Source organism: Salmo trutta, chromosome 6 (genome assembly GCF_901001165.1).
Source record: "Salmo trutta chromosome 6, fSalTru1.1, whole genome shotgun sequence".
Lineage (NCBI taxonomy): Eukaryota > Metazoa > Chordata > Actinopteri > Salmoniformes > Salmonidae > Salmo > Salmo trutta.
In genome coordinates this window covers 11796097-11868185 of record NC_042962.1, presented here as the reverse complement: position 1 = coordinate 11868185, position 72089 = coordinate 11796097, and the positions used below count along the sequence as shown (strand labels likewise).

The window sequence follows — 72089 nt, the reverse complement described above, 5'->3', positions numbered from 1 at the left end:
TTAGCTGGTTGTCTAGGTCTTAATTGACAGGAAAAACCAAAAAACCCATAGATACTAGGCACTCTATGGAATGAGTTTGACACCCATACCTTAGAATGTTGGGAAACCTTCCACCTAGAGTCTGCCACTTGGCTTGACAGCTATGTTGTTGACAGGGGATTTTATTGGGAGAAATTGCCTTGATAGTGAGAGGTTATGATATCGGGTTGGTAGGCCTACTAGTTTTGGGTGTCAGAGATGTTAGGTTATTGACGATTATTTTAAGAGTTTGATCAACTTTGAAGAAAGGAAGCGTAGGGAGTGATAGTATGTGTTTTTCTGTTCCAGTTGAGCACTTGTGCAGAAGAGAGGGAATATCTGGATGGTCATGGATGAAGAATTCACTCCTTTAGACTGTCTGCTAGCTATAGGTACTGTACACTCTCTCTCTCGTTCTCTCTCTCTCGTTCTCTCGCTCTTGTTCTCTCTCTCTCTCTCTCTCTCTCTCTATCTATCTCTGAAAAACACAGGCACACACAGACCTTCCTACAGAAGTCTTTCACTGCATAATGCAGTCATTCAGTTTTTCCTCTTAGTTTTGGGCAAACTCAGCTCTGGATTCAAGCCAGTTCCACTACATTTTTTCATTGTTCCTCTCTAATCAGGGACTGATTTAGACCTGGGACACCAGGTGGGTGCAATTATCAGATAGAACACAAAAGCTGCAGTACTGCCTAGCCTATTGGGTCATCATGCATGGAACAATTCAGTGATGAGATCTACAGATGTAAAATGTCCAAATCGGAACAATTCACAGTAGACAAAGTCTTGTCCCCTATTACTGGAAGTTGGACTGAGTTTCTGTGAGTTGCAAAACTATATATATATATATACTTATTATCATGGTCTGGAATAACGCTGACTTTAATGGTCTTGTACTTATCAGAGGGCTAAAAGAAAGCTGCTTTGTTCCAACTGTAATAAACACACACAGTGTTCTCTGTACTTCTGTATTCATGTGTTGGTTTTGGAATTCAGGAGGGGGAGGAAAAGAGGGATGGTAAATGTAGGAGAGGGGCGACTCAGGAAATTGTAAGGGAGAGATGGAGAGAGAGGTGTAAGATGAGGAGGGAGGGCAGAAGGTGTTATTTTCTCTGTGTTGCTCAGAGTTACTCATACCCCAGGTAGTTATGTGTCCAGGACTATCTTCTAAATCACTGTTATCTACTGTCAATACACTCCCTGTAAGTTTGTGTGTGCATGTGCCGTGCACAGTGATTGTACAGTGTGTGTGTGTGTGATTTGTTCTGGAACAGGGTTTTGCTCTAGGCTTTTCATTCTGCTCTATGCCTCTATCCCAGGGATGTTTGCAGAATTGACCATATTTGATTATTATATAAGATATAATAGCATATTCCACACATCAGAGTGTGCTTTTAGAGGAAATGACAGGATCTAGGCTATTCTCTGATTGCAGAAGTATTTTATTTTAAGAGGCAGACTGTAAAACTCTCTTCAGTTTTATCATGTTCTGCTCTCCATCTTCTCCCACCTTTCTCTTTCTTGATCTCCCCCTAGCTGTCTCCCTCTCTCTCCATCCCCCTCATGAGTCAGACTCTTCTAACTTGAGACAAGCTCTACATATTTATTACACGTGGGCATTCCATGTGGAGTATTAGCATGGTATTCTGAGTCCTGTTAATCTCATTGTGGGCAGATGGTTAAAAACAACAGCCTGTGGACAACCTCTTTCTCTGCATGTTAGAACACATCCAGCATGCATATTTATTAAGAGAACAGTCTATTGTATTTTAATGAACACAAATTCATTGAGCACAGTAATTTGGTGTGTGTGTGTGACTGACAGACGGCTGTCTGTGTTAAGACACTGTAAATGAGAGTTTATGAAAACCGCTTGGCTCTCTTCTTGTCAACAGATCCTCATTAAGAGGATACATCAAATTGTATAGCCAGTCTGACTGGATGTACAGATAACTGGCAGAGAGACTTCCTCAACCATAGTAGCTGACTATTGTTGTATCAGCACCCATGTAAGAGTCCTTGAAAATAACTTTTTGGACTTTTTCCAATTGTTTGTTTTTGTATTTATAGAAACAAAGAACATAACAGTATGCAAGACAGAAATCCCCAAAACAACGGTCCGCAGTACTAAAACTTCACAGATCATTGAAAGAATCCTCTAAACAGAAAGTTTCTTCTGTTCTTGATGGGAGTCTCTCATGTTAATCAATAGAGATGTTAGTGTAATAAAAAGCATAATTTTTTTGAGTCATTTACTGAATTATTTAATGTAAAAACATTGAATATTAAACCTCAAACAATTCATGGTAACCTCGTAAACAATTCATGTAGTGCCACCTATTCTTGGGAACAGCTCTCCTCTTCTGCTTGCGTTGCTCCGCTAGCGTGATCAACATCTCTAACTCTCCCCACAGCAAAGTGCTATGTCTGGAGAAAATTAGGCAAAACTCATCACCCATCTAACACATTACTATCGTGAAGCATGGTGGTGGCATCAGTATGCTATGGGGAAGCTTTTCAGAAGTAGAGACTGGGAGACTGGTAAGGATAGAGAGGACAAGGAATGAGGCCAAATACAGGCAAATCCTTAATGAGAACTGTGCAAACGACCTTAGAATATTTCCAATTCAACAGGACAATGACCCCAAGCATACAGCCAAAGCAAAGCTGGAATGGCCTCAGAACAAGAATGTGAAAGTCCTTGAGTGGCCCAGCCAAAGCCCAGACTTGAATCTCATTGAAAATCTGTCAAAAGACTTGAATATTGCTGTTCACCTCCACTCCCCATCGATTTTAACAGAGCTTGAGAAAATCTGCAAGGAAGAATGGGAGAAAATCCCCAAATCCAGATTTGCAAAGCTGATACAGACATACCCAAGATGACTGACTCTAAGCTGTTATTGCCGCCAAAGGTGCTTCTATGAAGTATTGACTCAGGTGTGTGAAAACTTATGTAAATTTAGATTTCTGTATTTAATTTTCAATAATTTTGCCAAAATGTCTAAAAACATGTTTTCACTTTGTCATTATGGGGTATTGTGTGTAGATGGGTCAGAGAAAATAAATCAATTTAATCCATTTTGAATTCAGGCTGTAACACAACAAAATGTGGAATAAGTCAAGGGGCATGGATACTTTCTAAAGGCACTGTGGAAATGCTATGGCATTTGCTCCATTGGTTTTGTTGATAGGTCACTTATGGGCCTGCATTATGCTCAAATGGCCACAATAGCCTATTGGCCACAGTCTGAAACTAACTTAGGCCCAGTGTAGTCAAACATGATTTTCCTGTGTTTTTATATTTCCACACTATGAGGTTGGAATAATACTGTGAAATTGTGAAAATAATGATAAAGTTTTAAAAGGACCACCTGAAAATGTGTGTTTTGGTGGGAGGGGGTTTTGGCCTTCCATTTGGCCTAACATGACCAATAAGAAATAGTTCCACACATAGTTAGAACACTAGAATGGCCCACAACCTTCTTTACGATGGTCCAATGGTCAGCCGTGTTGGTCAGGGAGTTGGTCAAGAATTGTTTTCCAGTGCTGGGATAAGATGCTGTGTAAAACAGTGTAGTGAATACTTTATCTGTATTGTATGTGTGTTAGCTCACGAGCATACACTTTGACAGGAATGATTCCATACTTTTTTCAATTTAACTGCCAATATGCCAACATTCCATTCAAACAATGCAGTCAGTCCACAGCTGCAATCAGTTGATGATAGGACTTAGACAAGTAAATGCAACAAGTACTGATATTGTATCATATCGCTCACAGCTCTCCATAAATCTGATTTCGATTTATGGTCTGTGTGTGTATATTTGAGGCTATTTATACAGAAAGTGTACAAAACACATATAAACTGTAATTATACTGAACAAAAATGTAAATGCAACATGTAAGTGTTGGTCCCACATTTCATAAGCTGAAATAAAATATCCCAGAAATGTTCAATATGCACAAATAGCTTATTTTGCTCACATTTTGTGCATTCATTTGTTTACATCCCTGTTAGTGAGCATTTCTCCTTTGTCAAGATAATCCAGCCAACAGACAGGTGCAGCATATCAAGAAGCTGATTAAACAGCATGATCATTACAAAGGTGCACCTTGTGCTTGGGACAATAAAAGGCCACTCTAAAATGTGCAGTTTTGTCACTCCACACAATGCCACAGATGTTTTGAGGGAGTGTGCAATTGGCATGGTGACTGCAGGAATGTCCACCAGAGCTGTTGTCAGTTAATTGAATGTTAATTTCTTGAAATTGTTACATATTGAGTTTTATCTTTTTCTTCAGTGTATACAGTATGACAATATTTTAGGTTGACTATAATTCCCTTACACAATTTCTGATATCGCATGCCTTTTATTTTCCTGCATGACCTAAGTAAAAGCAGGAAATGCGTCACCTATGCCTCCAATTTTACTGGTTTTGGATTTCCCTTTGATCAAGATGGCTGCCATTTTCGCCACATTCTGGAACTTTGAGGGTTTATGACATAGCCCCTCTAGTAATTTAATATTATCTATATGGTTCTATATGGTTCTATATGGTTTTAAATCTATCTGCCAATAACAGCTAATTTTCCCCTCCACTCAAACCACTTCCAAACTAGATGTCTTCTGGGATCCAAAAAGTTGACGTTGTTCTGAAATGGACCCAGGACCCGAATAACTTAATGTTTTAAATATGGAGACCTGGATCCGAGGACAACTAGACCTGGCCCCGTGTAGACCCGGTCGGATCCAGACCCAGTCTGATTCGATCTGTGTGAGGGAAGCAGCAGAAAATATATATACAGTGACAAGAGAAAGTATGTGAACCCTTTGGAATTACCTGGATTTCTGCAAAAATTTGTAATGAAATTTGATCGGATCTTCATCTTAGTCACAACAATAGAACAACATAGTGTGCTTAAACTAATAACACACAAATCATTGTATTTGTCTTGTCTATATTGAATACATCATTTAAATATTTACAGTGTAGGTTGGAAAAAGTGTGTGAACCCCTAGGCTAATGAATTCTCTAAAAGCTAATTGGAGTCAGGAGTCAGCTAACCTGGAGTCCAATCAATGAGATGAGATTGGAGATGTTGGTTAGAGCAGCCTTGCCCTATAAAAAAACACTCACAAAATATGAGTTTGCTATTCACAAGAAGCATTGCCTGATGTGAACCTTCTCTCTTTTACAAAAGAGATCTCAGAAGACCTAATATTAAGAATTGTTGACTTGCATAAAGCTGGAAAGGGTTACAAAAGTATCTCAAAAAGCCTTGATGTTCATCAGTCCACGGTAAGACAAATTGTCTAATTGGAGAAGGTTCAGCACTGTTGCTACTCTCCCTAGGAGTGGCCGTCCTGTAAAGATGTCTATAAGAGCACAGCACAGAATGTTCAATGAGGTTAAGAAGAATCATCAAGTGTCAGCTAAAGACTTACAGAAATCTCTGGAACATGCTAACATCTCTGTTACGATACATAAAACACAAAACAAGAATGGTGTTCATGGGAGGACACAACAGAAGAAGCCACTGCTGTCCAAAAAAAACATTGCTGCACATCTGAAGTTTGCAAAAGTGCACCTGTATGTTCTACAGCGCTACTGGCAAAATATTCTGTGGATAGATGAAACTACAGTTGAGTTGTTTGGAAGGAACACACAACACTGTGTGTGGAGAAGAAAAGGCACAGCACACCAACATCAAAACCTCATCCCAGCTGTAAAGTATGGTGGAGGGTGCATCATGGTTTGGGGCTGCTTTGCTGCCTCAGGGCCTGGACAGCTTGCTATCATCGACGGAAAAAATAATTCCGAAGTTTATCAAGACAGTTTGCAAGAAAATGTTAGGCTATCTGTCCGCCAAATTGAAGCTCAACAGAAGTTGGGTGATGCAACAGGACCACGACCCAAAACACAGAAGTAAATCAACAACAGAATGGCTTCAGCAGAAGAAAATACACCTTCTGGAGTGGCCCAGTCCTGACCTCAACCTGATTTTTAAAATGCTGTGGCATGACCTCAAGAACAGTTCACACCAGACATCCTAAGAATATTGCTGAAGTGAAACAGTTTTGTGAAGATGAATGGTCCAAAATTCCTCCTGACCATTGTGGAGGTCTGATCTGCAACTACAGAAAACATTTGGTTGAGGTTATTGCTGCCAAAGGAGGGTCAACCAGTTATTAAATCCAAGGGTTCACATACTTTTCCCACCCTGCACTGTGAATGTTTACACGGTGTGTTCAATAAAGTCATGAAAATCTATAATTGTTTTTGTGTTTAAGTAGACTGTTTGTCTATTGTTGTGACTTAATTTTATTTATTTATAAATTTAACTAGGCAAGTCAGTTAAGAACAAATTCTTATGTACACTGACAGCCTACTGGGGAACAGTGTGTTAACGGCCTTGTTCAGGGGCAGAACGACAGATTTTTACCTTGTCAGCTCGGGGATTCGATCTAGCAACCTTCCTGTTACTGGCCAAATGCTCTAACCACTAGGCTACCTGCCGCTCCTTTAATGAAGATCAGATCAAATATTATGCAGAACTCCAGGTAATTCCAAAGGGTTCACATACATTTTCTTGCCAAGGTATATTTTTAGCTATGTTATTAACTGAAGGTGTTAGAGAGACAGAATGGAGCTAGCAGGCGGAAGGGCCGTGCTGTGTGTTTGACTGTGTCGCTGAGTGGTGCGAGGAGGAGAGAGCCAGCAGCAATCAAGACGACTCACAGTAGTTACTAACTTCTAGCTGCCAAAGCTAAGTTATTTATTGTCCAATCTGATTACATAGTACCTGTTTTGACTGCATAAAACCGAGATGAAAAGCTAGTTAAGCAAGCTAGCTAGCTAGCTGGGTTTGCTAATCAAAGCACTTTCCCCCATAGTACACAATAACAATAACAAGAACAACAACGCCATTCAAATTATTAGGAGCCAGAGGCTAGTTCCGCTGTGACTTGTGATTGGCCGACAAAAACAACAAGCTACACGCGCCTCTCTCATGAAAAGCTGCAGCAGCATAAACGAGACAATTTCTCACCCTCTCTACTGCAGCAGTCACGTTCGTGTCTGTACGGGTCCTTACTTGCAAATCAGTTTTAATTATACATACCCAAGACCTGTGACCATCAGATCCAACCCGGATCTGAGGGTCAACTAAAGAAGTTCAGACCCGACCTGGTCGGTCCTGGGTAATTGAGTTCGGGTGGACCCTTGAAGACCTCTATCCCAGACAGTCCCAGCTAAATTATGTCTTTGTTAAGAAGACATTCCACCCCCACCTGGGACATGGATGCCTGAGGAAGACATAAGGGTGGAAACGTTGTAACAATAACATCACCTGGGATATGGATGCCTGAGGAAGACCTAAGGGTGGAAACATAACAATAACATCTCCTGGGATATGGATGCCTGAGGAAGACCTAAGGGTGGAAACATAACAATAACATCTCCTGGGATATGGATGCCTGAGGAAGACCTAAGGGTGGAAACATAACAATAACATCACCTGGGATATGGATGCCTGAGGAAGACCTAAGGGTGGAAACATAACAATAACATCTCCTGGGAGTAAACCATCATTTCTGTTTCAGAATAGATCTGGTATTGTGTAACAAATTAAAGTAATGTTCCCTATCTCCCTCTCCACTCTCTCTCTGGCTTTCCCCAGGCACACAGAAAATATGTCTGATCATTCTCAACCAGCCTTTGGAAAAAGACTACCTGCACACACTGGAGTAAAGGTATTCATATTTTTCCTTTGTTAGTGGTTTGTACCAATATCTATCATTCTTTATCATATCGATATCATTGAGCATGGTATATCATGATGATATCGATGTATCTTTCCTCTTGGCTTGTGAAACTAACCCTAGCCCTAAGCATACATGACCGTTCCCCAAAACCCTTCGTACAGGCTATCAAGTCAACATACATAATTGGCCCTCTGATGGCCCATCAGAGGTGTATGGGCTTCCTGTTGAATTCAGACTGGTTGGCTTCCAGAACATTCACAACTGGCCCTTTAGCTAATCAGCCAAACAGTTGTGGACTCCACAGAGCTGTGGGGGTAAAGAGCAAAGTGAACATTGAAATGGTTGTGGGGGAGTTTTATTTCAATATTTATCGATATCGTATCAAAAAATGCAACCAATATTGCTATAGAATGTCCATATCGGTGACCATCGCTATTATTAATCAAAGGAAATGAGATGTATCCTAAAGATAAGACTGCATTAAGTGTGTACTGATATGGTATTGGCTCTCTCTAAACCAACTGTCCTCTTGGAGTGCTACTGGGGGTGCAGGCTGCTGTTCCAGTTCTACACAAACACAGCTGTTTGTTGGGGGGGGCATCTTTTGAAGCTGTTCTTGAGTGAGAAGGGTCATTGAGAGAAAGAAGCTGTACATTCTTTATTGCAAAGTGTTTGCTAGTACACAGCCCTCTTGTGACACGTGCGCTTGTTCAAAACAGAATCTCTCTCCCTCTCTGCTGAATGCATTAGTTCTATTAAACAAGGTGCTTAGAGAATGCTTCTGTCGCTCCTTTCAAGTCTTTCCTTACGACACAAAAACAGACTTCTGAAAGCCTCCTGTTCAATATGTATAGCATTAGTAAGTTGTGATGTTTGCAAACGGTATGCTTCAAATTCCATAAAACATGAATAGCATTTAAAATTGGCAACTGGGGAACCGCATATTTTGTTGTGTGAATTTCAAAAATATATATTATAACACTTGCATTATGTTTTGGAGCAATGGTAAATAAAATATAAAAGATTTTGCACCCAACAGGCAAATACTCAAAGATTAATCTCATCTAGATTCAACCACCTGTTTCAGCTAATGAAGGTCTCTCTGTAGGTCGACTGCAGGCGTGTACAGATGGGGCGGCCAACCACCTGTATAACATCACCACTAGACAACGAGACCGGTACATGGTGACCCAGCCATGGTGACCCCACCATGATGACTAGTGTAAATAAGTGTTCTCTGTCCTCCAGTAGAATGAACCAGTTAATAGCAGTGTTCTGTCCTCCAGTAGAATGAACCAGTTAATATCAGTGTTCTGTCCTCCAGGAGAATGAACCAGTTAATATCAGTTCTCTGTCCTCCAGTAGAATGAACCAGTTAATAGCAGTGTTCTGTCCTCCAGTAGAATGAACCAGTTAATATCAGTGTTCTCTGTCCTCCAGTAGAATGAACCAGTTAATATCAGTGTTCTCTGTCCTCCAGTAGAATGAACCAGTTAATATCAGTGTTCTCTGTCCTCCAGTAGAATGAACCAGTTAATATCAGTGTTCTCTGTCCTCCAGTAGAATGAACCAGTTAATAGCAGTGTTCTGTCCTCCAGTAGAATGAACCAGTTAATATCAGTGTTCTGTCCTCCAGGAGAATGAACCAGTTAATATCAGTGTTCTCTGTCCTCCAGTAGAATGAACCAGTTAATAGGAGTGTTCTGTCCTCCAGTAGAATGAACCAGTTAATAGGAGTGTTCTGTCCTCCAGTAGAATGAACCAGTTAATATCAGTGTTCTGTCCTCCAGGAGAATGAACCAGTTAATATCAGTGTTCTCTGTCCTCCAGTAGAATGAACCAGTTAATATCAGTGTTCTGTCCTCCAGTAGAATGAACCAGTTAATATCAGTGTTCTCTGTCCTCCAGTAGAATGAACCAGTTAATATCAGTGTTCTGTCCTCCAGTAGAATGAACCAGTTAATATCAGTGTTCTCTGTCCTCCAGTAGAATGAACCAGTTAATATCAGTGTTCTCTGTCCTCCAGTAGAATGAACCAGTTAATATCAGTGTTCTCTGTCCTCCAGTAGAATGAACCAGTTAATATCAGTGTTCTCTGTCCTCCAGTAGAATGAACCAGTTAATAGGAGTGTTCTGTCCTCCAGTAGAATGAACCAGTTAATAGCAGTGTTCTCTGTCCTCCAGTAGAATGAACCAGTTAATAGGAGTGTTCTGTCCTCCAGTAGAATGAACCAGTTTAACACTGATCAGCCATTATTCTCTGCATTATGGTAATGATATTAGAGGTACATCGCTCTGAGTGATAAGACCCACAGTCATCTTTTCCTTCTAATCAGAGACGGATTTAGACTTGGACATCTGGACAATCACTAAGTAGAGAAACTATCAGAAAAACCAACAAAATCACATGGCCTTCCAGGATCTCTGCATAATGTTATGGTGATGCTAGAGAGAATAGGGTCATATTTATTCTAATCAGAGAGAATCACAAGCTATGGTAATGTTCATCTTTGAGAAGTGTGTAAGACATCTAGGGGCTTTGAGGTGTTTCAGGAGATGTGCATAACTCTACATAAATGAAAGAGCGAGCAGGGAGGGAAAGGCGTTCTTCAGGGGATGAAGGGGGTGTAAGAGGGAGCCTACCTCACCTGGAATTAACTACCTTTTAAGGGCATTCACTGGAACATAGTGTGTGTTTGAGAGCGCTCAGAGACGTACATTATTCACAGAATAAAGAGGGAGTTTTGCTATTTTTGCCTGCCTCTGTATCTCTCTGTTTGTCTGTCTCACCCCCCCTCTCCTTCTAGAAGTGTCAGTTGATAGAGACAGCAGATCAGGAGCTGACTGACTTCACTAAATGTCTGGCCATCATGGTGGAGGAGATCAGAAGACAACCGCTTCAGGTAATCCTCTTCTCCCTCCCATGTCCTCCCCCTCTCCTTCCTCTCTGTCAGGTTATTTACACCTTTCTGTTTCTCTGTGTGTGTGATGGTGGTTAAGAGTGAAAGGTCCATATGTGCAGTGAGGGATTTGGGGAGAATAACACTCGGACAAACACACATTCTCTCTGACAGTTGAGAGACGCGCTCACACACACACACACACACACACAGACAGGGGTCCCTGATGAACTGTCACTCAGCCAGCGAACCAGTGTCCTCAAACAGTCTGTCTAGTTAATCACTGAGACAGAATCAGTCCATCTATCCTCGAACTCTGAGCTTTGTGCCAAAACATCCCTTTTAACCTTCTGTTTGTTCTTCTCTTGAGTATTATCTAACCTCCCTGTTCCGAAGGTATACAAATCATCTGTAGCAGTGTTGAAAGATTGAGCTTGACTACGATGAAGTAGACAGTATAGTGAGCAACCACAATGTACTGTAACAGTCCATATCTGGCAGGTTTCCAGACAGACAGATTTATGGGAATTAGACTAATGATCATCATAAGATTCATCCCTCTGACAGTCATCACGAAATTATTACGTCATATTATCACATTATAACATTATCACATTATAACATTAGCACATTATCACATTATCACATTAGCACATTATCACATTGTCACGTCATTACATTGTCACACTATCACATTATCGCATAACATTCTCAATGCCAGAATATCAGACAGAGCATTGTTATTTGCAGGGTGCTCAACTTTGGTTTTAGCGGTGGGGGGGACATAACTTGACGGGTGATCTGGAGGTCCTCACGTTTTTTGGGCAATCTTAATTTCCTGCATTTCTACACAATCTAATATGGCCCTTCTAGCCATCTCTACTTAGCCCACAGTCATCAAGCTAGGTAAGAGATCATTATTAAATATGTTTAAGTGATTGATAAGACTGAACTATATTTTTGTTCAGTGTAATTCACATCATAGGACTAATAGTATTGTAGAGCTCTTTTTACTTGCACAATATAGCTGGGTCACCCTGTCCTGCCCCTAGGGGTCCATGGCCCTGCAGCGCCCCAACCCAACACACCCCACTCAGCTTTAGGATCTTAGTGAAACATTCATTATTGGTTTCAGGTGTGTTAGGTCAAGGACAGAGTGACAACAGTACAGCAGACCACTAGGGCCAGGACTGAGCAGCCCAGCAGCGTGGGATTGTACTAAATAGGTATCTCCCTTGACGTGGGCATGTTTTCAATATAGACTCCTTTTGTCATACAGTATTCCGTATAAGGCATCCAGACCTTATGAAAGTTACCCAGGTTACCCTTAAATCTGGTAATAAATCAAATCTAGTGACACATAACTTGACATTGTGGGAGGATGGCAAACCTTCCAATTAATGGCACTCCATTTCTTAGCTGCTATAAATGCTAGGTTACACAGTTTCTTCTGATAGTCTCCAGTATCAACATTTCTTAGCTGCTATAAATGCTAGGTTACACAGTTTCTTCTGATAATAGTCTCCAGTATCAACATTTCCAAGCAACCAAAGACAGGGAGAATCTGTAGATATGCAGAGATAAAATAACATACTCTTTGTCAGAATGTATTATCCTTCACAAGAGCATAACATATGCAAATATGTCCCCTTTTGTGTTTTACACCTCCAGCATAAGAATGACATTTCTGAGTGCATGATATTCAGTTTCACTGGCTTATAGTATGTTCTATGAATGGTCTTAAACTGCATTAGTTTATGTCTGAGCCACAGGCCTTCCCTGTGGATAAGTTGGTAGCGCATGGTGTGTGCAATGCCAGGGTTGTGGGTTTGATTCCCACGGGGGGCCAGTACAAAAAAATGCATGAAATGAAATGTATGCATTCACTACTGTAAGTCGCTCTGGATAAGAGCGTCTACTAAAATGTAAATGTAAAAATATGAATATGACTGGGCATTCTAACATATCTGTATCCATTCATCATCATCATCAATAGTGTCTCCCAGATCTTCCTCACGTTTTGGTTTATCAGGAAAAGCCTCTACCAACCCTTGATACAGTTTGGAAATCAACTGTAGAGGTTTGTCAGACTGCCTTAAAATAGTTCCAGTCTTTCAAGCTTCTGGCGTGTCCAGTGTTTGCTGCACAGAGAGAATAGTGTTGCATCAGCAAAAGTTCACTTCTGCTCTGTCACAGACTTGCTTCCCATCTGATCCTGCTCATGACAAAGCATTACCTTGGTGTACATTTATACATGATATTATCCATGGATAGAATCAATTGTTCAATAATTGAAATGACCATTATTCCCAGATCCCAGACTGTATCCTACCCATCAACTCAAGATGGAACTTTGTATCAATTCACTGATTCTTATAATATACTGCTAAATAAAGCTGAGCTCCGTAGATTGGTCTTCCCTGGCTGTCTGACCCTGCTGGGACACATGTTTATACCGTGTCAATGTGAAAAGTAGTAGCCAGTTTCTGCATTGCTCGCTTTAACAAATCTGAGAAAAATCTCAATACAGACACTAGCTGCCTCAGTCCTGGTCCTATATGCCAGCCTTTCAGATACTTTTCCTTCACACAGCCTGTCTGCACGCTCTGTGGTGTCTGAGTGGTCCTAAATTCTGCCAGCTGAAACCGGAGAACAGCCTACCTGACCGCTCTGAGGACTCAGCATGGTCCTAAAGCACACTGGAGCCGCATTGTGTATCACAGTGCAATGATAAAACTTTTTTGGGGGGGGGGGCAGATATGCAAATTCAGAATGTGAGGAGGTCATGTCCCCCCCGTCCCCAGTGAAAATTGCACCCCTGATTATTTGTATAATCGCTCAATAGTGGGAGACAGAGCGCTGTCTGTAGATTTGTAGGGGCTAAAGTAGGTAGTGCTACGTAATGTACTTCAGTAGCCTGGTCCCAGACCTGTACATCAACCATGACAACAGCGATCAGAGCGGTTGGCTAAAGCACATGCAGATCTGGGATCAGGCTAGTACTTCTTCGGAGGTTACATAAGTTGTATAATATAGGCCATTGGTTTGCCCTGTTTCCATTTGTGTCTGTCTGTGCTGGTACCTGTTTGTTTGTCTTATTCTAGGCTGTGGTTAAAGGCACTGAAGTTGCAACAAAGATTTAACATAATACTTTCTTTCTGTTTTATAATCTTTCTCTGTCTCCAAGGACCGTAGCTCAGCAACGCTTGTTTACAGAACACTGTCATTCAGATAAATTATTTTCTGAAGCAGTTTGGTTTGCGAGCAGCCTTATAAGAGAAAAGTATTTTTCTAAAGCTGTCCTCTGTGTGTGGTTGTTTGACAGATGTGGATTTTTACCTCAATAGTCACAGTTCTAAATGTGTTTATTTGTGGCCAAAGGCATAGACGAAAGATGTAAATAAAGACAATCCCTGTCTCTAAGTCATTATCATACCGTAACCAGGGCCAAGGTGCCGTAACCAGGGCCAAGGTGCCGTAACCAGGGCCAAGGTGCCGTGGAGTGTCAGCGAGTATGGTAGTGTTTGTGCTCATTTACATTTTTACATTTGAATCATTTAACAGGCGCTCTTATCCAGAGAAACTTACAGGAGCAATAATGGTTAAGTGCCTTGCTCAAGGGCACATCGACATATTTTTCACCTAGTCGGCTCAGGCCCAAAAGCTCTTAACCGCTAGGCTACCTGCCCCCCTATGGTTTACAGTTTCATGGAGAACATGAACTAGAACAGCATAAATGTGTGTATATAATATATGTAAAACGGTTGCACACCGTGGATTCTCTCTGCTGCATTGTGTCCTTCAGATCACTCTCAGGGAGAAGAGCTAGTGAACGAGAGGGATGGCGAGAGGCAGAGCGAGAGAGCTATATTGAAGAGAGGGTAAATCCATTTGAATTGAATCACTTACCTTCCATACATATTTGCCCATTGTAGAAATGCTCAGAATGTGACTTTTTGGGAACTGAATGCCAGAACATTAAAGAGATAAAGGCGCTGAAAGTTGACCCATTTTACCCCACCATACCATGAGACATCCATGTCTTCATCACTTTAAAAGATAAAAGGTTGATATCATTTAAAATCTTACAAACAGGGTTGTCAAACTATTTTATAATTTCTAAAAAACGTAGTCATTTTTGGTACATTTAATGTCAATTTTCTAAAAACGTGTGAACACATATTTTTCCCTATTCACATATGTTGTAGCGTAGACTCTATTTTACATTATCTGAAGTTTCAGTGTTGTGACTTCCATTGGTTGAGACACAACAAAATCAATCAAATGTTATTGGTAACATGTGCCGAATACAACAGGTGTAGACCTTACAGCGACATGAATACTTACAAGCCCTTAACCAACAATGCAGCTTTAAGAAAAATACCTAAAAAAGACATAGAAAGAAATATAAGAAAGAAATAAAGGAACAAATAATTAAGAGCAAAATAACAATAGCGAGGCTATATACAGGTGGTACCGATACAGAGTCAATGTACGGGGGCACCGGTTAGTTGAGGTAATATATACATGTAGGTAGTTATTAAAGTGACTTATGCATAGAAGATAACAGAGAATAGCAGCAGCGTAAAAGAGGGGAGGGGGGACAATGCAAATAGTCTGGGTAGCCATTCGATTAGATGTTCAGGAGTCTTATGGCTTGGGGGTAGAAGCTGTTTAGAAGCCTCTTGGACCTAGACTTGGGGCTTAGGTACTGCTTGCCGTGCAGTAACAGAGAGAACAGTCTATGACTAGGGTGGCTGGAGTCTTTGACAATTTTTAGTGCCTTCCTCTGACACCACCTGGTATAGAGGACCTGGGTAGCAGGAAGCTTGACCCAGTGATGTACTGGGCCGTACACACTACCCTCTGTAGTGCCTTGCGGTCGGAGGCCGAGCAGTTGCCATACCAGGTAGTGATGCAACCAGTCAGTATACTCTTGATGGTGCAGCTGTAGAACCTTTTGAGGATCTGAGGACCATTGCCAAATCTTTTCAGTCTCCAGAGGGGGAATAGGTTTTGTCATGCCCTCTTCAACTGTCTTGGTGTGCTTGGACCATGTTAGTTTGTTGGTGATGTGGACACCAAGGAACTTGAAGCTCTTAACCTGTTCCACTACAGCCCAGTCGATGAGAATGGGGGCGTGCTCAGTCCTCCTTTTCCTGTAGTCCACAATCATCTCCTTAGTCTTGATCACGTTGAGGGAGAGGTTGTTGTCTCTGTTCATCATATATGCATAGTCACTTTAACCATATCTACATGTACATACTACCTCAATCAGCCTGACTAACCGGGGTCTGTATATAGCCTCGCTACTTTTATAGCCTCGCTACTGTATATAGCCTGTCTTTTTACTCTTGTATTATTTCTTGACTTACCTGTTGTTCACCTAACACCTTTTTTGCACTATTGGTTAGAGCCTGTAAGTAAGCATTTCACGGTAAGGTCTACACCTGTTGTATTCGCCGCACGTGACAAATAAACTTTTGATTTGATTTGTCCTGGCACCACACGGCCAGGTCTCTGACCTCCCTATATGCTGTCTCGTCGTTGTTGGTGATCAGGCCTACAGGATGGGTGTCATGTTTTGGCTGATAAATGTACTAAAATGGGAATAGCATTTAAATTGCAACTTTCAAATGGTATCAGAAAGATGGTTGCCTGTCCTGACATCAGAGAATGTTGACTTGAATGGTATTTTTTACATTTATTATAATGTCAAACCTCCATAGGAAACCTATTGAAATATAGATAATAGAAAAGACATGACCATTTAAGTTGACATTCGATGGTGGGTGGCCATATATGTGGTAGTAATTAGAACATAAAATTTCAATGAAATTAACATTTCAATGGTGTACCTGCTAAATTACAGTGGTCTGAAGGGATAGGTACCTTCTATTATTTATTTGATTAAAATGACACACACCAAGAGCATGTTGTGTATCAACCAATTGTGGGCACAACACAAAAACTTCAGATGTGTAATAGGGTCTAAGCTACAATGTATGTGAACATGGAAAAAAGATAAAGTACTGTTCAAAAGTTTGGGGTCACTTAGAAATGTCCTGGTTTTTGAAAGAAAAGCAATTTTTTTGTCCATTAAAATAAAATTTATCAGAAATACTGTGTAGACACTGTTACTGTTGTAATGACTATTGTAGCTGGCAACGGCTGATTTTTAATGTAATATCTACATAGGCGTACAGAGGCCCATTATCAGCAACCATCACTGCTGTGTTCCAATGGCACGTTGTGTTAGCTAATCCAGGTTTATCATTTTAAAAGGCTAATTGATCATTAGAATGTTTGCAATTATGTTAGCACAGCTGAAAACTGTTGTGATGATTTAAAGAAGCAATTAAACTGACCTTCTTTAGACTAGTTGAGTTTCTGGAGCATCAGCATTTGTGGGTTTGATTACAGGCTCAAAATGGCCAGAAACAAAGAACTTTCTTCTGAAACTCGTCAGTCTATTTTTGTTCTGAGAAATGAAGGCTATTCCATGCGTGAAATTGCCAAGAAACTGAAGATCTCGTACAACGCTGTGTACTACTCCCTTCACAGAACAGCGCTAAATGGCTCTAACCAGAATAGAAAGAGGAGTGGGAGGTCCCGGGGCATAACTGAGCAAGAGGACAAGTACATTAGAGTGTCTAGTTTGAGAAACAGACGCCTCATAAGTTCTCAACTGGCAGCTTCATTAAATAGTACCCGCAAAACACCAGTCTCAACGTCAACAGTGAAGAGGCAACTCCGGGATGCTGGCCTTCTAGGCAGAGTTCCTCTGTCCAGTGGCTGTGTTCTTTTGCCCATCTTAATCTTTTATATTTTTATTGGCCAGTCTGAGATGGCTTTCTCTTTGCCACTCTGCCTAGAAGGCCAGCATCTCGGAGTTGCCTCTTCACTGTTGATGTTGAGACTGGTGTTTTGCGGGTACTATTTAATGAAGCTGCCAGTTGAGGACTTGTGAGGCAAACATGTATGGAAAGTTTTGTTTAAATCAGATGGGATGCTGTCAAAAAGTGATTGAAATCAAATGTATTTACCCGAGAGAGACTGGAAAAATAGAGGTAGGGAGTAAGGGAGAGCAGGTGGACAGATATAAGTGTGAGGTCAGAGAGGGGGAGAGAGAGAGAGGGAGGGATTTGGTTAAATTATAGTTTTTTCGATGTCTCTCCAGGTGTTTGAAAAGCTGAAAATTTGTCAACCTTTCCGTCTAAAGACTACACCTTTCTCTTTCCTGACTTAAAATGGCAATCACAGTTTGTAAGATATTTTCAGACTTCAAAAGTGGTCTTAAGTTGAGTTGGAGACCAAATGCTGCTGGAGGTAGTGTTGGGGGGTCAGTATGGGGGACTCTTTCCCATGGTCCGAAGAAGACCCCGATGCCCCAGGATAAGACCTTCAGATGATAATTATTCTTTCTCTCTCTCTCCCTCCAAGTGGATACTATAGTGACCCTTGGTGGTCTGGCTGGCAGGAAGGTTTGACCAGGCCATGGCTTCAGTAGAGACTGTACCACGCCCTCAACATGACACAACTACCTCTGGTGTTTCTACAGGGATGCAGTCTGGCCTACCTGCTACGGCCGGTAACTATACGCACACACTAGTGTTTTCACAAACTAACATTTTACATACAATACCAGGCCAAGTATCACGATACCAAGTAATTACGTGCCGTCCCCAGGGAGCTTGTTCCTGTTTTCTAAAACGTTCTCCAAAAACCTGCCACTGAAATTCACACTTCTACTCAATACAACACATTGAATTTAACTTCACACTGTTCAGTGTTTATTAATAGAATACTGCATAGAATGGCTGATTTGTTCACATTTGCAAATGCCTACCTGTAATTTGGCTGAAGGAATGGATGTAAGGAATATACATGCATAATGATCTGAATGTCAATGTGTCAGTAAGAGGAAAACACTGCATTAAACCTTGTTTACTCTTCAGTTAACAGAGACACACACTCTGTCTCCCTCACTCTCATAAACACACACTACTCTCTCTCGCAACAAACAAACACACTTCTCCCAACTTTTAAAACGTTAGGCACCAAACAGAATTTAAGACGCACCAGAAATACATAGATTTTTGAAATAGTTCAGGCTTACATTAGGCCTATATGAATCCTACCTTTTGATGCACATCTCATGAGTAGCAGACCTTTCTCCTTTATTCCTGGGCCAATCAGATGTGCCTAAACCTATTGTTAAGTTACCAGGTTGTTTGCTAGCTAGGTAACATGACTGAACAATGTTGTTTGTTATTGTTATCAAACCAATAATTTGCGACCCGGATTAGATTAAAACGTCCGTGACATATGTGAAATTATATAAAATGCGTGCAAATCCTGTTAGAAAGAAAACAAGTAATCTCCGGTAATATAGGTCATATGTTTTTACCCGTTTAGGCTAGAGACGAGACGTTTTCTTTGCTGTAAATCTGCAAGCAGGCCTGTTGCAAAGTGGTGCTCCATTTGACACCCAGAGGCTGCATGACAGTGAACTTTCAAAGTCTGTTCAGACTGGTCTGTGCTCTTGGTTAAAACAGGCAATGAAATTATACAATGCAGGCTATCAATATTGCTCGCTAATCCAATGTAACAAATGTACAACTCTGACAACAGAAAACTTATCAGGGGCTGGGTCTGCATCTCCGCTCGCCATCACGGCTAAAATATATATTTTTTAAACTGATGGAGGAATAGAAGCGCATGAAGAGTGGACAGAGAAAAGCATGTGAGTCAGGGGCGGGCTGGTCGGGGAAGCGGCTGGCTGATTACAACTGACACACATGAAATGCGCATGAAAGTGAAGTGAATATTATTGGACCAGGGCATACAAGAGACTAAGCTGTTGCTTAAATTCAAGTGAATTTGTAAACAAAACGGACTTTATAATATTTTATAACAAGTGCCAGCAGGTTCTTTAGATCGGTAGGGCTGAAAAATTCTGTAGTATCATATGAAATGGTACTATAGTCATGGACAAAAGTTTTGAGAATGACAGAATTATTAATTTTCACAAAGTCTGCTGCTTCAGTGTCTTTAAATATTTTTGTCAGATGTTACAATGGAATACTGAAGTATAGTTACAAGCATTTCATGTGTCAAAGGCTTTTATTGACAATTACATGAAGTTGATGCAAAGAGTCAATATTTGCAGTGTTGACCCTTCTTTTTCAAGACCTCTGCAATCCGCCCTGGCATGCTGTCAATTAATTTCTGGGCCACATCCTGACTGATGGCAGCCCATTCTTGCATAATCAAGGCTTGGAGTTTGTCAGAATTTGTAGGTTTTTGTTTGTCCACCCGCCTCTTGAGGATTGACCACAAGTTCTCATTGGGATTAAGGTCTGGGGAGTTTCCTGGCCATGGACCCAAAATATCGATGTTTTGTTCCCCGAGCCACTTAGTTATCACTTTTGCCTTATGGCAAGGTGCTCCATCATGCTGCAAAAGGCATTGTTCATCACCAAACTGTTCCTGGATGGTTGGGAGAAGTTGCTTTTGGAGGATGTGTTGGTACCATTCTTTATTCATGGCTGTGTTCTTAGGCAAAATTGTGAGTGAGCCCACTCCCTTGGCTGAGAAGCAACCCCGCACATGAATGGTCTCGGGATGCTTTACTGTTGGCATGACACAGGACTGATGGTAGTGCTCACCTTGTCTTCTCCGGACAAGCTTTTTTCCGGATACACCAAACAATCGGAAAGGGGATTCATCAGAGAAAATGACTTTACCCCAGTCCTCAGCAGTCCAATCCCTGTACCTTTTGCAGAATATCAGTCTGTCCCTGATGTTTTCCTGGAGAGAAGTGGCTTCTTTGCTGCCCTTCTTGACACCAGGCCACCCTTCAAAAGTCTTCGCCTCACTTTAGGAGACGTCCTGGTGCTTGCTGGGACTTTCTTGGGCGCCATGAAGCCTTCTTCACAACAATTGAACTGCTCTCCTTGAAGTTCTTGATGATCCGATAAATGGTTGATTTAGGTGCAATCTTACTGGCAGCAATATCCTTGCCCTTTTTGTGCAAAGCAATGATGACGGCACGTGTTTCCTTGCAGGTAACCATGGTTGACAGAGGAAGAACAATGATTCCAAGCACCACCCTCCTTTTGAAGCTTCCAGTCTGTTATTCGAACTCAATCAGCATGACAGTGATCTCCAGCCTTGTCCTCGTCAACACTCACACCTGTGATAACGAGAGAATCACTGACATGTCAGCTGGTCCTTTTGTGGCAGGGCTGAAATGCAGTGGAAATGTTTTTTGGGGATTCAGTTCATTTGCATGGCAAAGAGGGACTTTGCAATTAATTGCAGTTCATCTGATCACTCTTCATAACATTCTGGAGTATATGCAAATTGCCATCATACAAACTGAGGCAGCAGACTTTGTGAAAATTAATATTTGTGTCATTCTAAAAACTTTTGGCCACGACTGTACAGTTTTCTAATGTTGGTATGAATGACGTTTTGGTACCGTGATATTACCGTGGTACTGGCATGCCATGATGCAACACACATGCACCCAGTCAAGTCTTCAAAACACTTTAGTTACAAATGTTAGTATACGGGTCCTTGACAAGGTTGTGTTCACCTTTGTGTTCAGTCTGTCAGTCAGTTCATTACATCAGTACTGCGGTGACAAACGAGCTTGATTAAGTGTGTCTGTGTTTGTGTGTGACTCATAGGAGTTAGATTAATTGGAGGTGTTGAGGTATGAAGCAGCAAATGACAAGATGTCTTTGGCATAATGACAAACAACAAAGAGGGGGGGGTGAGAGAGGGGGAGGGAAGAGAGGAGGGAAAGAGAGAGAGAGGGAGGGAGAGAATGGGGTATGTGGGTGGTAATATTGCTTGAGCAAAAACATTTAATTCAAAATAACTGTGCTCAGGCTCCTTGTAAACTCATTCATCTGAGAAGAGGGAGGGAGTAAAGGGATTGATTTGGGGACCAGGTAAAATAATTTTGGAGATGCAAATTAAACACCCTCACAGCAAATTATTACGATAATAGGAGAGGGAGGTGTGTGTGCGTGTCTCTCTGCGTGTGTGTGTGTGCACACGCATGCGTGTGCTTCCAGCTGTCATTGTCTCACGTGAGAATTAGACGCTCATCCATGTTTGTCAAACATCAATTTTCTAAATTGTTCCAAATGTCAAATTTCTATGTGTTTAAGGTTATGTTTAGGCATTAAGTCCGAATGGTTAAGGTTTGGGATAGGCTTAAAACAAAAACCTCAAAAACAACTTTCTGTCGCTAGATTCAAACTTGTAACCTTTGGCGTGGTTGGCGCGATGCAGCAGGGATTCTAAACCAACCCGGGTGTAATATACGTCTGGCCACTGGTTGGTTTTGTGGCGCTCGTCTGATTTTGCATATTGAACTGTAAACAGGAAGAGGTGCATATTTATTCGCCCAGCAGCAGTCACTGAGCTAGCAAGTTAAAGTTTTATCTAGTGAGTCACATAAATGTACATTCAGCCTGTTAATTATTTCAGTTTGATTGGCCTTATCTTACTAAATAAGCATAGCTTAACATAGTTTGATAGCTAACATGCTAATTAGCTAATGCTAACAACGCCAGCTAATCTCCTATGTGGATGCCTCCATCTTTGTAGCTAACATTAGCTAGATAAGTAAAGTAGCTGTTTAATGTGGTGCACAGCAGGCTATAATACTGTTATAGTATTACTGAATGACAACACTATAGCTTTGTCATTACTAGTTGGCAGAAGGTCGATTATGGGGTACAGTAGGCTACAGTACAACATTACTAAACGATAACAACGTAGCCTTGTCACTAGTTGGTTGATGGGGTGGGGTACAGTAGGGTACAAAACAGCAACAGTAGTCTTCCTACTGTTCTGGTATTCGTTGGGTCTGGAAATGGTTAAATTAGCTAATATTATAGAGATCACACATTCATGCAGCTGTGGTGTTGTCACATTGTCTTTATCCATACCATAGCTGCTGCTATGAAATATGCCTTTTACTTGAGAACTCTGCCCTCTTTGCCAGGTCTCCCTTGAAAAAAATCTGTTATTTTTACCTGGTAAAATAAGCTAACGGTTGTGTGCACTCTCACTAGATAGAATTCTATGGTTCAGTGGCAGATTTGTAGAAAGAAAATGGACATATACAGTATATCATCAGCAATTTTCAATCAGATGAGTTAAACAGTTAACCCAAAATTGAATTTCATAAATGTGGACACTAATAGTTAATATTCCTATTCTCTAGGCCGTCCAATCCCAAACCTGAAGCCCCCTGTCCACACCAGGAAAGACCAGGAAAAAGTGTTGGCTTAATAAGGTAGAGACGTAGAGTTAATGAATAGAAGCATATACAAGCAATCCATTACATGTATTTTATAAAGCCCTTTTACATCAGCAGTTGTCACAAAGTGCTTATACAGATACCCAGCCTATAACCCCAAAGAGCAAGCAATGTAGGTGTAGGAGCAGGAAGGAAAAACTCTCTAGAAAGACAGAAACCTAGAGAGGAGCCAGGCTCTGAGGGGTGGCCAGTCTTCTTCTGGCTGTGCTGTTGGAAATTATAAAAGAGTACAGCTATTTTGGCCAGATCGTTCTTCAAGGAATTTAAACGTTCATAGATGACCAGCAGGGTCAAATAATAATCACAGTGGTTATAGAGGGTGAAATGGTTCAGTACTTCAGGAGTAAATGCCAGTTGGTTCTTCATAGCTGAACATTTAGAGGTTGAGACAGTAAGTCCGGTAGAGAGAGACAGGATCAAACAGTAGGTCCTGTAGAGAGCGACAGGATCAAACAGTAGGTCCGGTAGAGAGCAACAGGATCAAACAGCAGGTCTGGGACAAGGTAGCACTTCCGATGAGTCCTAAACAGGTCAGGGTTCCATATAAGCAGAGACTGGATCAGCAGCACGACCAGGTGGACTGGAGACAGGGACAGCCAGGAGTCATCAGGCCAGGTAGTCCTGAGGCATGGGCCTAGGGCTCAAGTCCTGCATCCTTTATTTAATTTCTGTAGACTAAGCACTAGAGGTTTTGTAACTTCACATGATTTAGTGTACTTGTCAATCCAGATCTGAATATTTGATATCATTTTTACTGTACACTGTTTTTTTCCCCCCAAAGCTAATCACTGAATGTCCTACGACAAGGATGTGGTAAGGTTGACTCAGGCTTGAGTCACAATAAAACAGATCACACACACCACAGATTGCGAGGGGAAGTACAATGAGCAGTAGAGAAAATGAAGTCTGCTGCGTGGTTGCCACACACACACTTCATTTAGGTTAGTGTGTAGTCAAGGTTTTGTCATTAAAATAACATTGTGCCCAGCTTTAAGATCTGCCAACCTGCTGGGTGGGTGACAGGTAACCGTGTTTCCACCAAGCTGTTCGTGGCCTGGAGGGGCATGCTGGAACTTCCAGAGGCTTGGAGACCTGAAGCCATGTGATGTGGTCCAGGTAATTATCACACACATATACTACTAACTCACTCACTCACTCACTCACTCACTCACTCACTCACTCGGTTTTGTTGTATAATTATTTTCACTTAAGAAAATTGTACCTTTCTTTTTTAAATCTGACACCCCTATTAGCTCAACCACAGTCCTCACAGCTGCATCCGTCTTCCCCGGCACCTGCTACACCGGCTGTGACAGGCGATTATCACATACATGTGTACACACATGCACCCTCTCCCTCACTTGGGGCTCTATTCAATCAAGCGCCACATCTGGAGGAAACCTGGCACCATCCCTACGGTGAAGCATGGGGGTGGTAGCTGTGGGGTTGATTTACAGCAGCAGGGACTGGGAGACTAGTCAGGATCGAGGAAAAGATGAATGGAGCAAAGCACAGAGATCCTTGATGAAGTCCTGAGTGCTCTGGAGCAGGTTCTCAGACTGGGGCGAAGGTTCACCTTCCAACAGGACAACGGCTCTAAGCACACAGCCAAGACAACGCAGGAGAGGCTTCAGGATAGATCTTTGAATGTCCTTGAGTGGCCTAGACAGAGCTCGGAATTGAACCCGATTTGAACATCTCTGGAGAGACCTGAAAATAGCTGTGCAGCGACACTCCGCATCCAACCTGACAGAGCTTGAGAGGATCTGCAGGGAAGAATGGGAGAAACTCCCCACATACAATTGTGCCAAGCTTGTAGCGTCATACCAAAGAAGACTCGATGCTGTAATTGCTGCCAAAGGTGCTTCAACAAAGTACTGAGTAAAGTGTCTGAATACTTATGTAAATGTGACATTTCATTATTATTATTATATTTTTTTAATTGGCACAATATTTTTTTTATCTGTTTTTGCTTTGTCATTATAGGGTATTGTGTGTAGATGAGGGGGAAAAAATATTTAATCAATTTTAGAATCAGCCTGTAATGTAACAATGTGGAAAAAGTCAAAGGGGTCTGAATACTTTCCGAAGGCACCGTAGGTACAGGGTGGCAGGCAAATATGTTTGTCATGCAAAAGTATTTCTTATGTACCAAGACCATTCCCTGGCTACCCATCCACACCGCTCCGGCCAAACTGAATGTATGTGGTGATTAAAATTCAGGGTGAGTCATCAGGCAACCAAGGCCAATGAATGGAGAGAGAGGTGACCTGAAGGGAGTTCCAGACCTCAGCTTTTTATGAAGCAGAATAGCAGACAAGGAGGGTGCAGGGTGGCTGACAAGGAAAGAAAATAAACCACACACACACACAGAGTCTGTACATATGTAAATACACTGTAAGGTATCAAGGTCTACAACTCTAGAGTGCAGTAAAAAAAATATTTTTCATTAATATTATCATTAACTGACAATTCTATAATGTATACATATTAGAACAATACATAAGTGACCAATAGTTGTGATTATTTAGTGTTTTAATTACTCAACAAGTATTGTCTCAAAGTGGGATTCAACCGTGTCTCAAAAGCAGCAGAAAATGTCAAATAAGGTCACAATTTATGTTATGGCAGATGCTTACGCCCATCCACCAACCCCATCCACAACGCAAAACCAAAGGCTACTTGAAGGTAACAGCGCTCATTGTTGCCCCTAGTGGCCAGTTTCCGCATCATCTCCCGACGTCCTCAGAAACGGACGGACGTCGAACTCTGACTTGTATCACAGGTGACCTGGCTGGGCGTATGTTCTACAAATAGAGATTTGGTTGGAAAATATATGCGATGCCCTTTGAGTAGTGAAGTCTTGTGTGAGGAGCAGAGGTGATTTGCATGATGGAGGATTGTACTGTGGTGAATTTCAGCTTCAGAACATGGAAAGATGTGCTGTTCAGACCAAAGCCCGAAATACAGACAGACCCAGATTAGTTTGACATTCTATGTTTTATAGGACAATAAAATGGAATGTAGAAACCAGATACACTGGAGATGTCCTTGACATTTGAAACATTGTTCTGCTGCTCTGTAGAACATTGCAAAAATAACTGGAATGTTTCAAGGAACGTAATCCAAATTGAGTTTTGGAAACTCCAACTTTCATCATTGGCTTTGTAAAAATAAAAATAAAATAAAGGCTTTTCAATTAAATCCCATCAAAATCTAATTTTATTTGTCACATGCGGCAAATACAACAGGTGTAGTCATTACTGTGAAATGCTTACTTACGAGCCCAAACGTACAAAATCAGCAGGGGATCAAATACTTTTTTCCCACAATGTATAGTGTACATACACACACATTCATTCATACATACATACATACATACATACATACATACATACATACATACATACATACATACATACATACATACATACATACATACATACATACATATACAGTGCCTTGCAAAAGTATTCATCCCCCTTGGCATTTTTTCCTACTTTGTTGCATTACAACCTGTAATTGAAATGGATTTTTATTTGGATTTCATGTAATGGACATACACAAAATAGTCCAAATTGGTGAAGTGAAATGAAAACAATAACTTGTTTAAAAAAAATTCTAAAATGAAAAGTGGTGCGTGCATATGTATTCACCCCTTTGCTATGAAGCCCCTAAATAAGATCTGGTGCAACCAATTACCTTCAGAAGTCATATAATTAGTTAAATAAAGTCCACCTGTGTGCAATCTGATCTGTTACATGATCTCAGTATATATACACCTGTTCTGAAAGGCCCCACAGTCTGCACCACCACCAAGCAAGCGGCACCATGAAGACCAAGAAGCTCTCCAAACAGGTCAGGGACAAAGTTGTTAAAAAGTACAGATCAGGGCTCGGTTATAAAAAAATATCTGAAACTTTGAGCATGCCACGGAGCACCATTAAATCCATTATTAAAAATTGAAGGAACATGGCACCACAACAAACCTGCCAAGAGAGGGCCGCCCACCAAAACTCACAGACCAGGCAAGGATGGCACTAATCAAACAGGCAACAAAGAGACCAAAGATAACCCTGAAGGAGCTGCAAAGCTCCACATTAGAGATTTGAGTATCTGTCCATAGGACCACTTTAAACCGTACACTCCACAGAGCTGGGCTTTACGGAAGAATGGCCAGAAAAAAGCCTTTGCTTAAATAAAAAAAATAAGCAAACACGTTTGGTGTTCGCCAAAAGGCATGTGGGAGACTCCCCAAACATATGGAAGATGGTACTCTGGTCAGATGAGACTAAAATTGAGCTTTTTGGCCATCAAGGAAAACGCTATGTCTGGCGTAAACCCAATACCTCTCATTACCCCGAGAACACCATCCCCACAGTGAAGCATGGTGGTGGCAGCATCATGCTGTGGGGATGTTTTTCATTGGCAGGGACTGGGAAACTGGTCAGAATTGAAGAAATGATGGATGGTGCTAAATACAGGGAATTCCTTGAGGGAAACCTGTTTCAGCCTTCCAGAGATTTGCGACTGGGATGGAGGTTCCCCTTCCAGCAGGACAATGACCCTAAGCATACTGCTAAAGCAACACTCGTGTGGTTTAAGGGGAAAGATTTAAATGTCTTGGAAATGCCTAGTCAAAGCCCAGACCTCAATCCAATTGAGAATCTGTGGTATGACTTAAAGATTGCTGTACACCAGCAGAACGCATCCAACTTGAAGGAGCTGGAGCAGTTTTACCTTGAAGAATGGGCAAAAATCCCAGTGGCTACATGTGCCAAGCTTATAGAGACATACCCCAAGAGACTTGCAGCTGTAATTGCTGCAAAAGGTGGTTCTACAAAGTATTGACTTTTTTTTGGGGGGGGGGGTGAATAGTTTTGCACGCTCAAGTTTTCTGTTTTTTATTCTTATTTGTTTGTTTCACAATAAAATAATGTTTTGTATCTTCAAAGTGGTAGGCATTTCTGTAAATGAAATGATACAAACACCCCAAAAATCTATTTTAATTCCAGGTTGTAAGGCAACAAAATAGGAAAAATGCCAAGGGGGGTGAATACTTTCGCAAGCCACTATATATATACACACCTCAAATTTCACGGGAATATAGAATATCTGATTTCTTTTCATACAGTGTTATTATGTACAGTAGGTGGTAATTGGCTATTGGCTTCTAACCAGCCAGCACTATAGCAGTATTAGATCCAGAGTTATTCTGCAAGCTCATTCTGACTTCTCGTGTGTGTGTGTGTGTGTGTGTGTGTGTGTGTGTGTGTGTGTGTGTGTGTGTGTGTGTGTGTGTGTGTGTGTGTGTGTGTGTGTGCATTCATGCGTCATCTCTCCTCCCTATTGTGTGTGTGTGTTCTGTCAGTGAAGTGCTAATTGTAATCAACAGGTTTAACTGTGATGTTTTTAATTGAACATTATGGGTGAGAGGTTCTGGGAAAGATAAATGTGTTAGTGTCTGTGAGTGTCTGTGTGTGTGTCTGTGAGTGTCCCTATGTGTCTGAGTGTTCCTGTGTGTCTGTGTGTGTCTGTCCCTATGTGTCTGTGTGCGTCTGAATGTCTCTGTGTGTCTGTGTGTATCAATCCAAAGTCAAACCTTACAGAAAACAATAAAGAAACACCTACCTGTTTTGTAGTTTTTTATGTTGTTGCTTCTGATGGCGCTCTCCCTTTTCTCTCTTTCCGTGTGTGTGTGTGTGTGTGTGTGTGTGTGTGTGTGTGTGTGTGTGTGTGCGTGCGTGTGTGCGTGCGTGCGTGCGTGTGCGTGTGTGTGTGTGTTAGGGCAGGAGACACAGGTTGGGAGTGAATCCAGCACTGGAGGGGAGATGGTGCAGTCTAATAGCTATAGGAGGACCGTGCAGAACACACACCACTGGACTCAAATGGAAACTGGGTGAGTACACACACACACACCAACTCCTTTTCCCTCCTCTTTGTTCACAAAATCACCCCGTCTGTCTGTCCCCCCGTCCCCTGTCCCCCTGTGGTTTGTCCCAGTCCTAGGCCCAGTGGCCAGCTGTGTTGTTAATGAGTTAGCTCAGACCACAGTACCACCGGTACAGGGGGTGGGGGAGACCTCAACAATCTGTTATGGTTGGTTGTATAACTCAGTGTCAAGGGGAATCCAGGCAGGAGCATTCATGGTGTATGTGCGTGTGTGTGTGTGTGTGTGTGTGTGTGTGTGCATGCTAGCTTGCTTCTTGGCTCCTTGCCAGTGAATATACAGGTAACTGCTAAAATAAAGGAAACACCAATATAAAGTGTCTTAAAAGGGCGTTGGACCACCACGAGCTGCCAGAACAGCTTCACTGCACCTTGGCATTGATTTTACAACATTCTGGAACTCTATTGGAGGGATGTGACACCATTCTTCCACAAGAAATTCCATAATTTGGTGTCTTGTTAATGGTGGTGGAAAACGCTGTCTCGGATACCGCTCCAGAATCTCCCATAAGTGTTCAATTGGGTTGAGATCTGGTGACTGAGACACACACACACACCCTTTAAACCCCCTATGCTCATTTGAAACCCCGTTTTCAATGTCACTGAGACCTTTTCTTCTAGTCATGGTAGCCAAAATAATGGGCAGCTGGGCATTTTTATACATGACCCTAAGCATGATGAGATGTTAATGACTTAATTAACTTAGGAACCACACCTGTGTGTAAGCACATGCTTTCAATATTCTTTGTATTCCTCATTTACTCAAGTGATTCCTTTATTTTGTTACCTGTATGTGTGTGTGTGTGCGTGCGTCCATCCGCGCGTTTGTGCATGCGTGTGTGTTACTTTCCCACCTGTTACCTTGGCACCTGATTGATAATAAGGGTGGGATTATGCGTGAGAGGCTCCTTCAGATTAACAAGGCATAATAAAATGAATAATTCATCACACAATTAAAAAAGAAGGCAGTGGAATATTTCTCCTGGGATCGGATGGATGAAGATAAGAAAAGTATTGGACCCTTAGCTTTTGTGTGTGTGCGCATATGCAAATGTCTCCATGTTTCTGTAAATGTGTGTTTGACTGAGTAACCTGGCAACAGTATTTTAGAGAAACTAGTGGACAGATTAGGAGTTCGTATGATTTTAAAGTGTGTGTGCGTGTTATAAATGACTATCACTGTTTAAAGACTTATTCTAATGAATCATATATGCTGTATTATAAAGAGAGACCTGTGCTGTTAGCGGCTGTCTGGCCTAAAGAGACTGTCAGGGCTTTGGCTCAGTTTGAAGTCCTGCACATTAGAGAGAATCACAGAGAGGACTGCACTACAAGGCATACAGATCTGTAGTGTGGCAACGTTTCAACCACTGTAGATCCATGTCTGGATTACAAGTTTACTGTACAAGTTAGCTCATTTCAACCCTATTCTACAATGTTAAACATACTTATTGTGCATACTGTATGTATGGATATTATACTTTATTTTTCTAAAGGAGAGCCCTGATGGTATATTTGCTTGTTTTAGTTGAGTGTTCTGTTTGGCAGGGTACTGTTTGAATAATAATGTCGTCTGAGTGTTGACTGAGGGAGTTTAAGAGTTGGAGCTCAGCGGAAGAAGAGGAGGAGGGTAGATAAATAAATCATCAGAGAAAATACTTAATGTTCTTCAACATCTCAGATCAGTGGTTGATCAACCCCCAAACACACGCACACGCAGCATTCTCCTCAGCACTAAGTCTAACTATGCGCATCCATTCTCCTCAGCACTAAGTCTAACTGTGCCCATCCATTCTCCTCAGCACTAAGTCTAACTGTGCCCATCCATTCTCCTCAGCACTAAGTCTAACTGGGCCCATCCATTCTCCTCAGCACTAAGTCTAACTATGCGCATCCATTCTCCTCAGCACTAAGTCTAACTGTGCCCATCCATTCTCCTCAGCACTAAGTCTAACTGTGCCCATCCATTCTCCTCAGCACTAAGTCTAACTGTGCCCATCCATTCTCCTCAGCACTAAGTCTAACTGGGCCCATCCATTCTCCTCAGCACTAAGTCTAACTGTGCCCATCCATTCTCCTCAGCACTAAGTCTAACTGTGCCCATCCATTCTCCTCAGCACTAAGTCTAACTGTGCCCATCCATTCTCCTCAGCACTAAGTCTTAACTGTGCCCATCCATTCTCCTCAGCACTAAGTCTAACTGTGCCCATCCATTCTCCTCAGCACTAAGTCTAACTGGGCCCATCCATTCTCCTCAGCACTAAGTCTAACTGGGCCCATCCATTCTCCTCAGCACTAAGTCTAACTGGGCCCATCCATTCTCCTCAGCACTAAGTCTAACTGGGCCCATCCATTCTCCTCAGCACTAAGTCTAACTGTGCCCATCCATTCTCCTCAGCACTAAGTCTAACTGTGCCCATCCATTCTCCTCAGCACTAAGTCTAACTGTGCCCATCCATTCTCCTCAGCACTAAGTCTAACTGTGCCCATCCATTCTCCTCAGCACTAAGTCTAACTGTGCCCATCCATTCTCCTCAGCACTAAGTCTAACTGTGCCCATCCATTCTCCTCAGCACTAAGTCTAACTGGGCCCATCCATTCTCCTCAGCACTAAGTCTAACTGTGCCCATCCATTCTCCTCAGCACTAAGTCTAACTGTGCCCATCCATTCTCCTCAGCACTAAGTCTAACTGTGCCCATCCATTCTCCTCAGCACTAAGTCTAACTGTGTCCATCCATTCTCCTCAGCACTAAGTCTAACTGTGCCCATCCATTCTCCGATGGTGATGACGGCTGCAGAAGAGTTACCTTCTATCTTTACTTGTCAGCCCTGCTATAGAACACATCCCTCTCTCCCTCTGCTGTTCTATTGGCTATACAAACAGCCAGTAGGCAAGAACTGACTAACATTGGCCGCAGCGCCTCCATCCTTAATGCTCCTGCATTGTGTACGTCGGGTGGTGACTATGATTGAATAAAGTTTTCCAAATAAAATAAAATGTTATTAGTCACATACGCCGAATACAACAGGTGTAGACCTTACAGTGAAATGCTGAATACAACAGGTGTAGACCTTACAGTGAAATTCTGAATACAACAGCTCTAGACCTTACAGTGAAATGCTGAATACAACAGGTGTAGACCTTACAGTGAAATGCTGAATACAACAGGTGTAGACCTTACAGTGAAATGCTGAATACAACAGGTGTAGACCTTACAGTGAAATGCTGAATACAACAGGTGTAGACCTTACAGTGAAATGCTTACTTACGAGCCCCTAACCAACAGTGCAGTTAAAAAAAAAATATGGATAAGAATAAGAGATAGAACTAACAAGAAATTAAAGAGCAGCAGTAAACAATAACAATATATACAGGGGGGTGCCAGTACAGAGTCAATGTGCGGGGGCACCGGTTAGTTGAGGTAGTATGTACATGTAGGTAGAGTTATTATAGTGACTATGCATAGATGACAACAGAGAGTGGCAGTGGTGTGGAGTGGAGGGGGGGGGGGGACAATGCAAATAGTCTGGGTAGCCATTTGGCATTCAAAACATGGCAAGAGCCCCAAAATGGCCGCTGGGTAGAAGCTTAAAAAGAGTAGACTCTGACCCCCGTTAACTTTAATGGGTCTGTTGAGCAAAGCTTCAACCCTCAAAAAAGATCACATTAAGTTAATGGAGGGCAATGTAGGAGATGCAGTTTTATAGAGAATGAATGTTCAATAAGGTACGTGTATGTACGCGTATGTGGCAGAGCTATGTGATGTCATCGACCATTTCAGTTTGTGTGTGAAATGTGAATACTAGAAAACAATCTTACTTGTGTTGTAATTAATGACATCGCACAGTGGATCTCTCTCCTGAGTTTAGGAAAGAGGAAGACAGGATTTGGGGAGAGAGAACGTTATGTGTGAGGCTCAGTAAGAGATCAGAAGGAGCTAATGCAGGGTGCTAATGTGTTTGGAGGATTAGTTGAAGCTGTAAATGTTCTTACTGAAGTGTCAAATAAAATAAACGTTTATTAGTCACGTGCCGAATACAAGACCTTACAGTTAAATGCTTACTTACTAGCCTCTAACCAACAATGCAGTTCAAAAAATAAGAATAAGAAATTAAAGTAACAAGTAGTTAAAGAGAAGCAGTAAAATAACAATAGCGAGTCTATATACAGGGGGTACCGGTACAGAGTCAATGTGCGAGGGCACCGGTTAGTGGAGGTAATTGAGGTAATATGTAAATGTAGGTAGAATTATTAAAGTGACTATGCATAGGTAATAAAAGAGTGGCAGCGGTGTAATGCAAATAGTTTGGATGGCCATTCGATTAGATGTTCACGAGTCTCATGGTTTGGGGGTAGAAGCTGACTTGGCGCTCCGGTACCACTTGCCATGCAGTAGCAGAGAGAACAGTCTATGACTAGGGTGGCTGGAGTCTTTGACAATTTTTAGGGCCTTCCTCTGACACCGCCTGGTATAGAGGTCCTGGATGGCAGGAAGCTTGGCCCCAGTGATGTACTGGGCCGGTCGGCGGCCAAGCAGTTGCCATACCAGGTAGTGATGCAACCAGTCAGGATGCTCTCGATGGTGCAACTGTAGAACCTTTTGAGGATCTGAAGACCCATGCCAAATCTTTTCAGTCTCCAGAGGGGGAATAGGTTTTGTCGTGCCCTCTTCACGACTGTCTTGGTGTGCTTGGACCATATTCGTTTTTTGGTGATGTGGACAGCAAGGAACTTGAAGCTCTCAACCTGCTCCACTACAGCCCCGTCGATGAGAATGGGGGCGTACTCGGTCCTCTTTTTCTTGTAGTCCACAATCATCTCCTTTGTCTTCATCACATTGAGGGAGAGGTTGTTGTCCTGGCACCATACGGCCAGGTCTCTGACCTCCTCCCTATTGGTTGTCTCGTCACTGTTGTGTCATCGGCAAACTTAATGATGGTTTTAGAGTCATGCCTGGCCGTGCAGTCATAAGTGAACAGGGAGTACAGGAGGGGACTGAGCACGCACCCCTGAGGGGCCCCTGTGTTGAGGATCAGCGTGGCGGATGTGTTGTTACCTAACGTTACCACCTGGGGGTGGCCCGTCATGAAGTCCAGGATCCAGTTGCAGAGGGAGGTGTTTAGTCCCAGGGACCTTAACTTATTGATGAGCTTTGAGGGCACTATGGTGTTGAATGCTGAGCTGTAGTCAATGAATAGCATTCTCACATAGGTGTTCCTTTTGTCCAGGTGGAAAAGGGCAGTGTGGAGTGCAATAGAGATTGCATCATCTGTGGATCTGATAGGGCGGTACCTTAGTGTTCTTTGTCCCTGTGCCCAAGAACACTATGGTAGTCTGCTTAAAACATGTTGGTATTACAGACGTGGACAGGGAGAGGTTAAAAATGTCAGTGAAGACACTTGCTAGTTGGTCAGCGCATGCTTGCAGTACATGTCGTGGTAATCTGTCTGGCCCTGCGGCCTTGAGAATGTTGACCTGTTTAAAGGTTTTACTTTCATCGGCTGCGGAGAGCGTGATCACACAGTCATCCGGAACAGCTGGTGCTCTCATGCATGTTTCAGTGTTATTTGCCTCGAAGCGAGCATAGAAGTAGTTTAGCTCGTCTAGTAGGCTCGTGTCACTGGGCAGCTCTCGGCTATGCTTCCCTTTGTAGTCTGTAATGGTTTGCAAGCCCTGCCACATCCAACGAGGGTCAGAGCCGGTGTGTGTTTGGATTGGTTATTAAAGCTAAAATATGTACCTTTTTGGGCGACCTGACTAAATTCACCCTGATGAAGACAGCTTGTCTGTCGAAACGTTGGTTATTAAATTGTTGCATCTGAGCTCCGAAAGTGTGCGGCTCTCCTTTTCTTTTTCAAGTGCTCTACTCCGCTAGCCAGCACCTCGCCTAAACAGGTGTGCGTTTCTTTCGCCTCCAGATACGCAGTACACACACCTAGCAAGAGAGAGAGGTGTAAGCGTAAGTAACATCAGACAGTAGTAATAATAGAACAGTGTTGTTCTTCATCCGTCTAGACATGTGTCAGACCTGTTCAGAAAGGTATAAACATGTCCTCCTAACTGCTGAAGTCAAGCAGGACATTTCTCTAATTCTCCTTCTCTGACTTCTTCTTTGCTTTCTCTGTCTCCTTGCTGTCTTTTTATATTTAAGAGAAATGGATGTTATTATGCACTTTTTCTTTCTCTCTCTTGCACACACACACACACACACACACACACACACACACACACACACACACACACACACACACACACACACACACACACACACACACACACACACACGCAGGTGAATGAATACCTATTTGTATTGTATCTAAAGCTGCAGTATGTACTAATGACTGTCTGGGTTTATTCTCTGCAGGAAAAGAGCGAGGGAGTGGGAGAGAGCATTTTTTTCTGTTTTCTCCTGGACTAAATCAGATGTTGCTGAACTATCTCACCGTCTGACCTTGGCATAGTCTCGCTCTCTCTCTCATTCCATCTCCTGCTCAAGGTCTGAAGAAAGAGAACAAATAAGGGAGGTGAAGTATCCTCAAAGTATTCTCCAGCCGTGCTGTGTCAAGATGAGGCAGGGAGGGAAACTGCTGTTGTACAGTTTTATGTCCTTTTAGATCTGAGCTATACAGAGAGTCATGCTGGGAGAGGAAATCAACAGAAAGATACCTAATGTGAAGAACCACACACACACACACACACACACACACACACACACACACACACACACACACACACACACACACACACACACACACACACACACACACAAACAGACAGACTACGGAGCCTCAGGATAGCTTCATTAGTAATCCTCTCCTCAGCCCTGATAACGATCGATGGCAGCCAGTGTTGCTCCAGGGACCGGAATGAGCGCCGCACCTCCACTGATAACAATGAAGCTGTTTGCTGGCTGTAATTGCCTTTTCAGCCCTGAGACCAGAGAAGGTGACCGCTTTAAATACCCATATTTACACTACAAATTACTCTGGAGAGAGAGGTGAGGAGGAGAGAGGGGGGGGGGGTGATGACTCCAAATAGTCTTTGGGGGCGGCTCTAGCGGAATGGCATTTGGGCTGAAATGGAACTGTGTCTCTCGCTCTCTCCCCCCTCCTGTTTAAAATCTTATCAGGTGTGGAGCCGTGACTTGAGCTAGCTTAATTAGCCCCAACCTACACTACATATACACAAAAGTATGTGGACACCCCTTCAAATTAGTGGATTCGGCTATTTCAGCCAAACCCGTTGCTGACAAGTGTATAAAATCAAGCACACAGCCATGAAAACTCCATAGACAAATATTAGAATGGCCTTACTGAAGAGCTCAGTGACCTTCAACGTGGCACCTTCATAGGATGCCACCTTTCCAACAAGTCAGTTTGTCAAATTTCTGCCCTGCTAGAGCTGCCCCGGTCAACTAAATGCTGTTATTGTGAAGTGGAAACATCTAGGAGCAACAACGGCTCAGCCGCGAAGTGGCTGCTCACAGAATGGGACCGCCGAGTGCTGAAGCGCGTAAAAATCTTCTGTAACATTCATTAGGGAATTCCAAACTGCCTCTGGAAGCAAAGTCAGCACAATAACTGTTCGTTGAGAGCTTCATGAAATGGGTTTCGATGGCCGAGCAGCTCAATGCCAAGCGTCGGCTGGAGTGATGTAAAGCTTGCCGTCTAGTGGAGGCTGTTATAGCAGCAAAGGGGGGACCAACTCCATATTAATACCCATGATTTGGGAATGAGATGCTCGACAAGCAGGTGTCCACATACTTTTGGTCATGTAGTGCTAGGCATTGATAGGGCTGCCCATTACATGTTTGATGGGCTGCGTACGTGCATGCCTATGTATCAAAAAATGGTGTATCGAAAAAAAATCTTTCCCCAACAATCCACTGTTCCTCTTTCCACAGTGGAGTACTGCCCCTAGTGGTTAAATTAACTACAACTAGTGTCTTCAGCATAGGTTCTGCAGAGGAACGGTTTGGAGGACTCACGTCATTCACACAACATACGGTATGCCTCTGCCTCAATGTCCTCTATGGCCAATTACTTCCTTTCATTCTTTTCAGGACTGTTTTCACTCCCCATTCCTCCTATTGCTAGTGTAACATCATGAATGTTTACAACACACACACAAACACAGTGTAACATCATGAATGTTTACAACACACACACAAACACAGTGTAACATTGTGGATGTTTACAACACACACACAAACACAGTGTAACATCATGAATGTTTACAACACACACACAAACACAGTGTTACATCATGGATGTTTACAACACACACACAAACACAGTGTAACATTGTGGATGTTTACAACACACACACAAACACAGTGTAACATCATGGATGTTTACAACACACACACAAACACAGTGTAACATTGTGAACGTTTACAACACACACACAAACACAGTGTAACATTGTGAATGTTTACAACACACACACAAACACAGTGTAACATTGTGAATGTTTACAACACACACACAAACACAGTGTAACATTGTGGATGTTTACAACATGCACACAAACACAGTAACATCGTGGATGTTTACAACACACACACAAACCACAGTAACATCGTGGATGTTTACAACACACACACAAACACAGTGTACCATCATGGATGTTCTGTTTTTTGAAGCAGGATGGCGTTTTGTCAGGCTGATGTGCATTCAGCCACCTGATTTTGATTTGTTCTCGGTGTTTGTTTAGTACCATCCAGGAAACATGATTATGGTGGACAATTTTTTTTTTATACACATTCAATAACCTAATTTAATATTCTACATATGTTTTGTTCTCCTGTCCCAATAGACTTTTCAAACAAAGTAACTCTGAGATGTTAGTGTTGATGTAGTAGAATAGGATGTGGTTTCAGCCTGTCTGCCGGTAGAATGGGGTTATACGGTAGAATAACTTTGTCCCCAAGGGAATGTGAGGTGTGGTTATTAAAATCACAAGACAATGTTACAATGGCATAATCCAGACAGTCCATGTATAACCCATTTTTACATCAACCCTTGAGGTGCACAAAGATGCTAAACATATCCTTCATATTAAATAGACATGACAATAAGTTAGTAGTACATTCTTTGAGTTCTGATGGAAGGAGAAACGCAACATCCTGCAATGCCCGATTTTGCCAAACGAGGTCACTGTCGACCTAGTCTCAGGACCACCTCATCTCATTACGTTAGTATATTATGTATGTTTGTAATAGTGTGTTATATGTGAAAATGTGTTCGTATATAAATTGTATTTTAATATTTAAGGACTGTTGGAAGATTAGTCCAAATGGGGACTAAAAGAGATCCAAATAAAATCAAATCTATTAACGTCTTCAGTAACCTCCAAGACCGACATCATCATCACCCAAGCTACAGTCCTCTCACTTTATTTTCACGTGTCACCCCCCCTGTCATCTTTCTATTGTAATGAAGTCTACACTTATGTAGTGAAGAATATTATTTTATTAATACCAATGGACACATGAAAAGAGAACCTGAAAATCCTCAACTTAATGCAGCTTGCTCTATGGTAGAAGTCTCTCCTGTCCGGGCCAGAGGGTTGGCTTTGAGGCATACCAGTTCTCAGTTCTCTTAGGCACAGTGGTCAAGCACAATGCTAGTCCTTGTGTGTGTGAACACCCTCCCACCACCGTTCCCTTGGTCCCAGCTGAGTGCTTTAATACACAGCATGGAGTGGTCTGACTGGACCACCCTGGGGTTACACAGGGACAGACTGTGTGTTTGTAAACAGTGGTGTTTTCCTCTATTACCTTTCCATGTAGGTTCTGCAAGCTGAACATGTCTTACTGACTGTGTTATAGACAACCAGGTTCTGCAGTTCGGGAGGCTGGTGAGCACATACAACACCTACGAGCCCGTCAGCCAGGGAGACCAGAGGAAGCCTGTAACCGTGACTACGGACCAGCCGTTGCTCTGGAGCATGGGCATCTGCAGGGACAAGAAATTACATAACCGACCAGCGTGCTCCACCCTCTGCCAGCACGGGGGGGCATACTCTCAATGGTGGATTGTAGGGTGCAAGTATACGGTTTGGAACTCAGCACCTTAAATTGGGGAGGATGGACTCATAGTAATGGCTGGAACAGAATAAATTGAATGGTATCAAACACATGAAACATTGTTTCCATGTGTTTAATACCAGTCCATTCCAGACATTATGAGCCATCCTCCCCTCAGCAGCCTCCTGTGACGTACACACAATATACATCTCATACATAATAATTATCATCATAGTAACACGCAGATTTTGCTTTCATTTATTAACACAGCCAAATAAACATTGCACACAATGTAAAAACAAAAATCACATCCCTTCACCCCCCCCCACCACCACTATCCCATGTTGCCCCACTGTCTCAGGTCACTGGGTATTGTAGTTCTGTAGTTCTGTAGTTGTAGTTGTATCACACCTCCAGATGTTCAGCCGCCCCTGAGAGAGAAGAACAACACATGAACAGGGCCACAGAGGCTAATTAAGTTTCTCACCCAAAAGTCTACAGTCCTCCACTATTCCTTATGATTTGAAATAGAGCATGTGTACTGCATTCAATCACATCAAAGTGCTAGAAAACAGCAGTATGTTTGATATTAATGCAGATCTATCTTCCAAGGCATTACTACATGCATCTATGCACATCATACCTTGATTACATTACACATATTGGATGCTTGTAGATTGGTAACACAAGCGCACCTTAGCTAAATCACCCAATTTCTACACTTACCTACAAAGCCAAATGGACTTAAATGGTGTTTTCTTCCAATAATGTACATAATAAAGTACTGACTACTGTTTGACTCCTGGTGTGTGTCATGCAGTCTAGTCCTATGTTGAAGGTGTGGTCCTACTTACACAATGATGTTGTTGATGGGGATGTGGATGAGCTTGACAAAGAACCCAATGAAGCCCATGATGGCAAACCCAATCGCCGTTGCCATGGCGATCTTCTGGAATTCTATAAATGATCAGAAGAGATGGTACAATTAGAATATTTCACAGACAACGGCAGAAAAAACAGACAGAGCTTCACAAGAGTCTTCTTGATCAATGTGTGTTTTTTTTTTTTTTTTTTACATCAAGGGGTTTAAAATAGAAACAGGCCTGCTCCATTCACTTAATGTCATGCTAAAAGAGATTGGTTATATCTGAAGCTGTGATTGTGGTCTTGTGAAGTCAACACTGAAGATTCAATCAGTGATTAATCACCAGTGCTATCCATCTCCCAATAACGCTTTGTAGCTGCTCAGCTATGCAAGGTTGCAGTCAGTTAACTTGCTACCCAAGTAACCCTTTTGACAATCTACTGTGCAATGATTTTATGCTTGAGAGTGTAAACTCAGTCAGCAGACAGTGAACTGACAAAAGACAAGATCCTAAATCAGGATAGCAGATCGTGTAACCTAAACACATATTCAAGTGTATAAGTAAACCACTGACATATAAAGAAAGAGCTGGGTGACTGATAACCATACCTTTCCTGTCTGGTTTTGTGCACCTCTTAACGAGCCTTATGGAGTCCTTGACGAACTGCCGGCTGGGCTCAACGAACTGCATAACCTGGTCCATGATGGTTCGGCTGGGGAGCAAACAAGTCCGACAGCCTAGGGTTAGCTAGCTAGGTCCATCAAAGTGTCACTAGCTACACATCTCTTCATCCCTCACAATTTCTTATGTATAATAAAGGGTTCAGTTACGGGTCTGTCCGTAAATGATTAAACATTTAGGCCTGGCCTATAATGTGTTAGCTGAGATTTTGGTCCATTTTCTGTGTGGGTGCACGAATAAACCTGATACTGTGGCTAACGTTAACTAGCTAGTTAGCTACATTAGCTTGTTAACTGGTGTCGATGTCAACCATAGACTAAGAAGATTTCACAACGAAACACTACGTTGAGCAATCAAGACAGACATTGCTTTCTAATTTCAACGTCAACGTTGCACTGGACGCCTCAAGATTGTTTGTTTATTTACCAGCAAACAATCCTGCTAGCTACAGTAGTCAGGCGCCACAATGAATGAAGACGTAGGTATATACGGTTATAACAGTTTGGCTACTAAGCTAGAATAATTCTTTAACATGTAGTTTCTTACCTAGCTATGTTACTATATGAACGTGTCCAAACGAATATCTCTGAGAATAAATAGATGAAGTTGCTAGGCACCGACGTAGCTAAGAAAAGCCACGTCGCTTTCGGAAGCTTTTGATAGAATCTAGAAGACGTACAATTCTGATGCACATGCGTGAGTGCAGAGAGCAAGAGGCAAAGTGAGAGGTTTTACTCCGCCCGAAATCTGGCCACGAAAATAAGATCAAATCAAAGTGTATTTATCACATGCGCCGAATACAACAGGTGTAGAACTTACAGTGAAAGAGGGAAGGGGGGGTGGTGCAGAGAGGGGGGGTCAGCTGAGGCCCAGAGAGGGGGGCCAGACCCCCGTAGAGGGGTGCCTACCTCACCACCCACGGCCACCAGGGGGCACCAGTACATCCAGCTAGCTCCCTACAGAGGGCCAGAGAGGGATGGGGCCAACTCAGGGAAAGGGGGGCCTACACCCGGAGAGGGGTGCCGACCCCCACCCACGTCCAAAAGGGGGTGCCACTACATCCAGCAGGCTCCCTGCACCAGGAAGATGGGGGTGATGGCCAAAGAGGGCTGGGGCCGCCCCAGGGAGGGTGGGGGTGTCTCCCGGAGAGGGGGGCCAACCTCCTGCCCTCAACACCCAGGCGGCGCCACTACATCCACCCTGCTCTCTTCACCAGGAAGAGAGGGAGTAGACAGAGAGGGATGGGACAAACCCAGGGAAGCGGGGCCGACCGCCGGAGAGAGGGCCCGTCCCCTGTCCGTGGCCACCAGGGGGTACTACTAAACTCACCCAGAGAGGACTGGGACCAACCCAGGGAGGCGGAGCCAATCCCAGGGCAGCAGGCACTAACTCCGCCATGGTTCGTTCAAGAGCCTATAGGGTAATAAATGGCGTTTTTGTATTCTTTTTTATTATTGCCGAAAATGACTTATTTGGTAAATACAAAATAAAATAAAAAGTTTTGTTCTACAGTTTACATACACCTTAGCCAACACATTTAAACTCAGTTTTTCACAATTCCTGACATTTAATCCTAGTAAAAATTCCCTGTTTTAGGTCAGTTACAATCACCACTTTATTTTAAGAATGTGAAATGTTAGAACAACAGTAGAGAGAATGATTTATTTCAGCTTTTATTTCTTTCATCGCATTCCCAGTGGGTCAGAAGTTTACATACACTCAATTAGTATTTGGTAGCATTGCCTTTAAATTGTTTAAATTGGGTCAAATTTTTTCAGGTAGCCTTCCACAAGCTTCCCACAATAAGTTGGGTGAATTTTGGCCTATTCCTCCTGTCAGAGCTGGTGTAACTGAGTCAGGTTTGTAGGCCTCCTTGCTTGTGATGGCCACTCCAATACCTTGACTTTGTTATCCTTAAGCCCTTTTGCAACAACTTTGGAAATGTGCTTGGGGTCATTGTCCATTTGGAAGACCCATTAGCGACCAAGCTTTAACTTCCTAACTGATGTCTTGAGATGTAGCTTCAATATATCCACATAATTTTCGTCCCTCATGATGCCATCTATTTTGTGAAGTGCACCAGTCCCTCCTGCAGCAAAGCACCCCCACAACATGATGCTGCCACCCCCGTGCTTCATGGTTGGGATGGTGTTCTTCGGCTTGCAAGCCTCCCCCTTTTTCCTCCAAACATAACAATGGTCATTATGGCCAAACAGTTCTACAGTGAGGGGAAAAAAGTATTTGATCCCCTGCTGATTTTGTACATTTGCCCACTGACAAGAAATGATCAGTCTATCATTTTAATGGTAGATTTATTAGAACAGTGAGAGACAGAATAACAACAACAAAATCCAGAAAAACGCATGTCAAAAATGTTATAAATTGATTTGCATTTTAATGAGGGAAATAAGTATTTGACCCCTCTCAATCAGAAAGATTTCTGGATCCCAGGTGTCTTTTATACAGGTAACGAGCTGAGATTAGGAGCACACTCCTGTTGGGGCTAGGGGGCAGTATTGAGAATTTTGAAGAAAATATGTGCCCATTTTTAACTGCCTCCTACACCAACTCAGAAGCTAGGATATGCATATTATTAACAGATTTGGGTAGAAAACACTCTGAATTTTCTAAAACTGTTTGAATGGTGTCTGTAAGTATAACAAAACTCATATGGCAGGCAAAAACCTGAGAAAAATGCAAGCAGGAAATGACAATTTTGTGGCTGTACTATTTTCGAGTCATTGCTAATAGAACACAGTGACAAAAGATTCATTTTGCACTTCCTACGGCTTCCACTAGATGTCAACGATCTTTGTAAAGTTGTTTGAAGCGTCTATGATGAACAGAGACCGGATGACAAGGAAGGGAAGTTGACAAGGAAGGGAATTTGTGCACACATGCGCGTTCATGTGAGATGAGACTTTGTATTTCAAACGTTTATCAAGACACAGGAGAGGTCCTGTTGAAATATTTATCCGTTTCACGTTCTCAAGGCCCTAAAGATTGATGCTAAACAACGTTTGACATGTTTGAACGAACGTAAATAGATTTTTTGTAACTTTTCGTCGTGACTCCCCCCCCCGCGCTACATTTTGAGGAGCCTACTGAACACGCTAACAACATGGAACAACTTGGAGTTATTTGGACATAAATTATGAACTTTGTCGAAAGAAACAACATTTGTTGTGGACCTGGGATTCCTGGAAGTGCCTTCTGATGAAGATAATCAAAGGTAAGGGAATATTTACAATAGTATTATTGATATTAGAGGGTTCCAAGATGGTGCTAACCTGTATAGCCTAGCCTATTGTTCTTAGCATAGCACCCCGTTTATTGCAAAGTGTGATTTCCCAGTAAAGTTATTTTGAAATCTGGCAATGCGGTAGCATTTATGAGATGTTAATCTATAATTCTTTGAATGACAATATTATAATTTACCAATGTTTTCGAATAGTAATTTTGTAAATTGTAACGCTGTTTCACCGGAAGCATTTGAGGGGAGAAAAAATCTGAATTTCACCGCCACTGTAAAATGCTGTTTTTGGATATAAATATGAACTTGATGGAACAAAAAATGCATGTATTGTCTAACATAATGTCCTAGGAGTGTCATCTGATGAAGATTGTCAAAGGTTAGTGCATAATTTTAGCTGGTTTTCTGCTTTTTGTGACGCCTGTCTTTGAATTGACAAAACATTACACACAGCTATTTTCAATGTACTCTCCTAACATAACCTAACTTTATGCTTTCGCCGTAAAGCCTCTTTGAAATCGGACTATGTGGTTGGATTTAGGAGATGTTTATCTTTCAAATGGTGAAAAATAGTTGATTGTTTGAGAAATTGAAATTATTAGAATCTTGCAGTTTTGAATTTCCCGACATGGTATCTTGTCAATAAATCCCGGTACCGGGATCAGAGCGGGAAGGGGTCCTCTAGAGGTTAACCCCTTGCAGCACCCTAACCCCTCGCAGAATCCCACACTCCAGTATCCCAATCTGGTGAAATTTGTATCGAAACAAAAACACAAAATGAAATCAGCAATACATATATCACAATCTATTTGAAGTAACAGTCAGCCCTTATTAACATATATTTTCCCTTCTAAATGCAGACTGAACACAATACCTCTGTATATTTACCCAAATACCAAGACCTCAGGGAACTGGTCATTTACCCCATCAAACAAGTGATTCAAAAACAACATGTTAAATCAAAAATAAACAAATTCAAATTACTAATCAATTTAGAATTACAACTATTTACAACTCCCTACGGAAATAATAATAATCTCCTAAAGTAATGGTACAATTTTGATAGAGACTGGTGTTTCTCATTCATTTTATAATTAAATCCCCCTGTTCCGATAATTTGTAGTGAGATTGGTCAGTCCTCACCAGGAAAAGTCAGATACAGAGCATTCGACGCCATTAAAATATTTCCTCTCCCTTTTCTTCCCCGTCCTTCAGAAACCATTTAAATACCTTTTCAAAACATTTCCATCCTTCTGCATACACAATTTAACTGAATTGAAAAGACCCCATCCAATAAATCCCACAGTATCAACACACCACTAACGCACATTCGTAACCAGTAAATGGTGCGTGCTGGTGAAGCGTAGGTCCAGAACACACATGAACAGGCCTCACTTATTATCTGGAACTCATTTATGGCCTAATCCAGATACTTTTATACTTAAAACTGCCGAATATCACTAACTGCTCTCCCCCCCACAGTCTCCGGGGACCTCCCAACGAAAAATAATGAAACCCCCTCTTGGAAAAGAGAGTATACATTTCGTTAGCATTTACTATGCTACATTTTAATCAGCAATCCAAAAGTATTAATTATAAACCAAACCTGTTAATTGTAAATCCACATTCCTTTATTTAGCATGTACTACCATTAGACACGGTGACATTATCTCACCACCGCACCACATAAAACATTTTTAAGTTAATTTTAGGTTTGGTAACCCCTATACTAATTCCTCGTGACCCGTCCACCCTTTCGTCCATTCTAGAATTCTATTCCAGAATTATACAACATAAAATGTAAATCTATTTAAAAATAAAAACACATAAAATGTCTCATGATAACTAAAAAAAAACAAAGCTTTCTGAGTTTGGCCATATAATTTACATGTGTTACCTTTAGAATCCATTCCCCTGGCATTTCGCCTAGATTCTTCAACCCAAAATACGTTTTCCTGTTGCAAATTTAGACAATTTCTCATCGTAAGGAAGCCGCAATATTTAATCCCCGGCCTCTACTAAAAAGTTAGCTAAAATGTGATCTCATACGTCTTCCTTCACATAGAAACTGTAATCTCTATGAACCACTTATCGATCAAACAGAGATTATACACCTCTAGGTGAAAGTTCCATTCCTTCTACTTTGTTGTTGCCCTTTTGAAAACGATGCAAACGCTTGCCTGGCAGCATTTTCTCAGAATACAGCAGGCTCCATATCCACTTTACACTCACTTTTCCAATGACCAATAGCCCCACACCTAAAACAGGACTCTGTCTCCCTACGCCTTGATGCTTTTCTTTGTCTTATCTTGGCCATTGAAACTATAGTTAGTGCTTTTCCCTGTGGCCTTATTAACCCCTCGCACGTCTGCGAAGTGAGCGGAGTTATATTCCACTCTCAAAACAACCTCTTATATCCACTACCCCCGCAATTACCGTTTTGATCACGGGGTTCAAACCTGTCATCAAAGCAGAAGTGCACATTTTATCAATACACTCCCATTCCCAGTCTTTCTGTTGCAGCGTACTGGTACTCATTCTGGGTTTATCGTGATGCATTTTTTGTTGATAGAATGCTGGCATCAAAATGCTGGTATATTGAGCTTTTGATTATTCCAGCCCGAATTGGTAGAATGCTGATGCGCTTCTTTCAGTGTCACAGTATCCACAGAAGGTGGCGCCTCTCCTCGGTCGGGCGGCGCTCGGCGCCGGCCTACTAGCTGCCACCGATCCATGTTTCTGTGTCTTTTGGTTTTGTCTGTCTGTTCTTCACCTGTTTCTTGTCTGTCATTAGTGGGGGTGGTATTTAGTGTGTCTTTTCAGTTCAGGATTTCGTGCGGGATTGTTAGATGTCATTTCAGGATAGACATTAGTGAGCACTGCTCCCTATTTTCTATTATTGACCGGGCTGCGCCCCGTGCGTCATTTGTTTTGGGAACGTGTTTCCCTCTTTGATTATTGTGTGTGTAACAGGGTTGGTTATGTTTCCACTTGCCTCTAAAGCAATGTGTACTTAATGTTCAAGCATTCGTATTGGTTGGTTCAACTGATGACAATAAGGTGTGTTGTGATTGGCCCCGCTTGCAGATAGGGGGAGATCGCGAACGTCAGGTCTTCCCAGTATGAAAATGTGATGCAAGGGGTAGATCACGTTCTGAATACTGTTTTATATTTTATATTTTACAATGTGTACAAGTTTGCTGTACGTTACTGATTTATACATGTGTGGGTATATGGTACCTGTTAGGGATTGAGGGGCTTTCTGTGATGTGCTTTGGCATATGATTGCTGTAGATAAGTGTTAGCTAGCATACACCGTTGTAATGGTCACATAAGCCCACTGCTAACACAGTTGTCTTCATGCTACAGCTTTTGCCATCGACAGCCATCAGTATCATTAAGCCCTGCACAACTACCGTGCTGTTTCTCATTTAACAACAGGTATTTACACATGTTATATTTTGTATTGTATTTTTGTATTTTGTGACCCCAGTATGAAAATGTGATGCAAGGGCTTTTTGCCATCGACAGCCATCAGTATCATTAAGCCCTGCACAACTACCGTGCTGTTTCTCATTTAACAACAGGAATAAATGATGCTCAACTGGGACCACTGGCTGATGTGAGTTATTAGGAGAAAACACAACGCAAGGAGAGTACGATATACATCTGTTACATGTGCGCCCTGTGCCTTTCGGCTTCTTGTGTTTTCCGGATTATTATTAAATACTACGATCTACCGGACCTCTGTCTCCCGCAATTGACTGCCTTTCTACTGATCCTGGTAATCGTGACATTCAGAGCCTCCATGGCTTTATTAAAATCCTCTAGCTCCGTTCTACACGTAGAATCGGAGCCGTTTGTCGCCATATCAATAGCTATTATTCCCTAAACTCTCCCAATGGTGTTCAGAGTATGTTAGATTTCTTCACTCCCTTCTATAATACACATTCTATTAACTATTTTCTAAAATAGCACTACACACTTCCCCGGATAATAATGAATTGGTCACGGCATCTAATACCTTGTATTAGAACCGATACTGTAGCGTCTGCAAACGTATTACTGGAGAATACGGACGACTTAATGGCTTTTTCCGGTATTGCCTCCAATATCCCTATTATTGATAACACACATCACCAAAATTATTCACACTTGTCTTCCTATTTCCACATAATCTGCCATGGTTCACCACCCCAACAGGGCACAAAACTAACCTCCTTTTCACGCACACACTGCGCTCTCACGGTGTCACGATCGTCAAAAGGAGTAGACCAAGGTGCAGCGTGGTAAGCGTTCATCCTTGTATTTATTTTAAATCAGAACACTAAACACAAAATAAGAAACAATGATAACGACCGTAACGTCTTGTAGGCTTAACAAGCAGTACAAAGAATACTATCCCACAACTACAGGTGGGGGGGGGAAAGGCTGCCTAAGTATGATTCCTAATCAGAGACAACGATAGACAGCTGCCTCTGATTAGGAACCATACTCGGCTCAACACAAAGAAATAGACACCATAGAATGCCCACCCCACACCCTGACCTAACCACATAGAGAAACAAACCGTCTCTCTCAGGTCAGGGCGTGACACACGGCCACTGCGACTGGGCTTCTACCCTTTCGTTACAGATTTACCCCACCCAGAATTTACCCAATAGGACTTACTCTTTGCAGGTTCCAGCCTGCACAGGATTATCATCCAGGACTCACCCTATTCTTATAGTAGTCACATGAACTATCCCAATCAAAATGTACCCCCTAGGACTCACCCTACAGGTACTAGCCTGCTCGAGTTTACCTTCTGGGACTTACTCTAAACTTTATAGTACTAACAGGAACCAACCTACTAGGGATTTACCATTTACTTTATAGTACTAACAGGAACCAACCTACTAGGGATTTACCATTTACTTTATAGTACTAGCAGGAACCAACCTACTAGGGATTTACCATTTACTTTATAGTACTAGCAGGAACCAACCTACTAGGGATTTACCATTTACTTTATAGTACTAGCAGGAACCAACCTACTAGGGATTTACTATCTACCATAAAGCTACGACCGGTCATTACACAATGGGCCTACCGAATTAAACTCAGGCTCGCCAGGTCCGTATCCTATAATGTTCAACCTACGATTCTCATCTCCCCAACATGTCAAAATGAGTGGAAACAGATATAGGAACTTGCGTACCTTGTTTTTTGCCAGCTCTGCTCCACTGATCTGGACTCTTTGGTTTGACTACAAATCGTGGTGAACTCCTGGCAAGCTCGCCATCTGTTAGGTTCTAATTTTGAGTAAATAACTCACGGATACTAGAGAAGCTGAACCAAGTTCAATTCTTCCCAAAGGGTCGTTACAGCTTTAATTCAGACAAAGACGTTCTCACCATCACAAGTATATATACTCCACTTTAGACACCCCGTCTTCTCTCCAATCCTTACATCTTATGGTTCGACAGGAAGAGGGCAACAGGATAATAAACCATTATTTCTCCCTTCAGGGGATCTGACCTGACCTCCTGACCTCAACCCCTCCTTCGCCTAATCCACAGATGTCCTCTCGTATCACCTATCACACTCCCGTGACTCTCTCCCGTCCACTCAGCACATTCCACAGCCACTCGGTCTTACTTCAGAGAACCATTAACTTCTCACTATTTTATATACTATGCGTCTGATCTATCATGTCTTTAATATCTCAATGTTCAAAGTTTACACAACATTCTGGGAAATGGGATGGGAGACAGTGGTCAGCATAGTCCAGCAGTGAGTTTCCCCTGCAGCCTCAGGCTCGTCCAGTGCTGCCACACACTGTTGTTCAATATGGATTATTTGTCTTCCCACTAACATGCCATTCAGTAATATAAGGTGAGAGAATGTAGAGTACAAAGAATGATTTCTCTCACTATTTTACGTTACATAATTAACATCTACTACTGAAAAGCAGTAATTATTCTAAACGTTCCTGTTTTTTTTGTGTTGCTCTTTTCACAGGGAAATACATGAATAGTCACCATGCAGTATGCCCTGACCTGGGGTTTGTCTGAAGTTGGGAAGCAGCCTCACCTGTGAAACACAAATGGGCAGTTCACATAAGCCAACACTTTTAGAGTGAAACTGCGGTATTCAGTCACAACCATATTCTGTATCAGAATCAGCATTATGAATTGCTTTGTCTTGAAATCCATTTTCCTTTAACTTATCCTGACACTTTTTGTGGAACCTTTAGATAGACATGTATTGTGTGGAACAAACATGCCTCGCTGACTATAGAATAACAAATGTCAGCTGTCATGACGTGGCCCTCTTTGGGTATAGCGAGTACCCTCCCTCTCTCTCTCACCACCTCTCTCTTCCCCCTACACCCAGGCTCTGTTATCTCAGGTTGTAAATTCCTAGAGGAGACTCTCCTCACGGCCAGGCAGTATATAGAGAGAGAGTTTCACAGTAGAACAAAGGAACTTCTTCTACATCACAGAACTTGAGAACTGAACAATATCCATGTTTTGGAGAATGTGTAAACGGTCGGTGGAGAAGCCAGCTACGACCCGGTCTGTTTTGTTTTATGATTGTGACCTCAGGAAAAACAATACGGCCACATTACCATAACTCTGTTTATACAGGAGCCTCCGTTATGAGGTTTGCATCTAATTATTGTATAAAATGAATGAAATTATGTAAGGGGATGTTGAACCATTAATGTGAGAAAATTGTATTCCCTTCAAAGTTTAACTAAGTCATTGGCCCGCCCCATGAGCACAGACATTGATCTGGCGTCATGGGACAGCCCATTTCTACTGTTCCGAATAAAACCCCCACCTGGAGAAATCCTCTTCAGACCATGCGTACTGCGGTCACCAAGAGGGCAAAGGTTTGAGTAGACATCACAAAAACCCTCAGTATGAGCTAAGGTTGTAATGGTTGTTGAAACTCTGAGACTATCGATACCAACAGAATAAGAGCAAATCTTCTATACTAATTACTAGTCTGCAGCTAGGAATTATGTACCATGGAATGCGAAGACCGACAACTGCCGAAACATCTATTCTACAAGAACATTTCTGAATGTTATTCTGACCACGAGAGACTTCATGGAAGTAGAGACCATCAGATGAACTTTCCAACAGAAAGACAGACGATTCCAACAGAGATCACGACGACACACTGAGCATAAATATATATTGATTGCAATTATTCCCGAATGAGTGAGCGTTCATGTGCAAAGGATTAGCATTTCAATCAATATAATTATTAACTGTGTAGTGACTCTTGTATTCCCGCCCTTCTCAGTCCACACCCACTTCCCTTTTGTCCACCAAGCCACCATATCGGCTTAGCCCAATAGGGAACCTCCCTTATCATTTCCTTGTAACCATATCTACTGTTTGTTTGTTTATGCATATCTGTGATTATTTAGCTAGTAAATAAATTATTAAGACAATTGATGATTCGTAGTAAAGGCTGGGTTCATGCAGATAACCAGCAATTTACGACGTTCGGAATGAGACTAACGTGAAGTAAAGAATAATTCATTAATTAGAAGACTAATTGATCAGATTAAAATATCTGAAGAGTTATATTAGGAAAATTATAACTTTGTAATCTGAAGATTTTCCTTGGTGCCCTGACTTCCCAGTTAATTACATTTATATGATTAGTTTAATCACGTAATAATAATTACAGAGAATTTATTTGATAAAATAATAGTCTTCAATTTAATAATACCAACGACACGACACAGCTCTATTCATAACTTTTCTATCTTCAACGTTCCACAACGTTTGCCTAGTGAAAGTGCCCCAGGAAATAGAGTTGTCCAGTCCAAAACATTTTGTAACAGAAACCGTTTACTGCAAATGCTGTTCAGTTCCGTTTTGTTCTTAACTCCCTTTCCTCTACTTCTCCTTTTCCTTGCTTTCTTTTTTTGTTTCCTTTCCTTTTCTACTTTCCTGGTTCATTTAATTATTTATTTTCCTCATATCCTAGCTCCCTTTCTTTCTTTCTTTCTTTTCTTTGCCATCTAACTTTCCTTTCCTCCTTTCCTATTCTAGCTCCTCTCCCTTTCATTTCCTCCTTTCCTATTCTAGCTCCTCTCCCTTTCATTTCCTTCTTTCCTATTATAGCTCCTCTCCATTTCCTTTCCTCCTTTCCTATTCTAGCTCCTCTCCCTTTCATTTCCTTCTTTCCTATTATAGCTCCTCTCCATTTCCTTTCCTCCTTTTGTATTCTAGCTCCTCTACCTCTCTTAGATCCCTTTGCTTAGCATTAGTGTTCTTGATATTAAGGCTGGAGGAACATATTATCAATCACCACCTTCCGGAGACACCTGAAATCCCACCTCTTTAAGGAATGCCTGGGATAGGATAAAGTAATCCTTCTACCCACCCCCCCTACCCACTGGATATCATAAGGTGAATGCATCAATTTGTAAGTCGCTCTGGATAAGAGCGTCTGCTAAATGACGTAAATGTAAATGTATAAAATAATGAATAAACGATGGAAATTGATTTGTTTTCACATCAACTTGTAGCTTGTTACTTCAGAGGCAAAATTGTTGATGTATAGAAATTTAAAAATATCAACTGTATTCGTGGCATTGAGCTCTAGAATGGCATTTGTTTGTCATCACAGGGAGTGTGTAGTCAATGACAACAGAATTTGGTTTTATCGCTCACAGTAAAAAATAAAATAATACATTCTGAATTAACATAATAAAAATAGCATGAAAAAATACAATAAGAGCAAAATATGGATTACATAATGATTGAAGACACAGTAAAAATCCCAAATTTCACACATTTTCCCACTTTGATGTGGCAAAGTCTAATGACAATTTTCATTAATGTCCATGTCTCTGGGTTATGTTTTGGTATGATAAACACTTTAGGAGGTAGCTAAATGTGGGTGGTGACGGTAGGAAACAACATCTCCACTTCGCTGACCCTCAACACTGGGGCCCCACAAGCCCCACAAGCCCTCTCCTGTACTCCCTGTTCACCCACGACTACATGGCCAAGCACGCCTCCAACTCAATCATCAAGTTTGCAGACGGCACAACAGTAGTGGGCTTGATTACCAACAATGACGAGACAGCCTACAGGGAGGAGGTGAGAGCCCTCGGAGTGTGGTGTCAGGAAAACTACCTCTCACTCAACGTCAACAAAACAAAGGAGAGGATCATGGACTTCAGGAAACAGCTGAGGGAGCACCCCCTATCCACATCGAAGGGACATCAGTGGAGGTGGAAAATTTTAAGTTCCTCGGCATACACATCACAGACAAACTGAAATGGTCCACCCACACAGACAGTGTGGTGAAGAAGGCGCAACAGCACCTCTTCAACCTCAGGAGGCTGAAGAAATTTGGCTTGTCACCCAAAACCCTGACAAACTTTTACAGATGCACAATCGAGAGCATCCTGTCGGGCTGTATCACCGTACCGAGAGACTGAAAAACAGCTTCTATCTCAAGGCCATCAGACTGCTAAACAGCAATCATTAACTCAAAGAGGCTGCTGCCTACAATGAGACCCAATCACTGGCAACTTTAATAAATGGATCACTAGTAACTTTATACAATGCACTCTAAATAATGCCATTTTAATAATGTTTACATATCTTACATTACTCATATCACATGTATATACTGTATTTTATACTATCTATTGCACCTTGCCTATGCCGCTCGGCCATCGCTCATCCATATACTTATGTGTACATATTCTCATTTGCCCCTCTAGATTTGTGTGTATTAGGTAGTTGTTGGGGTATTGTTAGATTACTTAGATATTACTGCACTGTCGGAACTAGAAGCACAAGCGTTTTGCTACACTCGCATTAACATCTGCTAACCATGTATATGTGACAAATAACATTTGATTTGAAGGTTTGATGGGAATCATCACTGAACAGCTATCTTCAGGTCTCTCCAGAGATGTTCGATCAGGTTCAAGTCCCAGCTCTGGCTGGGCCACTCACGGACATTTAGAGACTTGTCCCGAAGCCACTCCTGCGTTGTCTTGGCTGTGTGCTTAGGGTCGTTCTCCTGTTGGAATGTGAACTTCACCTCAGTCTCAGGTCCTGATGACTCCAGAGCAGGTTTTCATCAGGGATCTCTCTGTACTTTGCTCCGTTCATCTTTCCCTCGATTCTGACTCGTCTCCCAGTCCCTGTAGCTGAAAAACATCCCCACAGCATGATGCTGCCACCACCAAGCTTCACCGTAGGGATAGTATTGGCCAGGTGATGAGCAGTGACTGGTTTCCTTCAGACGTGACACTTGGCCTTCAGGCCAAAGAGTTCAATCTTGGTTTCATCAGACCTGAGAATCTTGTTTCTCATGGTCTGAGAGTCCTTTAGATTCCTTCTGGCAAACTCCAAGCGGGCTGTCATGTGCCTTTTACTGAGGAGTGGCTTCTGTCTGGCCACTCTACCATAAAGGCATGATTGGTGGAGTGCTGCAGATATGGTTGTCCTTCGCAGAGGAACTCTGGAGCTCTGTTAGAGTTTATTTATTTTATTTATTTCACCTTTATTTAACCAGGTAGGCAAGTTGAGAACAAGTTCTCATTTACAATTGCGACCTGGCCAAGATAAAGCAAAGCAGTTCGACAACATACAACAACACAGAGTTACACATGGAGTAAAACAACATACAATCAATGATGCAGTAGAAAAAATAAAAATAAGACTATATACAATGTGAGCAAATGATGTGAGATAAGGGAGGTAAAGGCAAAAAAAATGCCATGGTGGCAAAGTAAATAAAGTATAGCAAGAAAAACACTGGAATGGTAGATGTGTAGTTTGAAGAAAGTTCAAAGTTCAAATATAAATAATATGGTGCAAAGGAGCAAAATAAATAAAAATAAATAAATACAGTAAGGGAAGAGGTAGTAGTTTGGGCTAAATTATAGATGGGCTATGTACAGGTACAGTGATCTGTGAGCTGCTCTGACAGCTGGTGCTTAAAGCTAGTGAGGGAGATAAGTGTTTCCAGTTTCAGAGATTTTTGTAGTTCGTTCCAGTCATTGGCAGCAGAGAACTGGAAGGAGAGACGACCAAAGGAGGAGTTGGCTTTAGGGGTGACCAGAGAGATATACCTGCTGGAGCGCGTGCTACAGGTGGGTGCTGCTATGGTGACCAGTGAGCGGAGATAAGGGGGGACTTTACCTAGCAGGGTCTTGTAGATGACCTGGAGCCAATGTGTTTGGCGACGATTATGAAGTGAAGGCCAGCCAACGAGAGCGTACAGGTCGCAGTGGTGGGTTGTATATGGGGCTTTGGTGACAAAATGGATGGCACTGTGATAGACTGCATCCAGTTTGTTGAGTAGGGTATTGGAGGCTATTTTGTAAATGACATCGCCAAAGTCGAGGATTGGTAGGATGGTCAGTTTTACGAGGTATGTTTGGCAGCATGAGTGAAGGATGCTTTGTTGCGAAATAGGAAGCCAATTCTAGATTTCACTTTGGATTGGAGATGATTGATTTGAGTCTGGAAGGAGAGTTTACAGTCTAACCAGACACCTAGGTATTTGTAGTTGTCCACAAATTCTAAGTTAGAACCGTCCAGAGAAGTTATGCTGGATGGGCGGGCAGGTGCAGGCAGCGATCGGTTGAAGAGCATGCATTTAGTTTTACTTGTGTTTAGGAGCAGTTGGAGACCACGGAAGGAGAGTTGAATGGCATTGAAGCTCGTCTGGAGGGTTGTTAACACAGTGTCCAAAGAAGGGCCAGAAGTATACAGAATGGTGTCGTCTGCGTAGAGGTGGATCAGAGATTCACCAGCAGCAAGAGCGACATCATTTATGTATACAGAGAAAAGAGTTGGCCCACGAATTGAACCCTGTGGTACCCCCATAGAGACTGCCAGAGGTCCAGACAGTAGGCCCTCCGATTTGACACACTGAACTCTGTCAGAGAAGTAGTTGGTGAACCAGGCGACGCAATCGTTTGAGAAACCAAGGCTACTAAGTCTGCCGATGAGGATGTGGTGATTAACAGAGTCAAAAGCTTTGGTCAGGTCAATGAATACGGCAGCACAGTATTGTTTCTTATCGATGGCGGTTACGATGTCGTTTAGGACCTTGAGCGTGGCTGAGGTGCACCCATGACCAGCTCTGAAACCAGATTGCATAGCGGAGAGGGTGCGGTGGGATTCGAAATAGTCGGTAATCTGTTTGTTGACTTGGCTTTCGAAGACCTTAGAAAGGCAGGGTAGGATGGATATAGGTCTGTAGCAATTTGGGTCAAGAGTGCCACCTCCTTTGAAGAGGGGGATGACAGCAGCTGCTTTCCAATCTATGGGAATCTCAGACGACACGAAAGAGAGGTTGAACAGGCTAGTAATAGGGGTTGCAATAATTTCGGCAGATAATTTTAGAAAGAAAGGGTCCAGATTGTCAAGCCCAGCTGATTTGTAGGGGTCCAGATTTTGCAGCTCTTTCAGGACATCAGCTGAATGGATTTGGGAGAAGGAGAAATGGGGGAGGCTTGGGCGAGTAGCTGTGGGGGGTGCAGTGCTGTTGAATGCAGTAGGGGTAGTTAGGTGGAAAGCATGGCCAGCCGTAGAAAAATGCTTTTTGAAATTCTCAATTATAGTGGGCTTATCGGTGGTGACAGAGTTTCCTATCCTCAGTGCAGTGGGCAGTTGGGAGGAGGTGTTATTATTCTCCATGGACTTTACAATGACCCAGAAATTTTTAGAGTTGGAGTTGCACGAAGCAAATTTCTGTTTGAAAAAGCTAGCCTTGGCGTTTCTAACTGCCTGTGTGTATTGGTTTCTAACTTCCCTAAAAAGTTGCATATCGCGGGGGCAGTTCGATGCTAATGCAGAACGCCACAGGATATTTTTGTGTTGGTTAAGGGCAGTCAGGTCTGGGGAGAACCAAGGGCTATATCTGTTCCTGGTTCTAAATTTCTTGAAAGGGGCATGCTTATTTAAGATGGAGAGGAAGGCATTTAAAAAAAATAACCAGGCATCCTCTACTGACGGGATGAGGTCAATATCCTTCCAGGATACCAGGGCCACGTCGATTAGAAAGGCTTGCTCGTTGAAATGTTTCAGGGAGCGTTTGACAGTGATGAGTGGAGGTCGTTTGACCGCTGACCCATTACGGGTGCAGGCAATGAGGCAGTGATCGCTGAGATCCTGGTTGAAAACAGCAGAGGTGTAATTAGAGGGCACGTTGGTTAGGATGATATCTATGAGGGTGCCAGTGTTTGCGGCTTTGGGGTTGTACCTGGTGGGTTCATTAATAATTTGTGTGAGATTGAGGGCATCAAGCTTGGATTGTAGAATGGCTGGGGTGTTAAGCATGTCCCAGTTTAGGTCGCCTAGTAGCACGAGCTCTGAAGATAGATGGGGGGCAATCAGTTCACATATGGTGTCCAGAGCACAGCTAGGGGCCGAGGGGGGTCTATAGCAGGCGGCAATGGTAAGAGACTTGTTTTTGGAGAGATGGATTTTTAAAAGTAGAAGTTCAAATTGTTTGGGTACAGACCTGGATAGCAGGACAGAACTCTGCAGGCTATCTCTGCAGTAGATTGCAACACCGCCCCCTTTGGTCGTTCTATCTTGTCTGAAAACGTTGTAGTTAGGGATGAAGATTTCACAGTTTTTGGTGGACTTCCTAAGCCAAGATTCAGACACAGCTAGGACATCCGGGTTGGCAGAGTGTGCTAAAGCAGTGAATAAAACAAACTTAGGGAGGAGGCTTCTAATGTTAACATGCATGAAACCAAGGTTATTACGGTTACAGAAGTCATCAAAAGAGAGCGCCTGGGGAGTAGGAGTGGAGCCAGGCACTGCAGGGCCTGGATTCACCTCTACATCCCCAGAGGAGCAGAGAAGAATAAGTATGAGGGTACGGCTAAAAGCTATAAGAATTGGTCGTCTGTGACGTCCAGAATAGAGAGAAAAAGGAGCAGGTTTCTGGGGGCGATAAAATAGCTTCAAGGTATAATGTTCAGACAAAGGTATGGTGGGATGTGAGTACAGAGGAGGTAAACCTAGGCATTTAGTGATTATGAGAGAGATATTGTCTCTAGAAACATCATTGAAACCAGAAGATGTCATAGCATGTGTGGGTGGAGGAACTGAGAGGTTGGATAAGGTATAATGAGCAGGGCTAGAGGCTCTACAGTGAAATAAGCCAATAAACACTAACCAGAACAGCAATGGACAATGCATATTGACATTAAGGAGAGGCATGCTTAGCCGAGTGATCAGAGGGTCCAGTGAGATTCAGACAGCTAGCCGGGCCATAGGTAGCAAGCTGGTGGAAGATGGGAGGGAGGTCTGTTTTTAGCCACCTCGTGCGTTTCCGTCTGTGGGTTAGTGGGGTTCCGTGTGGAAGTGGGGACCTGTCCAAGTTTGCAAAATAGTTAGTTATAGTGGCCCAAGAAAAGTGTCCGATAGACCTATTCAGATCGCAGCCGAAAGACAGCTAACGATTAGCCGGCCGTAGATGGGCGATCAGGTTACGTCGCGACGGAGGGGCCATTTGGATAACTCCCTCGGGCAGATAACGTCGGTGGTCCAGTCGTGAAGACCCCATGGGGCTCCGCATCGGCAGTAAAACGGGTCAGGATAGGTGAGTTGTAGCCCAGGAGACACTTCAGCTGGCTAGCTCAGGAATAGCCCACGAGTGGCTGACGGAACTCTTCAGCTGGCTAGTTGGCTAGCTCCGTAATAATGTGTGTTAATTCCGTGACCGACTTTGCCAATAGTCACTCAGGTAGCAGCTAGTTAGCTGCAAGATCCAGGTGTAAATGTGACCATAGTGTTCTTGGTCACCTTCCTGGCCCCCAATTGCTCAGTTTGGCCGGGCGGCCAGCTCTAGGAAGAGTCTTGGTGGTTCCAAACTGTTTTTGCTTTGTCATTATGAGGCATTGTGTGCAGATTGATGAGGAAAAAAAGAATTCAATCAATTTTTAGAATAACGCTGTAACGTAACAAAATGTGGAAAAAGTCAAGAGGTCTGAATACTTTCTAAATGCACTGTATGTACTGGAGTACCAAATCGGAGCGATGGGTAGGAGCAAGTACATGTAATGCTTTGTAGGTTAGCAGTAAAACCTTGAAAACAGCCCTAGCCTTAACAGGACACCAGTGTAGAGAGGCTAGCACTGGAGTAATGATCACATTTTTTGTTTCTAGTCAAGATTCTATCAGCCATATTTAGCACTAACTGAAGTTTATTTAGTGCTTTATCCACGTAGCCAGAGAGTAGAGCATTGCAGTAGTCTAATCTAGAAGTGACTAAAGGGTGGATAAGCTTATCTGCTTCATTTTTGGACAAAAGGTTAAAGATTTTTGCAATGTTACGAAGATTGAAAAAAACTGCCCTTGAAATATTCTTGATAGGTTCGTCAAACGAGAGACCAGGGTCCAGAGTAACGCTGTGGTCCTTCGCAGTTTTATTTGAGATGACTGTACAACCATCAAAATGAATTGTCTCCAGTTGGGGGAGGGGTGGAAAAGTAGGCTGATAGACCAGCAGTGAGGGCTCTTCGATATTGCATGGTACTGTTTTTTCAAGCTAGTCGGAAGACTTACAGTTTGGTGGACCGCCATTTCTGTTCCAATTTTCTGGAGACTTGCTTCAGGGCTCGGATATTTTTTTTATACCAGTTAGTACATTTCTTGTGACAAATGTTTTTTGTTTTTAGAGGTGCAACAGCATCTATGGAATTTTTATATGTCTTATTGCATTTTCAGTGGCATGTATTCATGGATGACAAGAGAATCCTTAGGTCTCACTCCCCCTATCTGAGATACCTATAGCAGCCCTCATCCTCCACATACAACACCCATTCTGCCAGTCACATTATGTTAAAGGTCCCCAAAGCACACACATCCCTGGATTGCTCCTCTTTTCAGTTCGCTGCATCTAGCGACTGGAAAAAACACTCAAACAGGAATGTTTTGTCTCCATCTCTTCAGTCAAAGATTAAATCATGGACAATCTTACTGACAGTTGTGGCTGATTCGTGTGATGTATTGTTGTCTCTACCTTCTTGGCCTTCGTGCTGTTGTCTGTGCCCAATAATGTTTGTACCATGTTTTGTACTGCTGCCATGTTGTTTTGCTACTCTGTTGTTATCATGTTGTGTTGCTGCCATGCTATGTTGTTGTCTTAGGTCTCTCTTTATGTAGTGTTATAGTGTCTCTCTTTTTTCTATTTTTTTCATTGGGGGGGCTTTAATATTGCTTTAATATTGCGGCTAGATTGTCGCTTCCATCAGTGTAATTGTCTGCATGTTTTCCATGCTTGTTCAATGAACCATAAACAATTAATGAACATGCACCTGTGGAACGGTCGTTAAGACACTAACAGCTTACAGACGGTAGGCAATTAAGGTCACAGTTATGAAAACTTAGGACACTAAAGAGGCCTTTCTACTGACTCTGAAAAATACCAAAAGAAAGATGCCCAGGGTCCCTGCTCATCTGCGTGAATGGGCCTTAGGCATGCTGCAAGGAGGCATGAGGACTGCAGATGTGGCCAGTGCAATAAATTGCTATGTCCGTACTGTGAGACGCCTAAGACAGTGCTACAGGGAGACAGGATGGACAGCTGATCGTCCTCGCAGTGACAGACCACATGTAACAACACTTGCACAGGATCGGTACATCCGAACATCACACCTGCGGAACAGGTACAGGATGGCAACAACAACTGCCCGAGTTACACCAAGAATGCACAATCCCTCCATCAGTGCTCAGACTGTCCGCAATAGGCTGAGAGAGGCTGGACTTAGGGCTTGTAGGCCTGTTGTAAGGCAGGTCCTCACCAGACATCACCGGCAACAACGTAGCCTATGGGCACAAACCCACTGTCGCTGGACCAGACAGGACTGGCAAAAAGTGCTCTTCACTGACGATTCGCAGTTTTGTCTCACCAGGGGTGATGGTCGGATTTGCATTTATCCTTCGAAAGAATGAGCATTACACCGAGGCCTTACTCTGGAGCGGGTCTATCATGGTCGGGCGGTGTGTCACAGCATCATCGGACTGAGCTTGTTGTCATTGCAGGCAATCTCAACGCTGTGTGTTACAGGGAAGACATCCTCCTCCCTCATGCGGTACCCTTCCTACAGGCTCATCCTGACATGACCCTCCAGCATGACAATGCCACCAGCCATACTGCTCATTCTGTGCTTGAGTTCCTGCAAGACAGGAATCTCAGTGTTCTGCCATGGCCAGCGAAGAGCTAGGATCTCAATCCCATTGAGCACATCTGGGACCAGTTGGATCAGAGGGTAAGGGCTAGGGCCATTCCCCCAGAAATGTCCAGGAACTTGCAGGTGCATTGTTGGAAGAGTGGGGTAACATCTCACAGAGAGAACTGGCAAATCTGGTGCAGTCCATGAGGAGGAGATGCACTGCAGTACTTAATGCAGCTGGTGGCCACACCAGATACTGACTGTTACTTTGGATTTTGACCCCCCTTTGTTCAGGGACAAAGTATTCAACTTCTGTTAGTCACATGTCTGTGGAACGTGTTAAGTTTAGTTTTTCTTTTGCTGATATAATTTAAAAACAGGTCGCTAGGTGTGGTCCCATGTGGCTCAGTTGGTAGAGCATGGTGTTTGCAGCACCGGGGTTGTGGGTTAGATTCCCACGGGGGACCAGTTTGGGAAAAAATGTATGCATTCACTACTGTAAGTCGCTCTGGATAAGAGCGTCTGCTAAAATGTAAATGTAGGCAAAACCATAAGAAAATAGGGTAACTGTGATATGACTAAAGAGTTAATCAGGGTGATTTTTTCATAAATAGACAGGTACTCGTCTTTCCATGTTAGCAAGATCTTATCTATTTTTTCCAACTTTCTATTAAAATGTATTGAAGTGAGATAATTTCTTTCTTTTGGGATATGTAGACCGAGTATGCCCACATCCCTGTAAGCCCATTTTATTGGTAAAGTACATGATAATGTAAAAGTTGTATTTTTCTGTGATCCAATACGTAATATAGTAAACACGTCATCATTTGGTTTGAATCCAGAGAGGTTAGAAAAAGAATCTAGATCCTCTATGAATCTGTGGAGAGATTCTAATTGTGGATTTAAAAGAAAACATGAATCATCAGCGTACAATGACACCTTTGTTTTTAAGCTCTGGATTTCTAATCCCTTAATATTATTGTTTGATCTAATTTTAACAGCTAACATTTCGATGGCAATAATAAATATTTATGCCGATAGTGGACAACCTTGTTTTACTCCTCAACAGTTTAAATCTTTCTGAGAAGTAGCCATTATTTACAATTTTACACCTTTTTCATGGTGTTCTATTGTTTCCAGTACTTGTCTTCTATTATCTCCAATGTATCGGCCATGTAAAAAACCTGTCTGATTAGGATGAATAATATCTGACAAAAACGTTTTAATTCTATGCGCTAAGCATTTAGCTAGAATTTTTGATGTGTGTTTTGTCCTATATTTTTATATTATTTTTAATTTTTAATCCCAGCCCCCGTCCCCACAGGAGGTCTTTTGCCTTTTGGTAGACCGTCATTGTAAATAAGAATTTGGTCTTAACTGACTTGCCGAGTTAAATAAAGGTTAAATAAAATAAATAAATAAAAACATTCCAGGTTTCCCTAAAGAAATTACAAAGAAAAAAGCAAGGGGAGAGAATCCTGTTTGGATTTGGCTTCACTCCTGTCACATCACATCAAGAGAAATACGTCATTGACAGAAACAACTTGAATTGTTGCATCTCGTTGTGTTGTCCTCCGGTGGCTAGCTAGCTGAAATTGGCCTTTTCCTAAATTAGCCATGGATGGAGATAGGGATTTGGACTTGTGGTTTTATTAAATTCTCAGTACTGGCCAATGATTATAACAGCGATTTCTGATCCAACCATAAATTCATACATTGTGACCCTGGACTGAGAGGATGGAACTTCAATATGTAGCTAGATGTAGAAGGCTAATGTTAACTAGCTAACGTTGCCCATGAAAGGAAGTTAGGCTAGAGAGCAAGCATTTTAGCCAGGTAGCCTAGGACAACAAAAAATAATAGCATACACGGTATGACAGACTCATAGACCGTTTCATCAACATGAAAGAGAGGAGGATGGCATTGGCATTTCTCTACAAATAGGGTGAGTCAACAAGTTTTTTCTATTTGCACGAACCTATGCTCACACACACACACACACATCAGAACCATGGACAGACTGTAACGGCTGTCGTGAGAGAGAGTAGACCAAGGTGCAGCGGAGTTAGTGTTCATCACTGAATATTTAATAGACGAAAGAACACTATACAAAAATAAGAAAACCGACAGCCAAACAGTCCTGTCAGGTGCAAAACACTAACAGAAACAATTACCCACAAAACCCCAAAGGAAAAACAGGCACTTATGTGTGACTCCCAATCAGCAACAACACTCTACAGCTGTGCCTGATTGGAAGCCACACGGCCAAAATCAATGAAACAAACCAACATAGAAAAATGCACATAGAACGCCCACCCAATGTAACACCCTGGCCTAACCAAAATAAAGAACAAAAAGCCCTCTCTATGGCCAGGGCGTTACACAGACACATTATTTTTAGCTTTGTTGATTGGACAATTGTTTTATTTGTCACTGTATTAGACTAAATATAGGTGATTTGATGATGTTGAAATCGTGCTGGAATAGTGGAGGACTTGTGGTAACTCTCTGTGGTTCTAAATCAGTAGTTGTTTCATAGTCCGAAAAGGTGTGTGCCTTTCCAAATCATGTCCAATCAATTGTCTTTTCTACAGGTAGACTCAAATCAAGTTGTAGAAACATCTCAAGGAAGATCAATGGAAACAGGATGCACCTGAACTCAATTTTGAGTCTCCTAGCAAGTGTCAGAATACTTATGTGTATAAGTTTTTCAGTAAAAAAAAGTGCACAAATTTCTAAAAACCTGTTTTCGCTTTGTCATGATGGGGTATTGTGTGTAGATTGATGAGGAAAACATTAAATATAATCCATTTCAAATCGAATAAAATAATAATACAATTGTATTGGTCACATACACGTGTTTAGCAGATGTCACTGCTGGTGTTGCAACATGCTTGTGCTTCTGGTTCCGACAGTGCAGCAATATCTAACAAGTAATATCTAGCAATTTCACAACATATACCCAATACACACAAGTCTAAGTAAGGAATGTAATTAAGAATATGTAAATATTTGGACAAGCAATGTCAGAGACTTTAGACTAAAATACAGTAGAAAAGTATAGAATGCAGTATATACATATGAGATGATTAATGCAAAGTATGTAAACATTATTAAAGTGACATTATTAAAGTGGCCAATGATTTCAAGTCAGTGTATATAGGTAGCAGCCTCTCATTGCTAGTGATAGCTATTTAACAGTCTGATGGCCTTGAGATAGAAGCTGTTTTTCAGTCTCTCGGACCCCGCTTTGATGCACCTGTACTGACCTCACCTTCTGGATGGTAGCGGGGTGAACAGGCAGTGACTTAGGTGGTTGTTGTCCTTGATGATCTTTTTGGCCTTCCTGTGACATCGGGTGCGATAGGTGTCCCGGAGGGCAGGTAGTTTGCCCCCGGTGATGCATTGTGCAGACCACACCACCCTCTGGAGAGCCCTATGGTTGTGGGCGGTGCAGTTGCCATACCAGGTGGTGATACAGCCCGACAGAATGCTCTCGATTGTGCATCTGTAAAAGTTTGTCAGGGTTTTAGGTGACAAGCAAAATTTCTTCAGACTCCTGAGGATGAAGAGGCTCTGTTGCGACCTTCTTCGCCACACTGTCTGTGTGAGTGGACCATTTCAGTTTGTCAGTGATGTGTAAGCCGAGGAACTTAAAACTTTCCACCTTCTCCACTACTGTCCCATCGATGTGGATGGGGGGGGGGGGGCTCCCTCTGCTGTTTCCTGAAGTCCACGATCATCTCCTTTGTTTTGTTGATGTTGAGTGAGAGGTTATTTTCCTGGCAGCACACTCCCAGAGCCCTCACCTCCTTCCTGTAGGGTGTCTCGTCGTTGTTGGTAATCAAGCCTACTACTGTTGTGTCATGTGCAAACTTAATGATTGATTTGTAGGTGTGCTTGGCCACGCAGTCATGGGTGAACAGGGAGTATAGGAGGGGGCTGAGCATGGACCCTTGTGGGGCCCCATTGTTGAGGATCAGTGAAGTGGAGGTGTTGTTTCTTACCTTCACCACCTGGGGGCGGCCTGTCAGGAAGTCCTGGACCCAATTGCACAGGGCGGGGTTCAGACCTAGGGCCTTATTCAGAATAAGGTTGTAACATACGGCTCCCGAGTGGCGCAGCGGTCTCATTGCTAGTGGTGTCACTTACAGACCCTGGTTCAATTCCAGGCTGTAACACAAAAGGTTGTGATTGGGAGTCCTATAGGGCGGCACACAATTGGCTCAGCGTGGTTAGGGCTTGGCCAGGGTTGGCCATCATTGTAAATGAGAATTTGTTCTTAACTGAATTGCCTAGTTAAATAAAGGTAAATAAAAAGATTACATTAAATAACAAAATGTGGAAAAGGGGAATGGGTCTGAATGCACTGTAGGTTGTAATATGGCTTGTTTTTCTGGTTTGACTTCCCGAGGGATTTTACCCACACATGAACTGTATAGTATTACCAGTGGTGATGCAAGGCTCACTACCTTGGCTACACCCACTGGATACATGTATGGGCCTATAGCATTCACATAGTAATGGAGTTAGATTGACAAATGTAGTTTATTATTATTCAACATAAAATCTACATCAACTGAAATGGAACAATAGGCATTTGACTTTCTACCCATAATACAACAGCTGACCCATAATATACCAATTATACAACAAAAATGACAGCTGACATATGGGCGATGTAGTGGCCCATGTGCATGGTTGTGTGTGTGTGTGTGTGTGTGTGTGTGTGTGTGTGTGTGTGTGTGTGTGTGTGTGTGTGTATGTGTGTGTGTGTGTGAGAGAGAGATGCATAATACAACATAACTAACAGGTAACATATGAGACTGGTGGCCCACTAACGACTGGTTAATTTATTTTCAACGTGAGTTCCAGTCACTTCCAAGGAAACATTATATTATTGATAAATAAAGAAATACTTCAACTGAATGGAAGGTTCAGTTCTGTCACAGCCTTTTACGGTGTCAGAATAAAGCGCAACACTGCATTGTATAAAACAAATAGGCTATCAATAATAGACTTGCAATGCTCAGCTTTATAGCAAGCAGAGACAGCAAGGGTGGTTCTTCACTCCAGTGCCTTGCCGTTCATCTTCGCACCCCTGGAACAGACTACACTCAATCATATGAGTAATATGACCCCTCCCAAAAAATTGGGGTTCTAGTCAAGATTCTAGTAGCTGTATTTAGCACTAGCTGAAGTTTACTTAGTGCCTTATCCAGATAGCCGGAGAGTAGAGTATTGCAGTAGTCTAATCTTGAAGTGACAACAACATGGATTAGCTTTCCTGCATAATTTTGGGGCAAAACCTTTCAGATTTTTGCAATGTTATGAAGATAGATAAAAGCTTGTCTTTAAATATCCTTCAGTTTTATTTGTACTGTACAACAATCGAGATTCATTGTCAGATCCGACAGCAGATCTCTTTGTTTCTTGGGACCTAGAACTAACATCTTTGTTTTGTCCGAGTTTAAAAGTAAAACATTTGCCGCCATCCACTTCCTTATGTCTGACACACGGGCTCCCAGGGAAGGACATTTTGGGGCTTCACCATGCATAGCAGTGGAAGTTGACATTGGATTGCTGATGCTATGTATTGGCCAATTAGAGGCTTTGAAGCCACCGGCCGCCATTTTGGTACTCCCCAAAAGGAGCAGTCGTCCATAGGAATGAATGAAATTCTACAGTATTTCAATAAAATGTTTAAAAGAGCCCAATCAGTCCCCTGTGACAACAAAATAAACAGAGTAGGCTAATAAGTCCTTTGTTTTTGGGTTACGCTCAGGTAAAACAATTTAGCTAATCCATATTTCCAAGTCCTATTCTTGAAGATCAAGGGGTACTAAATTAATTGGAATGACTGAAAATCTGACAGACTGTAAAAGAATGGTTAAAACAGTTAGTCTCCATCATATTCTGTGGCACAATATGTATTTGACTTTCTACCCATAATACAACAGCTGACACGTAATATACCAGTTACGCAACGAAAATGTCAGATGACATATGGGCGTGGTAAGTGCCCATGTGAAAGGTTGTGTGTGTTTGTAACAGCAATTATATGGGTGTGGTGTCCCACTAATGATTGGTTCATTCCTTTTCAATGTGTTTCTTGGAAGGTTCAGTTCTGCCATCCTTTTACAGCGTTAGATTCTAATGACATGCGGCCCTGTCAGCTCACCTAGTGTTTCACTTGATCAGAATCCTTGACTTTGTTTTTTACATCAGACGACATACACTGCATTATTTGTGAAGAAGTGTTGTTTGAAAATGAGGGGTGCTGTAGCTCTGCTGGTGTTGCTGTTCTGTGTGTCTGGAGCATGGGCTCAGGGAGAGAGTGGAGGGGTCAAGGCTGAGCTGAAGGAGCTGAGCAACACGCTGGTGGAACAGAAGGTGGAGCCCAGAGTCACAAATACTGAACTGCAGCAGAGGAGCAGGATCAAGGAACTGAAAAAAGAGAATGCAGGTATTAAATGAAGGTAGATTTGACTGTTATTTGACAATTTATTGAAGCTTATTAGGGCTCTAGCCTAAATTTCCCCCATAGCACCAGCACAGAATTTGGCAGCACACTGTGCAATATGAAAATATGAAATTCACAAATCAGTATAGAAATGGAATTTGCCTTCCATTGAGTTAGGAAATATATTGTGCTGGGCCACCAAAGGAAAGAGGCTGTTCAAATAATGTGCAACACTGCATTGTATAAAACGAATAGGCAATCAATAATAGACTTGCATTGATCAGCTTTATAGCAAGACACAGGGCTGCCGTTTGGCCCAAAAATGTATTTAAAAATATATAAATATATTTAACCTTTATTTAACTAGGCAAGTCAGTTAAGAACACATTCTTATTTACAATGACGGCCTAGGAACAGTGGGTTACCTGCCTTGTTCAGGAGCAGAAAGACACATTTGTTTCCTTGTCAGCTCAGGATTCAATCTAGCATCCTTTCAGTTACTGGCTTAACACTCTAACCACTAGGCTACCTGTATTACAGGTTATGTTTTTAAAGTTTACAAAGTGCATTTTTTGTATCTACAGCCTTAAAGGTCAGACTGAGTGCCAGTGAGAGGGAGGTGGAGGACCTGAAGAGAGAGAATGCAGGTAATTAACAGATAACCAAAGAAAAGTAAATATTGTTTTCCCTTTTATTAGGAAATAATTCTGCTATATTTGTCTATTAATGTTTCCTTTCATGTGGTTTCAGCCCTGGAGGCCAGAGTAACAGCCAGTGAGAGGGAGAACACAGGTAATACAAAGAAATTGATGCAATGAACTGTTATCCTAAAACCATGTTTAACTAAGTTTCAGTGTCCTAATATATCTTTCTGTAAACGCAGCCTTCGAAGCCAGACTGAGTGTCATTGAGAGGGAGGTGGAGGAGCTGGAGTATAAGAAAGGTTAAACAGACACAAACCTCACCAAAACATGGTCCTGTGTGGCTCAGTTGGTAGAGCATTGTGTTTGCAACGCCAGGGTTGTGGGTTTGATTCCCACGGGGGACTAGTATGGAGAAAAAAAATGTATGGAAATGTATGCATTCACTACTGTAAGTTGCTCTGGATAAGAGTGTCTGCTAAAATGTAATGTTGGCCATGCTCATTTACCAACATATATTGTGAGATTTGATCTTCTCAGTAAGATATGATGTATGCTAACAATGTTCCTCTCTAACCACTAAAGATGCATTATAATAGCCAAACACATCTCTTTTGTAACCCTGACAGTTTACCATCAGTGATGCAAAGCGTTAACAATTCTAACCCCTGCCTCCTTGCATATTGTTGAAACCTATTGCTTGGTTGGCTGGTTAACAGCAAGAGGTGAGGCGAGAGGTTTTAACCCACACAAAATCTGTTCATGAAAATAAGCCCACAAAGTGAGGAGGTCAATGAGAAGATGTGGAATTTGGTCAACAAAAAATGTTATTGCTAATTTGCTACGTGAGGCTTATTTGATCGAATAGAAGTTTTGTAATGGTTAGGTTGTTACGAATGCACTGATATAAGTGGACGCACGTGTAATTTCGACAATCTACTCAACAACAACTTTTTATCAGAGTTGTACACGAACTTTACTGAGATAGAGAACTCATCATGGATATAACCCATTTTAGATTGGACACTGCCATTGAGGGCTTCCACCATTTTAAAGTAGTCAACTGGGTGGGGATTCGTATGAGTTGGGAGCAATCAGCCAGTGAAGCAGAAGACCATTGACTACTTTAAAATGGCACAGACGCTATAACGGCACAGATACAAAAAGGAGTCCTCTATATCTCTATGGTCTGTTGTTCACATGCATATCTGCCCTTTCATTGGCTAGAATGGTCCCACCTGATCTCGCCTCCGCCTGCCTCTCATCTTTGAAGACATATATTTCTATTGTTAGAGCAGTCACTTAAATATCTTTTCAACACAATAGACCATCTTTGCTAAAATGCACTTCACCATTGACTTACACAGACTTTTTACCCATCTGATGTGAACTGATCAATTGCTTCTACACCTGCATTGCTTGCTGTTTGGGGTTTTAGGCTGGGTTTCTGTACAGCACTTTGTGACAGCTGATGTAAGAAGGGCTTTATAAATAAATTTGATTGATTGATTGATCAATTGACTGTATCAACATGAGTGTCACATCCTAGTGGTGTGGTAGACTGTGCACGACATCTATTATAATGATGAGTAGGAGTCAATCCTGTACATTGAACAAAAGAATAAAGCAACATGCAACAATTTCAAAGATTTTACTGAGCTACAGTTCACATAAGGAAATCAGTCCATTGAAATAACTTCATTAGGCCCTAATCTATGGATTTCACATGACTGGGAATACAGATAAGCATCTGGTCCCAGATACCTTAAAAAAAAGGTAGTGGCGTGGATCAGAAAACCACTCAGTATCTGGTGTGACCACCATTTTACTCATGCAGCGCGACACATCTCCTTCACATAGAGTTGATCAGGTTTACTTACTTACAAGCCCCTAACCAACAATGCAGTTTAAAAAAATACAGATTAGAATAAGAACTAACTGTAACAAGTAATTAAAGAGCAGCAGTAAAATAACAATAGTGAGACTATATACAGGGGGGTACCGGTACAGAGTCAATGTGCGGGGGCACCGGTTAGCTGAGGTAATATGTACATGTAGGTAGAGTTATTAAAGTGACTATGCATAGATGATAACAATAGACAGAGTATCAGTGTTGTAAAAGAGTGCAAATAGTCTGGGCAGCCATTTGATTAGGTGTTCAGCAGTCTTATGGCTTGGAGGTGCAAGCTGTTAAGAAACCTCTTGGACCTAGACTTGGCGCTCCGGTACCACTTGCCGTGTGGTAGCAGAGAGAACAGTCTATGACTAGGGTGGCTGGTATCTTTGACAATTTTTAGAGCCTTCTTCTGACACCGCCTGGTATAGAGGTCCTGGATGGCAGGAAGCTTGGCCCCAGTGATGTACTGGGCCGATCGGAGGCCGAGCGGTTGCCATACCAGGCAGTGATGCAACCAGTCAGGATGCTGTCGATGGTGCAGCTGTAGAACCTTTTGAGGATCTGAGGACCCATGCCAAATCTTTTCAGTCTCCAGAGGTTGAATAGGTTTTGTCGTGGCCTCTTCACAACTGTCTTGGTGTGCTTGGACCATGTTAGTTTGTTGGTGATGTAGACACCAAGGAACTTGAAGCTCTCAACCTGCTCCACTGCAGCCTCATCAATGAGAATAGGGGTGTGCTTGGTCCTCTTTTTCCTGTAGTCTGTGGGAGTTAATGTAATGTAGCTAGGTGCAACTGCTATGTTAAGGAAACACAGGAACAATGGTTACATTGGTTGCATCTGAACATACATTAGCTGAGGCAATAAGTACATTGGTTGCATCTGAACATACATTAGCTGAGGCCATAAGTACATTTATGACAGTCAGACATACTAATGTCAGAAGGACACAGGAAGGAGGATGGTGGTAAAATGACCAACAGGTGAAATATAAGTATACAATAAATGTATTATTTTTTGTATGACATAAGGGGTCCTGCCACCATTATAATCTAACCAGAAGCAGAGATGAGCATTACTGGGTGTAAACAAGCAAAGAACTCGGACTAAAAGATAATGGTGGCAGAAGGACTAAGGGGAGTAACTGCATTTACATATGGGATGTACCCATATGCTGTATGTGTATAAAAGCAAAGCCAGTGCTGAAGGGTGTCAGTTGTTCCATGGACCAGCTCGGCTTTGCTACTTTGTATTAAAGCCTATATTGAATTCACAAGTTCTTGTAAGAGTGTTATATTTTTGAGGCAATATTCCACAAGTCCACAATCATCTCCTTTGTCTTGATCACGATGAGGGAGAGGTTGTTATCCTGGCACCACACTGCCAGGTCTCTGACCTGCTCCCTATAGGCTGTCTCGTCATTGTCGGTGATCAGGCCTACCACTGTTGTGTCATCAGCAAACGTGTGCTGTTACCAACCCTTACCACCTGGGGGCGGCCCGTCAGGAAGTCCAGGATCCAGTTGCAGAGGGAGGTGTTTAGTCCCAGGGTCCTTAGCTTATTGATGAGCTTTGAGGGTGCTATGGTGTTGAACGCTGAGCTGTAGTCAATGAATAGCATTCTCACATAGGTGTTCCTTTTGTACAGGTGGGAAAGGGCAGTGTAGAGTGCAATAGAAATTGCATTATCTGTGGATCTGTTGGGGAGGTATGCAAATTGGAGTGGGTCTAGGGTTTCTGGGATGATGGTGTTGATGTGAGCCATGATCCACCTTTCAAAGCACTTTATGGCTACAGATGTGAGTACTACGGGTCAGTAGTCATTTAGGCAGGTTACCTTAATGTTCTTGGGCACAGCCACTACGGTGGTCTGCTTAAAACATGTTGGTATTACAAACTCGGACAGGGAGAGGTTGAAAATGTCAGTGAAGACACTTGCCAGTTGGTGAGGGCATGCTCGCACTACATGTCCTGGTAATCCATCTGGCCCTGTGGCCTTGTGAATGTTGACCTGTTTAAAGGTCTTACTCACATCGGCTGCGGAGAGTGTGATCACACAGTCTTCCGGAACAGCTGGTGCTCTCATGCATGCTTATT

The 72089-nt window shown here is 42.3% G+C and overlaps 1 protein-coding gene and 1 long non-coding RNA gene across 2 annotated transcripts; one reads left to right on the top strand and one right to left on the bottom strand.

The window, feature by feature from the left end:
• Positions 1-22010: 22010 nt before the first annotated feature.
• On the top strand, positions 22011-24338 carry LOC115195412 (uncharacterized). The gene is made up of 3 exons (XR_003878688.1): positions 22011-22152; positions 22937-23008; positions 24056-24338. It is a non-coding gene; the product is annotated as an uncharacterized LOC115195412 (long non-coding RNA).
• A 14912-nt stretch (positions 24339-39250) lies between these two features.
• On the bottom strand, positions 39251-41377 carry LOC115195411 (protein transport protein Sec61 subunit gamma). Its single transcript, XM_029755242.1, has 4 exons — positions 41107-41377; positions 40488-40591; positions 39868-39970; positions 39251-39444 (listed from the first exon to the last, which is right to left on the bottom strand). Exons 2-4 carry the CDS (start codon positions 40579-40581, stop codon positions 39435-39437), a joined length of 207 nt encoding a protein of 68 aa, XP_029611102.1. The 5' UTR covers positions 40582-40591; positions 41107-41377; the 3' UTR covers positions 39251-39434.
• Positions 41378-72089: the final 30712 nt, after the last annotated feature.

Excerpts from the sequence above, each read along its gene's own strand:
- LOC115195411 (XM_029755242.1), bottom strand. The coding sequence starts at position 40,581 with ATGGACCAGGTTATGCAGTTCGTTGAGCCCAGCCGGCAGTTCGTCAAG. Across the intron at positions 39,971-40,487 it reads CACAAAACCAGACAGGAAAG|AATTCCAGAAGATCGCCATG; the intron begins GTATGGTTATCA and ends GATCATTTATAG.